General features: G+C 40.7%; 3 protein-coding genes across 8 annotated transcripts; 1 reads left to right on the top strand and 2 right to left on the bottom strand.

Annotated features, from left to right (window-relative positions):
* The first annotated feature begins 38,910 nt into the window (after positions 1-38,910).
* On the top strand, positions 38,911-55,723 carry TMEM192 (transmembrane protein 192). 6 transcript variants are annotated; one of them, XR_005068256.1, is made up of 7 exons: positions 38,911-39,064; positions 39,501-39,630; positions 43,098-43,244; positions 45,059-45,323; positions 50,086-50,220; positions 53,619-53,716; positions 54,623-54,710. XR_005068256.1 is itself a non-coding variant. In XM_037058329.1 (7 exons), coding segments are annotated over exons 1-7 (915 nt in total). In that variant the 5' UTR covers positions 38,911-39,062; the 3' UTR covers positions 55,196-55,723. The 6 variants fall into 6 exon arrangements, 5 of the variants coding, with proteins under 5 accessions (XP_036914224.1, XP_036914226.1, XP_036914227.1 ...); XM_037058329.1 differs by lacking the exon at positions 53,619-53,716 and adding an exon at positions 55,063-55,723 and having other exon boundaries at positions 54,623-54,725; XM_037058331.1 differs by lacking the exons at positions 50,086-50,220; positions 53,619-53,716 and adding an exon at positions 55,063-55,723 and having other exon boundaries at positions 54,623-54,725.
* Positions 55,724-57,168: 1,445 nt separating this feature from the next.
* LOC118995370 (putative tripartite motif-containing protein 75) lies at positions 57,169-59,888 on the bottom strand. Its single transcript, XM_037058328.1, has one exon. It carries the CDS (start codon positions 59,581-59,583, stop codon positions 58,180-58,182), a length of 1,404 nt encoding a protein of 467 aa, XP_036914223.1. The 5' UTR covers positions 59,584-59,888; the 3' UTR covers positions 57,169-58,179.
* Positions 59,889-66,533: 6,645 nt separating this feature from the next.
* On the bottom strand, positions 66,534-68,088 carry LOC118995317 (putative tripartite motif-containing protein 75). Its single transcript, XM_037058233.1, has 3 exons — positions 66,793-68,088; positions 66,673-66,725; positions 66,534-66,619 (listed from the first exon to the last, which is right to left on the bottom strand). The coding sequence occupies exons 1-3, from the start codon at positions 68,070-68,072 to the stop codon at positions 66,534-66,536; spliced, it is 1,419 nt and encodes a 472-aa protein (XP_036914128.1). The 5' UTR covers positions 68,073-68,088.
* Positions 68,089-71,817: the final 3,729 nt, after the last annotated feature.

Raw genomic sequence — 71,817 nt, 5'->3', positions numbered from 1 at the left:
TTGAAGTGCTGGTTGTGGTGGATATTTGTTCATTGTATGTTAGTCGAAACTGCTGAAATTTTACTCTTTTGTATTTTAGCTCCTGGTTAAATCTTCTAAAATCATAGTAATTACATGCCTAGTTATGAAGATTTACTTTAAAGCATATTGAAGTATTGCAGCAACGTGCATCTTATTTAGCACAATTCATTTTTAAAGTTCTAACTGTGGGAAGCTATATATGTTCATAATTATAGTTTATTTGAATGTGCAGTATTTTTAGACCTGTGAAGTACCATACTTTGGGGGGGTGGGAAAATAATTTATGTATTTTTAAATGCACTGAAGTTGTTTTCATGTTCAGTGTCTAGGATAATTTTAAAATTCATTGGTTCTATTTTATAATATAAGCTTTGAACAAGAATATCTTTATACAATGGAATCTCACTAAAGTGGTTTTTCTTTTTTTTAGTATTTATTTATTTATCTTTAGAGGGGAAGGGAAGGAGAGAGGAAGAGAAACATCAATGTATGGTTGCTTCTCGTGCATCCTCTGCTGGGAACTGGCCCCTGCCGGGAACTGGCCTGCAACCCAGGCATGTGCTCTGACTGAGAACCAAACCGCAATCATCTGGTTTGCAGGCCCGCGCTCAATCCACTGAGCTACACCAGCCAGGGCTAAAGTGGTTTTTCAAAGCCCATGTCATATGGCCACCACTAACAACTTGGGTAATTGTGGTGATTAAGTCATCCTTGAGAGATATTTCTCTTATGCTGAATTTCATTCCAAATAATTTTTGCAAATAAGTAGAAGTGTCTTTCAAAGGACCAGCTGCAAATCATTTATTTTTCATTAATAACTCATTGTAATCATGTTATTAGAAAAGCATGACCAAAGTCACAGTGAAAACTTACCAGGTCCATTCACTTGACTTCACTGGGGAGTGTGACTGACTCCGAAAGCACTCAGGGTGCATTTCAGAACTCTCTGCACTAACTCATCCCACACTTTGCAGTTCTCTTCAAGATTCAGCACCTACCACTGTGCTGGCATTGGAGGAAGATTCAAAAAATAACCAGCCTGGGAGCAGCTTGTCCTCCCTGAGGAAATGAGATACACGTACCTAAAATTGTAGGGGAATATGATGCATGGGTGGAAAGATCATTTGGGGCTGGGTCATCCTGGAAACACTTTCTGGAAGAGGTATAATTTGATCTGTGCCTTAGGAGATATATAGAATTTAGATGAGTAGAGAAGGAAAGGGAGAAGGTGCCTCATACAGGGAAAGAAAAAAAATAAGTGGCAGACCTTGCAGAAATTATAGGTCCGTCCTAACTGGAGTTGAAAAGTAGTAGGTGAGCTTGGGCAGGTGAGTCAAGGTGTTTTCCCAGGGGACTCCCAAATGCCTAGATGAGAGTGGTTTGAAACCAATTAATCAGCTAGAAGACAGTGAGACTTTTTAACAAGGAAATAAAATATGAAAGCATTACTGTAGTGACATTTATCTGGTTGAAGTGGACAAACCCAATTGGCAGTTGGGAGAATTTAGAAGGAAGAGCATTGATTAAGGAGACATTACAAATGCATCAACTGTTTTTGTTTTTTTATTTTAGAGAGGAAAGGGGAGAGAGAGAGAGAAGGGGATCTTACACTTATTTTTGCATTCACTTACTTATTCTTCTACATGCCCTGACCAGGTAGCATCAAAAGTTTTAAGAAACAGCCCTGGCTGGTGTGGCTCAGTAGATTGAGTGCTGGCCTGTGAACTAGAGGGTCACCTGTTTGATTCCCAGTCAGGGCACATTCCTGGGTTGCTGGTCAGGTCCCCAGTAGGGGATGCACAAGAGGCAACCACACATTGATGTTTTTTTCCCTCTCTTTCTCCTCCCCTCCCCCTCTCTAAAAATAAATAAAATATTTTTTTAAAAGTTTTAAGAAATAGATGTGTCTTGTGACAACAATTTCACTTCTAGCAATTTATCTTAAAAAGGTAATTATAGGTACACACAACAGGTCAGCTACCAGAACATTTAGTGCAGTGTATTTATGTAGCAATAAATTGGAAATTTAAATTGGCCAATAAGTAATGGGCCAAATATTATTGTAATATCACCATGTAATAATGAACTGTTATGGAACCATTAAAATCAATACATTATAAGATATATATTGATTTTAGAGAGAGAGAAAAAGAAAGACTGAAAGAGAGACAGAGACATCAATTTGTTTTCCTACTTATTTATGCATTCATTGGCTGATTCTTATATGTGCCTTGACTGGTAATCAAACCTGCAACCTTGGCATATCAGGACAACGTTCTAATCAACTGAGGTACCAGGCCAGGGCCACAACTCAGTCTTAAGTAATAGTAAAATTTCAAACTTGACTTTGTGTAAATCTCTCTTCCTTCCCCAATCTTTGACTACTTCAGTCTGCAATCTTGTAGTGGGGAATGTTGGGGTGGAGGTGAGACCCCTCCACAGTACTCCTTAGCCTCAGGATGGCTCATCAGGAAGTGTGAATTCTAGAACCACCTCTACACCCAAACTAGTGAGTTAGTCACTCCAATTTTTCATTACCTCATGTGAAACATGGAACTAATAATACTTGGACTGCATGCTTCTTCAATTTATTATGAACATCAAATTCTATCATAGAAGCAGAATTATCTTGGCAGTTAAAAAGTGTTTTCTTAGTATATTATCAAATACAACCCATTAGACCAGGAAACCCCAAACCAAATGTCTACAGGAGGCCAAGAAAGTAACTGAGATGACTAATCGGGCCAGGTGTGAGATGACAAAAAGCAATTGGCATCTGGCCCGAACCTTCAGGTGGGAAAGATGGTGAACTGAGAGGAAGAGGCCCTGTCCAGGAGGAGGGAGAGCTGTTCCTCAGACCTGAGCTGCTGGTGCCACGTAGAAATTCAGGCTTGGTGCAGATCCTCTGATACTTCAAGGAAGGACAAAAGTTCTGATTATTGCATGAAATCTTGTCATTTTCCACTGTTATCACTGATCTAAATATCAAACACTACATAGATCAACAACGTGTGAGTTGAATTAATACTGAATGAAGACTAGATTTGGTCCGTAGGACATTAGGTCATAACTCTGCACTAGACTACAAACAATTGAAGGAATTGAAGGCAGAGACTTTGGCTTCCCTCTCTGTGGCCTCAATGTTTTATGCAACATTGACGTATTTGGTGCTTAATAAGTGCTGGTGAGGTCTTATAGGTGCATGCTCCTAAACTGAAAAGACTGTTTATGCAGGTGAAAATGTCTAATAACTCAGCGCTGCCTTGTGGCCTCCTGTGTAAGTGTTCTTTATATATGTAAATTTAATCGTAGCAATCCTTCCTTCTATTTTTCCCCACTGGTCAAAGTAGAATAGGGGAAAGAAAGCTAAAGGAGTAGATGCAAATAAGAGACTAATGTGAGCAAAGAAATAAGATGAAGAATAAAATTATAAGATATTTAGTTATTTCTGGTGTTCTACTTAATCTCTTGTAAGGAGGTTAGTGGGATCTAACTGCAGTGGGTGGGTTTAGCTAACTAAAGAAGTAAATGAGAAGTAGAGGAACAGCTATCTCAGGGTATGCGGGTGCCTATTGGGGGACAGCGGGTTGTCAGAAGAGACTTACTGAAGATGTGATGCTATTTAATTCAACAGCTATCTATTGAAAGTTTACTGTGGAATACACCTGCGAACAAAGCAAAGACCTCCAGTTTTCATGGAATTTATATGTTAGTTGGGGAGACAGGCAATGGACACAATAAATTAGAAAATTGTAAATTATAGAAGATGTTAGAAGGTTGCTGGTCAATTTTCTGTGCCTGTTGGCTGGGCTACAGTCCTTAGTTACACAAACACTAATCTAGGTGGTGCTGTCATTGTTATCCTAGAAAACCTGGGTCCATCCGTTCAAGGCCTGAGGAGCAGAACTAAGGCTTTCCTAAAAAAGAAGAAATTCCACCTATGGACTGCGGCCTTAGCTCTTGTGGGCAAGGTCTAGCCTGCCCCCTGATCGCCTTCTCTGGGGACTTTGGACTTGCCTAGCTAGTCCCCACAGTTGCACAAGCCAGTTCTGCCACTGAACGAAAGGAGTTCATTTGCCTGTGCACATCAAAGCCCATTCCACCATGAACAGGAATTTATAGCAAAAAAAGTAAAGGTTCATTTTTTTAAATGTACCATATCCAGAGGTACAGACAAGCTGTTACTCTAAGACCTGGGTCCCTCATGGCTTCTAGGGGATGGGTTAAATAGGAGAAAAATCACTAATCATGGTGGAGTTACGGCTGTGGTCTGTATTGATTGGTCAGTGCTGGGGTCGGGGGTAGCTGATCACTGCATTTGATCACAATGTCAGCTATGGCAACACTCCATCTCAAAGGTGTGGTTTGTCAGTGGAGTCGTTCAACTTCCCTGGGTCAGGAGTGAAACACAACCGACATTATCTCTGGTTTGACGAAAACCATCTCTGTACTTGACAGACCCAAGGCTTTGTTCCTAAGATTATTTGATGCTGACCAAACACTCACTGTCCTGAGGGCTTAATGATTAAGGGAGTAGACATGCAAGGGAGAGAAAAGGAGGTGAGTCAGGATGTTCCTAGTCTCTTGACAAAGTCAATTTGAATCAAAAGGAAAGAAGGAAAGATTGGCTTACAGAAATTAAGTTTCTGCATATTCAGTGGTTACAGTTCCCTGCTATATGTATATCTATGAGTACATTTATACCTGTATGTATGTATCTATATGAGGCAAGGCCAACATTTGAACCCAGGCTTGCTCCAGAAACTGTGCTCTCAACCACTAAGCTCTTCATAAGGAAAAGCCGTGTGAGCGAGACCAAGTGATGGACCTTGAACACTGTCAAGGTCCTGTCTTCCAGGTCAGTACATATTGTAGCTGCAGGTACAGGCAGCCAGCTGTGGGTGGAGGACTTGTGGGTTGGAATTCCTGGAAAAAGGAGACAGAAAAGCTTTAGCCAAGAAATGGAGTCAGAAGATGTGAACAAAGCTTGCTTTGCCTGAAGTCTAGATTTCAGAGAGAGATTCAGGAGTTGCTTAATACCCTGTGTGGCCTATTGGACCACAGGTGACCGTGGAAAAATGTGATCAAGAATGTCACATCAGGCCCTGGCTGGTGTGGCTCAGGGATTGAGCTCGGGCCTGCAAATCAGATGAACACGATTTGATTCCCAGCCAGGGCACATGCCTGGGTTGCGGGCCAGTTTCCAGCAGGGGACCCACGAGAGGCAACCATGCATTGATGTTTCTCTGCCTCTCTCCTTCCCTTCCCTTCTAAAGATAAATAAATAAAATCTTTTTAAAAAAATGTCACATCAGTTCGCTGAGTTTCCTAAATCTTCATATTGGATTGTGGGCATATCTAAGTCAGCCATCTTACAAACATCTTTGGATCTTCTCACTGAGATTGATAGATTAAATGTGACTACTTTTTAGTTTACTGCACTGAATATTTTCTATCATTTTTTCTTGTTTATATATCCCAAAGGAAAAATTATAAATGATACTGAATTCATTTAATAAACAGAAAGCTCCTAGATTCTCTGAATAGACAATGTCTCTGACCAAATAAATTTGTGCTATCAAACTTCCCTTTTTTGGAAATCTTCTAATATTTTTATCCAACAATGTTTAAAAAACAGTTTTTAGTATTATAATAAGTTGACATTGTAAAATAGCAATTGGAATAACAACAAAAAGAAATACAGGCAGAGTCACAGGCTGGGAGAAAACAAATTCTGACCCAAACTGCAGAAGGCAGTTAGAGGCATAAACAAACAGATGTGAGCCTCTGCAATTCAACACTGAAGGTCAAGAAAATGGAGTGAAAACAATGTTAGACACCTGGCTGTGGACGAACTAAAAGTGAACCTTGCATGTTTGAGGTGAGGTACCTGTAAAAAAATTATATCTGGTTTTATAACAATTTATCTGGAATCATGTTCATCTTAGCAGAAGTAAAATTCAGTTTTACTCGTTTTCTGTGAGGGTGCGGGTGTATGTAAAAACTGGGAATAGTGAATAAGCTGAAATAACAGTGAGCAGCTTTGAACAGCCTCTGAGTATATTTATAGACATCAAGCACACGAAACACGCCCACGCCATACACCCTCTGCCCAGGAATCCAGGATGCATGAAGAAGAATATAAGGTGTACATTTCTCAGCCTCTACCACACATGGGGTGTGCTAGGCATAATATCTTAAAAATCCTTTATTGTACCTGACCAGCATTTTATCAAAACTGTAAAATGAATGGTTGGAAGGCTCATAGACAGAATTGTTTTGAATAGAAGATCTTTCTTTTTTCAAACATTAGGACTGACATAAACTGTCTGAATCTCTCAAGGTCAAGACATATCTGTTGCAGCCTCAGGCGAATGGATGGCAAAGGGTTGGAACTCTTTCTTTTTATTCCATACGGTTCTCTATCATTACTTTTAACAATAAACTATAGTGCTTTTTTTTTAAAGATTTTATTTATTTATTTATCTTTAGAGGGGAAGGAGAGAGGGAGAGAAACACCAATGTATGGTTGCCTTTTGTGCGTCCCCTGCTGGTAGTTAGCCTGCAAGGAACCGGCCTGCAACCCAGGCATGTGCCCTGACCGGGAATTGAACCGCGATTGTCTGGTTCGCAGGCCCACGCTCAATCCACTGAGCTACGCCAGCCAGGGCCTATAGTGCTTTTATAATTGCAAAAACTTTACTTTAAAAAAATAGGCTCTCTAAATAGAGCTGTCTGGCTCTGTTACTATGAAACATAGGAAAGATTATAGAAGGAAAAGAGGGACAGGTACTTTGGTCAGAGGGGCACTCCCCCAATGCCCTGTGCCCTGGAGATTTGGGAATGAAACCATTGAATTCTAGGCCCAAATTTCAGGACCAAATAACCAATACAGGCATACCCTGTTTTATTGTGCTTCACTTCCTTACACTTCACAGACATTCTGTATTTACAAATTGAAGGCAAAAAAGATTACAACTCATAATCTGGAATCAAACCCACAGTATCTATGAGACATGCTTGTAACAGTCTCTCGGCATGAAAAATGGGGGCCCTGGTGGCCTTTGGATTTATCATCTGTACGGGCAAAAGAAGCATATCTCATTTTCCAGAAAAGTCATCACTTTTTTCCTCACCAGAAAAAAAAAATGGCGGGCGGGGGAGGGAATTGCTGTGAAAACCAGGCTTAGAACAGAGAGTACAAGAGATTGAGGGCATCTGCTTTCCTGTCACCAATTTGGTGAAGTGCAAAGAACACCAAAGACTAGCAGAGCCTCAGAAGATAGACACACGATTGCCTTGTCTAGACCAAGTGAGTCTCAAAGTTTTTAATGCAGCAAACGCCGGGCAGGACTGTGCTGCTGGGCGCTGCAGGGACGGCACCAGTAAACAAAGCACAGCTTCTGCCCTCCAGGAGTTGACCACAGCCTTTGCTGTCCAGGACTTTGTAGCAACTAAAGCACCCTCTCCCTATTTCTTGCAATTAGGCCCACTTACTTGTTTCATTTTGTTATGGTCTCTCACAGTTTCTACCACAAATTTCTCCAGATATTTGATGCACGTTGGACTTTATATTTTACTTCAAGTCTCTCACATCTGATTTCCCAGCAGAAGAAAAAACAGATTAACAATATGTTATCTGTTGAGCTCTTTTCAGTGACTCACTCCACAGGGTTTTTGAATTTGGAAGAGCTCATCTCTTCTGAATACAATACAGGAGAATACATCTCTTTCTCCAAGCTGTTAATTCTTTCTTTAGGTATCAACCATCTTTTAAAACACAATTGCATAATAAGTTCTCTTCAGCATCATAATAACAACAAAAGTTATAAATCCATTCTTTCTTGTTTTAATGTATCAATTATTCGCTATACACCTGACTACCTTGTCTCTGTGACACCTAGCAATGTCATACTAACAGGTTTCAGTTACATCTGTTACTATTTGTCACTCAAAGAAAAAACAGAAAAGCTGAAGTCACCTAGCTTTCTGGTCTACCACTGGTCCCCAGAATTTCTCTCTTTCTTTTTCCAAATCACAGTGTGGAGCTAATAGAATGCTCTGGGATGGAAACCTTAAATAATCTAGAGCCTGGATCCGTAGGAACAGGGAGAAAGAAAACAAGTAAAATTTCTGAAGGCCATTCATTGAAAAGAAGGAAGCAGGGATGATGCCAAGGCCCATGTTTTTCCCCCTGCTGTTTTCCCTCCAGTGAAAGAACACACTTCCCGGTGTGCACACACGTCAGCTGTGCTCTTCAGGATGAGCGTCTCTCCACGCTCAAGCAGGCCTTTGCTCAGGACAGCCCAAGCCCAGGACACGAAAAGTAGGTGAAGGAAGCAGAATATGCCACCCCCAAAATAAGCCAACTTGGCATATTGATTAATTTGAATTAAAGTTACTTGAGAAGCAGCTGATGCAGGAAGAACACTGTGATCTTCCTTCATCCTTCTGAAAGCAGGGGAGTAGAGGATGCTTCCCCAGAGACAGGGAATTTAGGGTGGAGAAGGCTGTCTAAACAAACCTGTTACTTCCAATAATTCGTTATCCCAAGCCCAAACCTCTTTGTCTAGTCAATTCTTCACAAATGTATTGTTTCTGTGTCTGAAAGGTATAAAAGCTACCTCCCTTGGTTCCTTTCATGTTTCATATTTGTATGGGCTCTGTATGCATAAAATTAAATTTGTTTTTCTCCTGTTAATCTGTCTTATGTCGATTTCATTATTAGATGAGCCAAAGAACCTAGAAGGGAAAAGGGGAAAATTTTCCTCTCCTACATAAGCCAGGACAAAGGAAATGAAGTAATGCAACAGTATCATTCATTGCATTTCAGACAGAGTTCAGGAATCGGTAGAAAATTCAGAGGCGAAAGAGACCACTTTTAGTCGGGAAAAACAAGGAAGGGGTAACCAAGGAGGAGGCTTTTGAATTGAGCCTTGAAGGATGGGCAGGGTTCCCGTGGCAGAGATGATGAATGGGGAAAGATAACCTGCTTCTGCCGTGGTGTCAGGTCCTAACTCCATCTCCCTGAGATCTGGTATCTTCCTCTATAAAACGAGGGTTTGAGGATCTGGAAGGTGACATGCAACACGGGCTTCGACTGAACTTTGGTTAATACAATATTTGCATGGACCTTGATCAAGACCTTTCCCACTTGCCTCTTCTATGCCCCTTTTTGTCTTTCTCCACGTCCTTCCGCTTATCCTCTTCGAGTTAATAATGAAACGATCACAGCTCACATGAGTATGTTTATCAGCCATGGCCATGATTACGCTGCATATAAACCACATCGCAGTCGATTGGCTTGTGACATAATTCTCACACTCAGAGGTTTCTGGTATAGCTGCTCCAGCGTGGACTTTGTTGAGTGATTCTGCCTCACCCTCCAACCTTAGTAGGCTCTGGTTCATTCTCAGGATCACTTTCAAAGCATGCTTTGGATCCTTACCTCTGTCTCTACCATCTCCCAACACCTTGATTATGTGGAAAAAGTTATATATAAGTACTAATTAGCTGAATCAACCCCAAACCTACAAAATTTTCCAGAACCTTGTTTTGTGTTGCATTGAGTGTTCTAGAATAGCTAAGTCAAACCGTAAGGAACTACCATCCAGACTGCCTTCCACAAGGCAGAATTGTGCCATATACAAATGGCACAGTTACCATTCTTGTGTGATAACAGTAATGACCATGATTCCAGTAATATCTCATGAAATAATTCCAGTATTTAAGAAGATAAGAAAATTCTAGCCTGGGAAGATCGTGACCTTTGTACTTTCTTTAATGCAAGTGTTTACTAAATAAATTATTAATGAAAAAATCCATAGGGAACAATTAACCTTAGTCCTTTCAAGCACTCTTGAAATTCTGTGACAACATTTATTTGCATGTAAATGATCAAAAAAATTTAAAAGATATTTGTTAAAACAAGTCTAAAAAGAAGGTGTCCTTGGAAGTTTGGTGGAAATTATCCCCTATTCCAAGAGAGCTTTAAAATACAAACTTGTAGATCTGAAAAAGAACTTTATAAATCAGACTTTAATTCACTTAAGTCTTTCAGATAATTATTTTAAATTAGAGTTTTCATTTTGTTAGGCCCTCTTTACCCACCTACTGATGAGTTTTAACAAAGTATTTTAGGGGGGAGAGCAAATGAAGAATTTGGATATTTTAACTCAGATAAGTCAGCAGACAAATGAAGAATTTTGGATATTTTAACTCAGATAAGTCAGCAGACAAACCTCATGCATAGTGACCAAATTGTACCATACTGGGACCCCACTGTACTGCTTCCTGAAATGAAAGGCCATGAGAAACACAAAAACTGAGCATCAGCCTTCCAGGAGTCGTCCTGCTTGTATGTTAGAATGTCTTCCTCCGTGGGCTATGGGTGGAATGCCCCTGTTTGCTCTTCAAAGAGTGTATTTCTCTAACAGTTCAATGAATGACTGTGTAGTGAATGGTCAGAGTATGAAAACCTGTGTAGGCCTGCCGTGCTACTTGCCTCCAAAAATGTATGCTTTTGATTACTATTTGTATTTCCGGTTTCTGACAGTAACTGACTTTGTTACCTTAAAACGTGAAAGCCCTGTGCATCGTAAGGAACAGCATTTTTATTTATTTCTATACCTTCAATTCAAGGATTTATTGTTAGCGATTCTGAGTTTCTTCACAAACTTGAAAGCCAAGTATATTTTTCTTCATTTTCTTATTCCCAAGTCTTCTCTTAACTTTCCCAATCATCTTAGACCCAATGAAAAAAATCTTAAACTTTTGGAATTGACACTTGGCAAGGGTTATGTTTATGCAGTGTCAGTTCTGAAACACAATGCCAGAGACTTCAACTTAACTGGGCCTTTCATCAAGCTAATCAAGTCACCAATTAGGCCTTCCGGACTCACAGCTTGCTCACGAACAAGACAAATGTGGGGTGGGGGAGGGAGCCGGAACACTCTGCTGCCGCACGATGCTCCCCGTCGCTCTGTCGCCTCTTGCACCAAGAAAATTTTCCTACGCTCCCAGCTTTTATTAACCCTCCTTCCTTTACAGTAATTTTTAGTATTCACTGGTGCTTCTCAATCTTTTTAAACCTACACACCTAAATTTTTATTATCTAGAGTTTGATTATAAAAATCAAAGTGTTCCTCCCCAGATATAAAATTATAATACTGAATTCACATCCACTCACAGACACCTAGAGCTTGTCATACATTCGAGAGTGAGGAGTGATGGGGAAAGAGGTTGACTTTATCCTCCTGCACGGCCCTCTTTGAGAATCACTCGTCCACCTGCACTGCTCCCTGGAGTTTGTTAGTAAATCGGCCAACACTATTTTATTTATTTATCTTTAGAGGGGAAGGGAAGGAGAGAAATATCAATGTATGGTTGCCTCTCATGCATCCCCCACCGGGAACTGACCTGCAACCCAGGCATGCGCCCTGACTGGGAATTGAACCACGATCTTTTGGTTCACAGGCCCACGCTCAATCCACTGAGCTACACCAGCCAGGGCTATTTTTTTTTTTAATTCTAAAGAGGAAGTCACTATTCTTTTAGATATTCCAAATTGCATTAAACTACAAGTTAGCCTCTCAGTAGTGAGTGAAATGATGCCTAGGGAAAATGTCCAGGTTTCTGTGAGCTTCTACAGTTGGCACTAGAACCATCCTTGTGCTTTGAATTGTGTTAAACATAATTTAGAAAGCCATTTGACCAGTTTTCTATTTTCAATTCTTTTTCCAAAATAGGTGATTCTGCATTTCAGTTTGTGTACTAAATTAGCTTGTGCACATTCCTTAAAAACAAAAAAAAAAATTGGATCCAGAAGTTAGAGAATGATGAATGGATAAGGCTGAACAACTCTAGGAATGAGGTGGTAAGCTTGTCTTCTGTTCGCACTCTTCTGACCTTGGGATCTTTGGTGTTTCAAAAGCTCAGTGGCATTTTTTGTTGTTGTTTCTTTGGGTTTTTTTTTTCCTTTCCTTAGCAACACACTGAGGTAGAATTTGTCTATGAATGTGAAGCAGTGAAAATCTTCATTTACACTTGCTTTTCCCTTGTGGGGCTGTATTTTTCCTTTTAGTTATAAATATGCAATAAACATCCCCATAGTATGTTTTCTTTTTTCTTCAAAATGGTTTATTAGTATCTCATTTGTGGAGTAACACAATGTTCCCTCTCTCTCTCTCTCTCTCTCTCTCTTTCTCTCTCTGTTGAGGCTGATCAAATCTACAAACAAAGAAGTTTGTCCAAAGTAAACAGCGTAACAGCACTACAACTGGAAGTAGAACTGATGACAGCAGAGTCTAAAATTTTTCAATCAAATTGTAGTGAAGTATAAAATTTGACTCAATATGTATAGTGAAGGAAGCCAGTTTAAGACAAAATTTTCTTTACAGGATGCCTGTTGGCATTATTACATGAAAAAACCCCTAAATAAGTGTATGTGACAATATATAAGAAATATAAAGTATGCATTTATTGCTTCCAATATCAAGGGACCTTGCGTAATAGTTGCTGGTGTTTAGAAATCTTTGGATCGCGGAATGGAAGACTAAATCTATGTCTAAACCATTCCCTCTGGAGCATAACACCCTCTTGAACTCTGTTTGATAGTTCAATTACGAATCCCTGTTTCTTTGCCAGAAATGTGTTTCTGGCAATGGTGTGCAATATTTGGCTTTGCTCTGATACTATTTCTTGGCCTTTAACTGCAAATGTTTGTTTCCTTCAGGGAGTCAACGGTGCTGTACAATGATACTTTTCCTGGCCTGTGATACATCATTTTTATATGTTTTACTGTGGAATATGTGCAAATACAAGTTAAGTTTCTAGACAATGAATGTAGCTTTTGAGTATAAATGCAATATTTTGGTGATAGGATTTCTAAAAGATTTTATTTATTTTTAGAGAGAGGAGAAGGGAGGGAGAAAGAGAGGAAGAGAAACACTGATGTGAAAGAGAAACGTTGATCAGTTACCTCTCCTATGTGCCCTGACTGGGGACCAAACTGGCCACCCAGGTATGTGCCCTGACCAGGAATCAAACCAGAGACCTTTCATCTTGCAGGATGACACCCAGCCTACTGAGCCATACCAGTCATGGCCGTGGTAGAACATTTTAAAGAGATGCCTGGACACTATGTGAACTTTTTGAGGTCATATTATTAGGTATGGAGTTATCCAACTCTATCTGAACCACGTTGTATCTAGTGTCTAAATATTACCAATACCTCCTCTAGCCACTGAGCTTTTTTCACATTTTCCTTCAGGACTGAGGGCATTTTAGGGGAGACATGTTCTTGACATGATTGCCACTCCCGTATCTGCACCAACTGGTAACACATGCATTGCCAAGCCGAAAGGAGCTGCATTTAGGGCCAATATATTAAAGCAAGATTACTGTATTTGAAATGTCATATCTTCATTATAGACAAAATTCTCACATAACAGAAAAGTACAAAGCAAAAAATTTAAATACACCTAAAATCCCATCACCAGAGAAAACATCTGAATATCTTCCACACATTTCTCTATGCACATGTACACATTTGTAGATAATGACAATTTTACATCAGTGAAATCACACTGTACATGCTATTCTGAAACATGCTGCTTTACAGTCAATTATTTGTCCCAGGCATCTCTCCATTCCATCAATATAGGGCTGCTTTCCTGTTCTAAGACTGCATTGTGTTCTATTAAGCCCGTGCACCATAATTTACTTATCTAGGCTGTTTCTGAATTTCTGCTATTATAAATGAAGCCCCAGAAACATCCTTTGATTATATCTATTCTAACTCATTCATTTGTTTCTTTTGGATAAATTCCTACATATGAGGCTTTGGGTCATTGTATGCATATTGCCAAACTATCCTCTAGAAATAAGGTACCAATTTACAGTCCCACAGAACGGACATGAACGTATGTATCCATTTGCTGTGACCATCCCCAACTCTGAATTTGGTTAACCTTTTTAGTATTTGTTAATTGGACCATAAAATAATATTTCATTGATATTTTATTTTGCTAGTCTTTCATTTCTAATAAGGTTAAGCATCTACGCTTATTGATCATTTGAATTTCTTCTTTTTGTAATTTTCCCATTCTGTTCATTCACAATCTTTTATTTGCTCTTCCCCCATATAGATAATATATTTTTTAATTTTTAGCCCTTTGTTATGCATCATGTTGTGAAACATTTTCCCAATTTCTCATATATCTTTCTCCCTTTTAAAAAAAGATTTTATTTATTTCTTTTTAGAGAGAGGTGTAGGTGAGGAGAAAGAGAGAGAGAGAAACATCGATGTGAGATACATGAAGAGGCAACCAACCAGGGAACGAACCCACACATTCCCTGAACAGGAATCTAACTGGCAATGCCCAGCCAACTGAGCCACACGGATCCTGGCTTTCCATTCTTTATAGTGAGTTGTGGGGTCACTTTTTGGTGGTGTGGAGCAGGGGGAGTTTGATTGTTTGTAACACAAAAGTTTAAAAGTCCAAGTTATGAATCTTATCCTTTTGGGTTTCTGGATTTTTGCAGCATAGTCTTAAAAGGCCTGCCATCCTCCAAGGGGGAAAAAAAATTATCTATTCTTGTTGTTCCAGTACTTCCAACTTGTCGTCTGTCACACTCACATCTGTTATTCAACTAGAAGGTATTTGCATATAAAGAGATGAAATATTGATAGGTTTTGTTTTTTTCCAGATGACTGACCTGTTGTTCCAAACACTTCCAGAATGATCTCTTATTAGAACCACTTATTTGAAGTGCTATCTTTATTGTATAACTTAATGTGCATGAACATATCCAGCATTGTACTTGCATTCAGACCTGACCATTGACCATTTTTGGTCAGGTCATTGATTGACCATTTTTTTATATAGCATTGCTTGTTTAAGTTTTCTTATGTAATTTATACTTTTGCTGCTATTTAAATTGATGTTTCTGTCTGTATATTTTATAACTAGGCATTTTCTGTCTATAAGCCAACTATTAATTTTATATATTATTTTTAAATCACCTATAAAAATGATACTTCTTCATCCTCCGTTTCAGCTCTTCTTTGACTTCTTGGCTTGATGTATTAGCAGCACCTCCATTTTACTCTGGACTTTAATGGATTGCGGAAATATTCATCTAGTTGTACTGCACTGAGTGTTTTCATTAGAAATGGATGTTAAATTTATTAAATCATTTTTGGCACCGGTCAAGAAGATCGCACAGTTTCTTTCCTTTGACTTATTCATATGGTGAATTATATTAATCATGTTTAAAGCTATAAGCTACATTTGCATTTCTGGAATAAATCCCACTCAGTCATGGAGTAGCAGTCTTTTAATGTATTTCTGGATTTTGTATAAAATATACAAGATTATTTTTGCATTTGTACTTTAATTGTAAACAATGTACCTTAACAGTCCCTCCTTTTTATAGTCCTACTTCAAGCAGTAATTTTAAAGTAAATTCATTTAAGATATTACAGGCATTATAAAATGAAAATGCCATCACATGCAAATTCACCCCTGGAGAATGAAATAGCCTATATGAATTTGCTTAAACAATAGTTTAGTTACATTAAAATTTAAAACAATAAGTTTATACCCAAGAGAATTGAAACATATGGCCACACAAAACAGTGTACACAAATGTCCACAGCATTATTCAAATATCCAAAACCTGAAAACAGCCCAAATGTTCACCGATTGACAACTGAATAAATAAAATGTGTTATATACAGATCATGGTATATTATTATTCAGAAATAAAAAGAAATGAAGCACTGAAACGTTCTACAACATAAACAAAAATCTTAAAAACATGATCAATGGAAGATATCAGCCACAAAGAGGTCCCGTACTACTGTATGATTCCATTTCTATGAAATGTCCAGAGTAAGAAAATCTAGAGACAGAAAACAGATTCATAGTTAACAGAGACTGGGAGAAGTAGAGGACAAGAAGTGACTATTGATGGGTACAAGGCTTATTTTTAGGAGGATGAAAATGTTCTGAGATTAAACAGTACAGACGGTCGAACAGCTCTGTGATCATGCTGAACGTCAGTAAACTGTGTGATTTAAAAAGCTGAGTTTCATTTTATGTGTGTTATATCTCAATAAAGTTTTGTTAATGATATGAGCAAAAAGATAGGAAACTATGATTTACTCCTTATTTTCCTCTTCCCAAAGGCTAGCCTAGATATTTTGAAAATCCCTGTTAAATACTTGCTTTGCTCTAAGAGGAACAAAGTCTAAATCTCTTGACAAATGCAACCATAAACCTATAGTAGATTAATTTTAAATAGTTTCATTGTCCTGATCTATAAAATTTTATTAACAAAGGGCTAAATGGGAGGGAGGTGGGGAGCACTGAGGGGGGGGGCAGGGCAGGGAATATAAAACAGAAAACTGTACTTGAATAAGAATTAAATTTAAAAAAATAAAACTTTCTGAACTAGAAAAAAACAAAGGGCTTTACATTTTAGAAGACAAGATATAAATTTTAAACACATTTGAACAAACCCGGCTGATTTTCTGTGTCTCTCTGCTCTTACTACAGAGGTAATTCCAAATCTGCTGGGAGTGGGTTGGCAGGTGGACAGTGGGTGGGAAGCATGTGTAAAGGGTGAAAAGGAGGGAGGCGTGTAGGAGAACTATGACACGTTTGTTAGAGAAGCGTGCTCCAGTCCATAAATATTTTCTTCAGGTTCATGCTTCTCCTGGAAAGACTGCAGTCCCATTCTCAGACCCCAGAACCAAGCTGAGGCACCAGATGGATTCTCAGTCCCCAAAAGACCCCATCAATCCGCATGCGTCACCAGTCAAGACCCATGTTGTTCTTTCACTGTTGTTTTCTAAGGGGTCATGGTGCTTCATGCCATCAGTCTGTCAGGATCTGGTCTAGGGATCTTTCAGGAAAATGTAATCAAGTGTGTTTAGTCCTTCATTCCCAATTCAGTAGAGTGTGCTAATGAACACTGACTAATTTGGAAATCATAGTACTATCGGGTACACTGCCACTGATTTAAGTCCTCACACAGGAGAAATTCTACCACTGTGTTTGCCCTCACCTGCAATCACTGCAGATGTGGCCGTGTGTCTTTGAGAAACTCGGACTTATCTCTGAAATACTATTTTATTAAAATTTTTTTAAATTTATTTACTTTAGAGAGAGAGGAAGGGAGTGAGAAAGAGAGGGAGAGAAATATCAGTGTATGAGAGATACATCAATTGGTTGCCCCTCACACGCTCCCAACTGGGGACCTGGCCTACAGCCCAGGCTTGTGCCCTGACTGGGAATTGAACTGGAGACCTGTCAGTTCACAGGCCAGCACTCAATCCACTCAGCCACACCAGTCAAGACTGAAATACCATTTTAAAAGGTCTTCTTATTTAATGATTCTTAAGGCTAGTGTCTGCATTACACATATGCTCTGAGAAAAAAATAACACACGGACGATGTTTGCTTTTTGTTAACAGTATAGTTCTATAACACGAATGTTTCCACTACCAGTGGTAGTAATAGAATAAAATTATATCAAGCTAGGTATATCCTTGTCCAAATACACTTAGAATCTATTATTGAAACTTGAAAAAGAGGGATAGGATACCTGATTATCAATCTAATAAGGGGTTGCTAGAATCTGTATTATAATAACAAGTATCCCAGGTGGGGGGGAATGCTATAAAATATGTCATCAAAGGTTATGTCACTGTGTACTCACTATTAGTGGACAAAAGTTCAAGATTTTGTTCTATAGTGGCAGTTCCTCAAAGACCAAACTTAGAATACACGTATAACCCAGTAATTTCAGTTTTAGGTATATACCTAAAAGAACTGAAAACAGAAACTTAAAAATATGAGGGTCTGTCCAAGAGTATTCAGCCATGTAAATATGTAAGTAGAGATATTTACTGAAGAGGACACATGATACATCATACACAGGACAATGACACCTCAGTCCCCTTGAAAGTGGGCATTTTAGGACCTCACACAGTTTTCCCAGTCACCATCAGCTGCCCCCTTGTATTTTCCTGAATCTCATCAACTGTCTGAAAACTCTTCCCTCTCAAAGGTGATTAAAGTTTTGGGAAAAGCCAAAGCTTTCAGGGCACCAAATCTGGGCTGTACAGGGGCTGAGTCACTTGGGTGATTTGGTGTTTTGCCAAAAAACTCTGCACAAGATGTGATGTGTGAGCAGATACATGGGTATAATGAAGTGACCACCCACCAGTTGCTCATGGCTGCAGCCTTCTGAATCATATGAATAGTTTCTGCAGAGGAATGTTCAAGCTTCACACAAAATCTGATGCACATTCATTGCTCTACTGTCTCAGTCATTTTGAATGGGATGGCCACACAGTACACATGCTCACTCAAAGATATCTACCGCCCCCGCTGACTAGTACAGTGAAGTCATCATTGTTCATGTATGCACATTCCAGCCCACTCCCCTTGGCTGCCAGGTTACATTGATGTTGTGCAAACCATTCTGGTTAGTTTAACAATGGCTAGACTTTTTCCGGAAAGACCTCATATACTTGTATGCAAATGTTTCTAGTAGTTATACCAACAAAAGACAAAAGGAGGAAACCACCCAAATCTTCATTTGAATGAATAAACAAAATGTGCTATATACGTGCAATGGAGTATCATTCATCTGGAACAAGGAATGAAATTCTGATGTATGCTCCAATACGGATGAAACTTGAAAATACTATGATAAGTAAAATAAACCAGACACAAAAGTACAACTATTTTACAACTTCACTTCTATAAGTTTCCTAGAATAGGCAAAATCACAGTGACAGAGGATAAAACCAACGTTCCCAGGGGCTGGGGGCAGAAGGAGATGAGGTATTATTGTTTAACAGGTATAGTGTCTTTGGAATGATGAAATGCTTCTGGGAATGAATTGCAGTCATGGTTGCATAACACTGTGCATGTACTTAATACCACTGAATTATACACTTAAATGGTTCAAGTGATAAATTTTATGTTAAATCTCTTTCCACAATTTTAAAAAAATTGCAAGTGTACAGGAAAGAGAGAGAAACATCAATTTGTTCCTCCCCCTTTTTATGCATTCATTGGTTGTTTCTTGTATGAGTCCGACCAGGATCGAACCCACAACCTTGGTGTATTGGGTTGACACTATAACCAACTGAGCTATCTGGCCGGGGCTCTAGGAATCTTCATTTTTAAAAGCAGGCTCAAGCCCTGGCTGGTGTAGCTCAGTGGATTGAGCATGGGCCTGTGAAGCAAAGGGTTGCCAGTTCAATTCCCGTCAGCAGGGCACATGCCTGGGTTGCAGGCCAGGTCCCCAGTGGGGGACACATGAGAGGCAATCACACATTGATGCTTCTCTCCCACTCTTTCTCCTTCCCTTTCCCTCTCTCTAAAATAAATAAATAAATAAATAAAATATTTTAAAAATAATACATAAAAGCAGGCTCAAGTGCCTTCATTTTGAAAAGAAAATACCATATTTTTGGACTATAAGACACCCCCCCCCCAAATTTGGGAGGAAAATGGGGCTGCATCTTATGGTCCGAAAGTAGCAGACCTGGCTCACTGGGGTGGGGTGGGGGTGACGGTGGAGCAGGGTCACAGGTTGTTAAATATTTTACCACAGTTTTTGCTTCAAAATTTCCCCCCTATTTTCCTCCTCTGAAACCTAGGTGCATCATAGATCTGGTGTGTCTTATAGCCCTAAAAATACGGTACACAGAAACCCTAAATTTTGGTCTGACTATTGGCTATGCACCACAGCCAAAGACCACCAGTAACACATTGTAAGTCAAACAAATGTGGGTTTATTGGCCAGGCTCATGGAAACCATGAAGACCGCACACCACATAAGAACTATGGGGCATGTCATTAAGAATTAGGAAGAACTTTCTATGGAAATTTCACCTATGTTACACATTTTTAGGGAGGGTTAAAAAAAGCAGGTATTTGCTATAGATCAGATGATGTTGGGAAGTCAGAGTGATTCTATGTTGTGGAATCTTCATGATTTTTATCTGAAGGCAGGAGGAATGAAGAGTGGCTAAAGCTGCAGTTGCTCAAGAACCAGAAGTAGCCCTGGCTGGTGTGACTCATTGGATTGAGTGCCGGGCTGTGAACCAAAGTGTCACTGGTTCAACTACTAGTCAGAGCACATACATGGGTTGCAGGCCAGGTCCCCAGTAGGGGGCACTTGATAGGCAATCACAAATGGATGTTTCTCTCCCTGTCTTTCTCCTTCCCTTCCCCTCTCCAAAAATAAATAAAATCTAACAACAACAAAAAAAAAACAATAACAAAAAAAACAGAAGTAACTCTGCTAGGAGACAGGGCATTTGATCATTTTTATGATTTCACAGTTATCTTGTTTTTGTTGACCTCAGATTTAGTTACAAAGTGGCCTTGGCTTTGTTTTACTTCATCATCAACACAGAGTGACCTCATCTAACATTGATGCTCTAAGAAAGTGGTTATACTCAACTGGAGAACCTCACGGCCCAGCTGTGAGTGCCACCAACTCCAAGGCCCAGTCGCCGTACCAGGCCAGCTTCCAGCTCTGAAGGTTTGCTTTTATCTTTCTTACTCTTGCACATCAAATGCTTGTTCTGTTCCCTCCTGCTTCCATGATCCTGTCACCACCACCGTGCCCCCTTCTTATTTTTGCCAATGTTTTACCAGATTCAAGTTTAGCACTACAGACACTGGGAGGAACAGCCCTTGTTCACCATTCCTTTCACAAGCTTGTGAAATGTATGCGTGAAATGATCCCTGCTCAGGTGGATGCCGGCTCCTATATTTCCTAGTAACACTGACGTTCAAAAGAAAACAATGCTCCCCAAACACCCACAATAAAAATCGGGTGATACTTTAAGCTCTTACCTCAAGGGAAGAAGTTTTGTCATTTGTATAGTTCTTGGCATAGCATAAATGGTAAGCAAATCCGAAATGGGGTATGATGGTGATCTTGGGAAGACAAAGGAGGAAGCAGTGGTATTGGAAGGAGTCAGAGGCATTTCCCCTCATTTCGAAGCCTCAGAAAATCCATAACCACCTTGAACAGCTCTAATTGTGTTACTGTAGAAAGATGGATTTAGTGATCATAAGTCATTAAGAAAACCAAAACAGGCAGTTTAGACTTTTTAGAAATACAGAATCTACTACTTTTTTTAAAATCTAAAGATAACCAAATTTGACTTTCCACCGGGTCTGGGTCTGCCTTGGACCGGATGGCTGAAGCTGATGGGTTTGTTTGGCAATGCCAGCGGTTGGTAAAACCTAGATCTTTGTAAATAGAGTGATAGTTACCAAAAATATGCTAATTGTTGCAAACTTTAAATGTTTAACTTCTCGGGATGTTTTTATTTGTTCAGAATTTAGGGAGTAGAAAGGTCAAAGCAAGTGTTTACATTATAAAAAATTATGATTTGCCCATTGAATATATTTAAGCAATATTCCCCACTCCCCTATCAAAAATTTTTAATAAAATGTTTAGGCTTTCAAATATTCTATTCTATTTATTTATTTTCATTTTTTAAATTTATTTAATTAATGTTCAAGTACAGTTTTCTGTCTTTTACTCCCATCCCAGCCCACCCCCGCAATGCTCCCCACCTCCCTCCCATTTCCACCCCCTTAGTTGTTGACCATGTGTCCTTTATACTAGTTCCTGTAAATCCTTCCCTTTTTCCCCTGAAATTCCCTCCACTCTCCCCTCTGGTCACCGTCTGCCTGTTCTCTATTTCAGTCTTTGGTTATATTTTGCTTGCTTGTTTGTTTTGTTGTTTAGCTTCCTGTTAAAGGTGAGATCATATGGTATTGGTCTTTCACCGCCTGGCTTATTTCACTCAGCATAATGCTTTCCAGTTCCATCCATGCTGTTGCAAAGGGTAGGAGCTCCTTCTTAATAAAATATTTTTAATTATTTCCATAAACCAAGTCTTTGATAGTTTGAAATTTTTAAAAAACTGAGAGTTATAGCGCCTGAAGAAGAAAATCCACTTTTACCAAAAAAAAAAAAAAAAGTAAAGAATTGGGATGAAACTAACTCAGGGGAAAAAGGGAAATCACATTAACTTGGCAAAAGAAGTAGCTCTAAAAAATCTATTTATAGCAGCTCTTCAAATTCTAGGAGATCTTAGTTCTTCTCTGAAACAATACCTTCTTTCAAAAGGAAAATATTCATATTTCCAAATGCAGAATACCTCACCACTCCCTTACTATCCTTACCTGTTAATTTCCCTGTATGTTGTCCAGAAACAGAAAATGTCTAGAAAGAGAAATACCATAAACATACAGAGAATCTTCTAGATTTGTTGAGGCTAGATTTATTTCAATCTTAGTCACACTGAAGCACACCATCACTCTCCAAGTGATCCAAGTGAAATATGTGCGTTAAGATATTTGCTGGAATGTCAACAATACACACCAGTTCAATACAAGAGTTTTATAAAAGAAAACCCATTTGAAGTAGACCAGTTGTGGGCAAATGTAAGTATATTTTAGTTTTGTATCAAAAGTCAAAATGAGAGACTTGACTATTTACATTTAAAAGCGAAGTGTGTACCCTATAATTATTTGGCAGTCTTCTCCGTAAGTGGAACATTGGAAACATATTCCTTTCATTCCGTTCACCTTTTGTCCTATGTTAAAGATAGATGTACAGGAAAGGTGAGAGGTTTGGTTACCAAGCTTACATGAGAAGAGAAACACATTTGAAGAGAGTCTAGGTGGGTCTAGAAGTGAGTGTGCTGCCTAGGCTGGGGTCACTCAGAAGTGGGATTTGCCAGTCATGGGAAAACAATTCTGTCTGGCTTCTGCCCAGTTTCCCAACTATACATGGACTTGGTCTCTGTGCCTCTTAGTTTTCAAGGTCCTAGGCCTCTTAACTTTCACACAACAATGAAAATTCAGGTACTTTGTGATTAAAATATACATGAGCCCTGGCCAAGTAGCTCAGCTGGTTAGAGTATCAACCCAATACACCAAGGTTGTGGTTACAACCCCTGGTCAGGACACATACAAGATTCAACCAATGACTGTATCAATAAGTGGAACAACAAATTGATGTTTTTCTCTCTCTCTTTCTCTTCCTTTCTATCTCTAAAAATCAATACATAATTTTCTTTAAAAAGGTATGCATGAACATGTGACTCTAATCTACACTGTTATTTTCCTGGTTTATAAAGCCAGGTGAGTTTTTTGTGTGATAATTAAAAATGGCAAAATCTCTGTTGATTTTACTTGGTGAACAACAGTCAAGAATAATAGAAAGAAAAACATCTTAATTAGGAAAAGGAGAGTGAAAAACTGCTTCAATTTCATGAATGTATTATTGGAATGTACACATCCATAGACAATTTATATATGTTTATGAAACTAAGCCACCTTTTCCTCAAGACATACACCCACAACACATTCTCTCTTTTTGAGAGCCGACACGTTCTGAAATAGCACAGTCACGAGAGTGGCATTTAGGTGTGTTCTCATTCTGGATTAACACACTACAATTTCCCTCAGTCTGCTTATGTTTTCAATTGCCTTCTGTTATTATTTTTTTATGCAAGAAATCCAGCCGAAGTCCAGTGAATTGGAGCAATTATATTTGGCTTGCATTTCTTCAAATGAGAACACAGCCTACAAATTGCAATGAAGCCTTCCCTCCAACTGTGCTCTGAGTAATCTACCTCAGACGGTCTGTGCAGACAGAATGGAGGGCTTAGGGCATTGTTCAGATAAGCGTAGCCTCCTGAAACAGCTCTGAGAAAAAGAACATATTTTCTAAAACACAATATGGTCACTAATTTACATTGATTGGTTTCAAGCATGCATTTTATTCTCCGATTGTTCATAAACAATTGTTCAGCACTTCTCTTAGGCATTCAATATTCACGTGATAATATGTGGATGACACTAGTCATGCAAATGGAAATGATGGTTAGAACTACGTGGACAAGACTGACTCAAATTGATCTCAGTCTTAATACTAGGAGAATCATTGTAATGGTAATTGCATAGAGAACAACTAACTTCCTGAGACTACTGACTAAGTATGGTAATGTCAACAGACTGCAGCCAGACTTATAAAACAAACATTTTTGTGTTTCTGACTTTATTAAATTCACGTGGTCAAGATTAGATACTCTCTTTTCTCTCTCCAGTTTTTAACTCTGATAGTTATACAGTAATGCCGGCTTTCCTTCCCCCTCTGCGCACCAGTTCCCCCAGAAGGCAACCCAGATGAGCTCTCAGAAGGGTTCAGGAAAGAGGTTCTGGGTGGGTCAGAAAATGCACAGAGTTTCTGCAGTGATGCTGGCTTTATTTTTGTTTTCTCTCTATTTTTTCTTAACAGTTAAGTATGTTTGTATTATTCTATACACTTATGTTTTGTGTGGACTATTTGCAATGCAAATTGATTTGTGTATTGTTTGTGCAATTTTAAAAAGAGAGAAAGAAAAAAAACCATCATGGAACTGCTCTGAAGCCAGCAAAATTTTGACAGATGGTCTGTCAGAACTACCAGGAAGGGAAGAAAAAAAAACACAAGCATTGGGAAAATAAAAGAGAAAAAAATGTCAGGGAAATATCAGCTAATTAATACAAAGAAAGGAAAGGAAGAGAGAAGTAGAAAAATAATCTAAGTAATTAGAATCTATAACTAAAGCAAGAGACCTGAGACATCTTGAAGAGCTGTTAACCGTGACCACAGCCCATTGCATCTGTGATTTATGAAGAGCATTTTGTCAAAACGAAAGCATCCTGAGTCTTTCTTACAGCTCTATTTCAGAAACGCTGGAAGGCATCATTTCATTTCAACACCCAAGAGGAAATGACCATGAGCCAAGAAAGATTTAAATATCCTCAGAGACAAGAGTTCTCTTGCCAACTTTTACGGAGCCAACATTACTTGTCACGATGAACCAAGACGCTGAGCAGAGAACAGATTCTCAAGTTAAACGCGGGGACCAAGCAGAGTGACAGCTGCAAATCAGATGTTTTTATTCAATAGGCTTTTTTTAATCTCTAAAATATTTAAATTAGAAATCATTTGATACATGCTTCTTTGCTCAAAATCAGATCACATCGAGGGGAGACCACAGCATCTTTGTGGATATTTAGCTGAGCATGTCGTTGGGCTCCCCTATTCTTGCATATTACCTAGCAGGTTATAAAACACTTTCTCACGCTTTATTTGAGGGGTCACACAACAAGAAGCCTAAAGCTAGTACGACTGATTGTATTTATAGGAAGGGGAAACCACTCAAAGGACTAGCTGCAGTGCTAATCCATGACTGTGGAGTCCAGTGTGACCTCCACGTGATTGCTCAGGCAGAGATTGTTAATGTCTTTGATCTTTCTTTGAACATTATTTGTGTATTAGTACAGGAAAAAGAATAGAAAATAATATAAAATATGTCCTGGCTGCTGTGGCTCAGTGGATTGAGCACCTGCCTATGAACCGAAAGTTTGTAGGTTCAGTTCCCTGTCAGGGCACATGCCTGTGTTGTGGGCCAGGTCCCCAGTAGCGGGCATGTGAGAGACAACCAACTGATGTTCCTCTCCATCTCTATCTCCCTCCCTTATCCACTCTCTGAAAATAAAAGATTAAATTTTAAAAAAGAAAATTAAATAAAATAAGCTCAGGGAAGCATGTAAAGAAGGAAGATAATGAGCAATCCTGATGAGCAGGGGCAGGGGGTTATTTATTGTGATTAAGCATATAATGTAAGGGAAAAGCTGTGATGAAAATGGTGGTTAAGGGAAATTATTTGAAAAATGTAGCATAAGGGGAAATAGAAAAATGGTATATTGAACAGAATCAGCGTGGGGCTGTATGTAGTAAAAAGGATATGAGAATGACAAATACCAAGCACAGGAATGTTCTCAAGGCCCTGGAAAGAAAAACATTCAGACTGTGAATGAAGAATGAATAGGGAGTCAAAAGATAGACAAGAGATTATATCAAGTATACCTGGGTGATAGTGATGCTAATAACTAGTGGAAATGTTGAGAAGGTGGGGTAAAGATGACCCAGACAATTACTGATATGTAAAGCTTCAAGTGTCAATAATCAAGGGAAACTCTCATGAGGAGTTTGTGGTATAAATCTGGAAAAAGTGAGAAACGAGTGCTAGACCTTTCTATCCAAAAGCCATTGATTTTGCCTAAGAAACACTAGAGAGGTTCACCCAGTAGACGCTGAAAAGGGAACGGCAGCCAGGCAGGGGGGATCCAGCAGATAGTGAAGGATTCAGCAAGCAGGGCAGCAGCCGAGGTAGGAGTTGTATTAATATCTTTGTGTCATTCCCAACAGTGGCCGAGCATTCTATTCTGTTGCTAAGCCTTAGCCATTTCATCACTTTATACTTGATATTTTCATCTTTTCTCCTTTCTCTTTGACATTTGCTAATTGAAACAATGTCAAATTTCTTGTATATATTTTTACGTGTTGAGGATTAATCCCTTTTCTAAAAACTTGAAAAAAAAAAAACACTTCATACAGGTGGCCTAATTTACCGAGAAAGTTTGTGCCAATTTTCACCCCCTCAGCAGAGCCTGACAGTGCCCATTTCAACACATCTGCAGGAATAATGAATAATGATGATTTTCTCAAATGTATTGCCCAATTGCTGACCAAACGAATGGTTTTTGCTTTGTTTTTCATTTACTTGATTATGAAAGAGGTTTCTCACTTACAAATTTCTTATTGGCCACTTGTTTTCATAGAATTTTTCAATACCCCTTTTAAGGCAAAATATGGCCATCACAGAAGCCTTTATTCAAATACTGTTACTAGAACCCCAGAAACAATACTTTCTGCAACATCTTAAGAGGATTGATTTTGTTCTATTGCCTTTCAAGCTTATAGCTGAGTAACAGAAGCATTTGGCTTCGACTCCAAATAGGCCTTCATTATTTAAATGATGGGATGGAAAACTCTCATGGATATCTGAGACTGTGAGTAACAGAGCCTCTGTTATCTTCTCCTGAATGCCATTTCCGAGGCAGTCTTCACCGCACTTCATCAAAAGGTGAAGCTGAGTAGACTCTGGATTGTACATTTTACTACAACGTAGGAATAAGTGCCACCACTTTCTTTGTGAAATAAGACTGAGCATTGGAAATATTGACTGTAATTAATTTTCAAACAAGGCAGTGAGTCCATTTCTTTTCCCAAGGTTGGTGCTGGTGAGGGTAGGGAACTGCAGGAATTTCCAACAGTAACCATCCTATTTAGAGACCACAAAGATTGCTACAGTGAAAACCTATTTAATTGCCCTCAATTCTCTTCTTCTGGGAACCCTTTCCTGTTCTTCTTTACCCCTGAAGTCTATCTAGGTTATCACCAACAGTTTGGTTCTGCTGTGGACAACTGCCCAAAACTGGGCCATTCCCAAACCTTGAGAATTGGGGAACTCTCACCAGGTGGCCCGACCAGTAGGCTAATGCAATTTAAGATGTTTCTGGCAGCCAGGTTTTCTGCCATCTGGAAACAGAAAGCGGGTCAGCAGGTAAAGGTAGCAGATGAGAAATGGTACAGACTATTCCCCTGGTTCATTAAGACGCTGCAGGCTCTAGTTCCAGTCTACAGGCCTGTGTCCCTGCCTCCTCTATCTTTATAAAACATTCTCTCCGACGACTTTCTCCATCTCTCTCTCCTTCTCCCTCTTCCTCTCCCTGTCCATCTTCCTCTCCATCTTCATCTCTCTTCTTAGTTCAAACTAGGTTGGTTTCTACTACTATAAGACAATTCTAAACAATACAACCCAAATCCTTTCTTTCTTTTTTTTTTTACTGCTCTACCTGAAAATAAAGAACATGCTAATTATTTTAAACTGGTGAGGAAAGGATATGTTCTCTCTCCTTCTGCCTGTATCCCATCTGCTTGCTTTTCTTTAGCAGAGCAAAATAGTTACAACTGGTTATCACAGTATTCTTGTAAATGTAATAAATTTAATTGTAAGTGCAATCAATTCAAACAGTAAATGTAATCAATGTAACTGTAGGAAGGTTATGTTGTGTGATTATTGACTATTTCTTGGCTATTCCTCCTACTCAAATGAATTCTAAATCTTTGAAAGGCATGAAAATTAATTATTTTTCCAGGCACTGTCTTATGAAGCAGAGTAGGCATATTCAGAGACATATCTTAAAAGATTTTCCTATTCAAAAATATTTTCCCTTTTAATGTGATGAAAACATTCTGGAATTTGATAAGGGTGATAACTGTCCAACCTTATATATTTTTAAAAACCACTGAATTATACACTTTAGTGAACTTAATGGTATATGAATTAAATCTCAGCCAAAATTGATAAAAACAAAAACAACAAAATCCTAGGCAAAGTTGGTAATACATGTTTAAATTAGAATATGGTGTAATAAAATTAAATTTCTTCATCATACAATACAGAAAGAAAATCTGTCCCCAAATATTATACCAAAATTCTTATAATTCCATTATTAGAGATATTGGTCCTTTAGTTATGTCTTTCCCACTTCTGGACACCCCTATTAATAAGCATACATTGTACAGAGGCATGCAAAAAAGAAACCAGTGTTGACCATTCACTCCTTTAGTTAACTTACGTGGTGGGCAGCAGGCAGTCAGCAAGGCTCGAGGAGAGATAATATCATGGAAAAGAATAAGCTCTTTTCAATGTGGACAGTGCGGTGGGCGTAGTGGTGAGAAGGTGGACCATGGTCAAAGAGTGGACTGTGTGATGCTAGGTCCTGAGCAATTTTAGAAGGTATTGTAGCATTAGTGTTTGGAGTCATGGTACAGTAAGAAGAGATCAGATTGAGGAATAGGAGAAAGGAAGAAGAGGAAAGAGGGGTCTGAAAAAGGACAGAAGCCCTCAGAGGGGCATAGAAAAGTACTTATGACACACTTTACTTTCCTTATAATTGCCCCAGGATGGATCTAGCCTGTAACCCTCCTTCCTAGAATTCGCCACTTTCCATTGAAATTGATGTCAAAGGCAAATCTTAAAACAAAACCAAATTATTAATGGTCCCTGAAACAAAATGGACTTTTTGTCTCTCTGACAACACCCATGTTCTCCTTTGCTTGTTAACTACTGATCACAGAGCTTACATTTCTCTTTGTTCTCCAAGTGGGACAGGAAGTTTTTGAGTTCTTGCCATGTTACGGAACAGCAGGATGGAGTTTCCTGAATGAGGTGTGACGGGTAAGTCTTAGTTACACCTGCAGCCCAGCACTGAAGTTTTCACCATGTCAGACTCTATTTCAAAGACTCTTAAAAAATACAATGAAAAAGAATTCTTTAAAAACAGTTTTTACTAATCTTTTTAAATTAATTTAAATGGTATCAATGTTCCCATCCAAGATGAAAATGAGTTTACAGGTGGAGTATTTTGTGATTCAGTATGTGCATAGAGAGTTCAAATAACATGTTACTTTCTCATCAAAATGTTTTGGGATGAATTTGTCCTAGCCCTTACCCTTGCTCATGTAAATAACTGTCTCTGAGCCATGATAGGTATATGGAATTAGCTGCTGCTTGAGATAAATTATATTCTATAAATGCAGCGGTGAGGGTTAGGTATGACAGAGAATTGTTATAATAATAACAGCTAAAATTAACTAAGTACTTACTGCGCACCAGGATTTGTTCCAAGCATTATACACATACTAACTCATTTAAAGTTTGATCACAATGCTCATTTAAAGCTTATATACATACTAACTCACTTAAAGTTTAGGACAGGACTTTCAGTGTCTCCATTTACAAAATGACAAAACTAGGTTCCAACCCGGTGGTAGCAGCAGCTAAAAAAAAAAATTGCAGGAAGATCCCAAATTTAAAGTAAAATTCAAGGAAGCAAATGGACTCAGTCATTCCCTCTCGAATTTTCCTTTCAACGTTCAAACTTGGAGGTTCTGGATGTTGTCTCATCATTTCAATTCTAAGGCATGCCACCTGAAATGCCTGTCCAAACGCCCTAGGGTGGTCCTGGATCTGGATGAGCTCTGTGGGTGCAGATCTAGAATCTTCCAAACTCAGGCGGACTCGGATGCTGTGCTCTCGTTACCTAAACACCATGAGAAGGGCTCCTGACTTTATTCCGAGGGAGAGGGTAAGCTGTTTGAACGTCTGAACAGAGGGGTGTCATGATTTTATTTTTGCTTTTCACAGATCACTCTGGCTAATGTGTAGAAGATAGACTGAGATGAAGATAAAGATTAAAACAGAAATTAATTAGGAAGCCATTGAAACTGTCCGGGTGAGCAGTAATAATTGGGTTAGGGAGGAGGCAGAAGGAAATTGGTTTTTAAAAATATATTTTACAACAGGAACCAGTAGGTTTTGCCAACGGCTTTACTGTGGGCTATCTCCAAGCTTCTTGGCCTTAAAAACTGCTTGAAAGGTGTTTTTCTATTTTATAATATGAAGAAGTCCATGAGGAGAAGGGTAGCAAATTTGAAGTTCTTTTTATTCCTTTTTTGTGTGGATATTTTAAGTTTGACATGCCCTTTAGACATTACGTGGCAGTATGAAGTAGGTGTTTAAATACATGAGTCTATAATCATTTATAGGAGAGACACCTTCATTTTTTTTCTTTCTCTTCTTACCATGTTCTTGGGCAAGGATTTAACTTATATTGAGCTACAAATGATGGCGGGAATTTTATATATCCTCCCACTAGAAACAGTTTAGTTTCAATAAAGGACAAAGTGTTATGTCGTTTTGTGGTGGCAAAAAATCAGACACTCATATTATTCCAATTTGGAGTGACAAAGGCATCTGAGTGCTGCTTGGGTAGTACCTTGTAGGCAGGTATTTATACTACTTTATAGTCAGTCCTCATGCTAATCTCAATGTTCAAGAAGCAGGCACCCTTCTAGAAATGTCAATGAGTACCCTGACATTTACCACTTTCCAAAAGAAATTTCTTTTATTAAATGTGTTCTCAGACTAAACAGATAGTTGGTAAACTCATGCTTAAAATAAACTCACTTCCTTTTGCTCCTTGAATGACATTAGTTATTTAATAAGGATAAAGGAGAGAGCCAGCTAATATTTTCACAGGCTGAAAATTTATCAGGAAATATATAAAAATACAAAACCACAGCACCAGATCAGAACACATGAGAAAAATACAGCAAAAAAATGTTTTAAATTCAGATTTCTTTACATGCGAAAACAGCCACAAGTTTTCTTTGTAAAGTACACTTAAAGTTTAACTGTATTTCTCTATAGCTAAACTAAATTTCTACCATTGGGTTCACAGCTGGCAAAAAAGTAAGAGGGCAGAATTTTCTCCAAAATGGTCTGACAGAAAACATTGTTGGAACCACTCTTATTTTCTTTGTACGTCATTGGTTATTATTCCCCAAATCCCTTAAAATAAAAACACTTACTGTATCTTGCACTAAATTTAGAGATGTGTTTAACTAATGTGTCTAAGACAACACTTTACGAAGTATGCTACACACACACTTTATTTATCTAGTTGATCGTTGCCACAACACTTTGGAGCAAGTGTTATTAATACCCCCATTTGAAAATGAGAAAATCTGAGGCTCAAAAAAGTTAAATGATATACCTAAGATTATATAATCACTGTATGCTTTTCAACAACACTATAGTCTCGTTCTTCACATTCCCTATCATGTTGCTTCTCTGCATTTTTCCTCCTCCCAACCCACTCATATTTGACCCATTTTTCTCGCCTGGAAATGTGAACTTTTCTATCAATAGAGGCACTTCCAAGAATGCACTTCCCTTGCCAAGATATTTACCCTTGCCAAGGGTGGAAGGACGGTCACGTGTTTTCTGTGAGGCCAACAGAGAAAAGGGAAGAACTTCTCTGTGTTGGTCATTTGTCCTTCTCTTGCCCCTATTTTCTTTTACCTGCAAATCTTGTCCAGATCTCTGAGCACATTTTCCTTCCTCTCATTGAACATAGTTATTATGGCTGCTTTAAAGTCCTTTTAACTCTGACATGTGGATCAGACGTGGACCACTACTGATTGCCTTTCCCTTGAGAATAGCTCTTGTTTTCCTGGCCAAGTATTGTGTTATCCGTGGACATTGTGAGTACTGTGGATATTGTGGGTATCGTGTTGTAGAAACTCTGGATTCTACGATATTTCTCTGAAGAATGGTGACAGTTTCGTTGAGCATACAGTCAGCTTGGTTAGGCTCAGTGCAAACTTCATGTCATCTGTGGAGGGCGGCAGCTCCAATCTCAATTCCTTTATCCTTAGCTTCAGTGCCTGCAGTCTGACACCATGCGTACATAGCTCAGATGTCATCTAGCATCTTGAACAAAGTTCATACATTTTTTGGCTCCTTTTCTAGCTTTCCTCTCTGGAATCCCCTTCTCATGCTCTGGCTTCCTCTACTTGCAACCAAGCTTATTCTAGATCAGAAAGATAGTTAGCTTTCTATTTTAGTATTAGCTTCTCTGTGCCCTGCTGTGACTGTGGTCTGCCCTCAGGGCAGAGCTGAAAATGAACAGAAAAGTCAAACTGTCCTACTCCATTCTTCCAAGTTTGAGCTCTTCTCCAAAAACATGCTGCTTTTGTCCAGACTTCATGGGCCTCAGGTAGCTGTTTTTCATTTTTTTCCTCAGAGTTTCTAATTGTTATCTGTATGTGGTTTGATCAGTTAGCCATACATGAAATATGAAACTCCGTACAGATCTGTTTCAGTTATCTGTTCCTATTCTATAACTAACTACCCAGAACTTGGTGATTTAAAATAACTATTTATTTGCTCACAATTCTGCATTTGGGGCTGGACCTGACTGGGTGGTTCTCCATGCAGTGTTGGAGGCAGCTGTCTAGAGGCTTGAAGGAGGCTGAAAATCCAAAATAGTTTCATTCATATGCCTGACACCATTTTTCTCATCTCTCCTTCTCCTTCCTGTATCTCTCCTCTTAACCTTCTTGATTATATTTATCCCAACTCTCCACCATCCATTAGTACCTTATATTTACTCATTTCCCCTTACTTCCCCTCAACTGAGTTCAACTTGACCACCATTTGCTCACCACCATTCATGGTGAACACCACCATGTTCAATTCTGGGTTATATGTGATAGATTACACCTTACAAGGTCTGAGGTTTACTTGGGGCACATAACAGAACTATGAAACTTCTGAGGCAAAAGAGAACATTCACAATACCCATATTCTACATCAGTTTTGCTTCTGATTGATTTCATCACCCTTATTTAGTTAGTGGGAATATGCAACTTGAAATAGTCACCAAAATTGCCAAAGATGTCTGTAACATGCATCAAATACCCACAAGCCCTTTAGACACCCAGATGTACCATGAAAACAGTGGGGAGAACAAAATATTCTAATAATAGTCGTATTCCCTTATAAGAAAGAACTTCTGTTCCCTCCTTAACCTTCCCTTTCTCAGTTACCTTGAGACAACCCATGCAGAGAACCAAAAGGGAACTAAGGTAGACATTCCTCTATCCTTAGGCTATGTTAGCATGCAAAAGTCATTTAACCTCTCCCGAGAGAAAAGATGAACCTGCCCCCAATTTACAGTCCATTTGAATACGATATCTGCTTGAAAACTAGAAGAATGAACTGGAACTCAAAATCTGTAATGAATCAGATTTATTGTCTTTGAATTTATTTTGAATCTCTCAATGATCTAAGAGTTCTATAGAGGTGACATTGAAGAAATTAGATTAAAAAAATAATAAGTGGTTCCCAGTCAGGGCACATGCCTTGTGTGCAGGCCAGTTCCCAGGAGGGGACGCAGGAGAGGCAAACATACATTGATACTTCTCTCCTTTTCTCCTTCCCTTCCCCTCTAAAGATAAATAAATAAAATCTTAAAATAATAATAATAATAATAATAATAAATGGGCAACATTGATTTTTAGACAACATAGAAACTGTATTCAAGTTTCCTAAGCTTTCATTTTTTTAAATAATTTCAGAAAACTGAAATTATTGTCTCTGATCAGAAAAACTGCATTTTTCTTTGTTGTGGTCATTGTGTGGCCATATGGCGAAAATTATGACTTCAGTGTCACATATACTTGAGTTTACACCTTGATGTAGCTGTGTGACTTTGGTCAAGTCACCTGGTTTATCAAAGCCTCAGTTTCCTTTTCTATAAAATGACCATGATATCACTTACCTCATAAGGTTATGTGATTTAATGAGATAACTTTTCTAAAACAGCAACATAATATCTAACATATAGTAGGCATTTACTAAATATTAATCTCCTCTTCTTGCTCTCATTGAGAGCAGGAAAATAAAGACACTGAATGTGTCTTCTCAAACTCACAGTTAAAGAATTTTGGTTATGTTAGCCCTGGCTGGTGTAACTCAGTGGATTGAGCACGGGCCTGCGAACCAGATGATCGCGGTTCGATTCCCAGTCGGGGCACATGCCTGGGTTGCAGGCCAGTTCCCAGCAGGGGCCAGTTCCCAGCAGGGGATGCATGAGAGGCAACCATACATTGATGTTTCTCTTCCTCTCTCCTTCCCTTCCCCTCTAAAGATAAATAAATAAAATATTTTTTTTTAAAAAGAATTTTGGTTATGTGACCTGGCTTCACATTCCTGCCACCTGCACAAAGAAAAAGTGTCCAGGTGTACAACAACAGCTAATGGAGTACTTAAGAGACTGACCTTGGCAATGATGATGATGATGATGGTAACTACAATGATGATGATGGTGATAGTTGAGGCATGTTAGTTAAGGTCTCACATTTAAAAATTCTGTCTTTAGATATTCAGGTATGTCAACCTCAAAGCACGATGCCTGATGCTATTAAAATAATAGCCCACTTGTTTAGTATCCACTAAAAAGCCTCTTCACACGTTACCAAAAGGAAACAAATATCTAACTTTAAATACTGAGCCAGAAACACTAAATATTTGTCCCCTTTGATAAGAGTGTGCCTCCTAATCCACTATCTCCATCTTACTATTAGGGGAACAGCACCACTCAGCGGGCGAGATAAGAACTGCACCTCCAAATGCAACTTTGGTTGGGGAGAACTTGAAACCAAATTGTTCAGCTTTTATGAAACCAGTCAGTTCCTTAAAGCTCCTGGAGAGCTTGCGGTCCCAAAAGCATTGGGATGGACACTCCAGCCTGCCCAAACCTCATCGTTTGCTCCTAGGGAACAGCAATCAGTGTGGAGTAGGGGGTATGGTGTGGAAGTAAAATCGAAGAGGTGACAAGGTGGAGATTTCCTAGGGAGATTTCTGAGTTTGTTTGGAAGAGATACTTTCACAAGCTGCTTGAGGGGGACAGAGGGGCATGAAGCAGCTTGAATGCCCCTGCTCAAGCCTAAAGAAAAGAAAATCTTTTTTTTTTTTTGGATCCCGAGAAGAGAAAAGCAGAGGAGAGGAAATGGGCTGAGCCAGTAGGACAACAGGAGGCCCTACACGTTCCCCAAACCTCAGAAAATTCTACAGAATTCACTAACACCTGGCGTAAATGTGCTTTCTGTACTGCAACAGAACTTGGTGAAAGGAGGAAGACAAAGAGATCCCAGAAGTGAGTTTCTTCTGAAAGCCTCATCTCTCCAGCTGACCCTCTTCCTTTGGAGGGGTGGGTGGTGGCAACAGGCGACGAATGGCTTCATCGGTCTCTCTGACTAGCCCCTAACTTCTCGATCTCTTTGCCTCTCTGTCAGAGAACTACTTATGTTATCGACTAAAAAGCAGGCCTTCAAATTCTAGACATCCGACTGTCCAATGGCATAGAAGGAAAGTTGTGAGACAGGTGTGGGAATTACCATTCCGTCTTTGGGAGAAATGAAATATCATTATGTGATTTTCCAAAACTACACTCTGAATTTAGCATCGGTGCCATTTGAATTTCTGCCAAGGAAAAACATCTAATCAGGGTGATTGAGCAAAGTGCTTTTCACCTGCTATGATGATGCTGAGCTTAATCAAAAAGCATTTATTTAGTACTTAATTACATGCAGCACTGTGCTGGTGCCCATGGAGAGAACTGTGTGTACCTGGCCCCTCCTCTCTAGTTGATTACAACCTAGAGAAGAGAGGATGGGGGAAGGGAGGGAGAAACAGGAAGGAAGCTAAAATTTTACGAGTTCCTCATTTGTGCCAAGTGCCCTGTAGGGATTTGATATGTGATTTAATACTTACCGTCACCTTAGGAGAGAAGTATCATTTTATAGTTAAGAAAAGTGAGGGTGGGTTGGGGTAGGGGGTTAGTGAGCAGCAAGTTGCAGAGCTGGAATTTGAGCTGTGCTTTCTGGCTCCAGGGCGCTTTGCACTATACCACATCTCCCCTGGGAGGACAGGCTGACTTGGGAAAAGGTGCTCCGGATGAAAGAACTCTTTAAAACAATTAGACGGCTTCCAAGCCTTTGGGGATGGAAGGCAGAGATGATGTAAGTCATTTAACTTGAGATCAAAGAAAGTATGTCTTATAGACATTCTGGAAAAGACTTTATAATTCAGACCAATCTGATGCAAAACACTTTGCTTACTGTCTCAGGCTTGAGACGCACCATAAAGCAGGGGCCTGAGAAGTAGTTGCCTCTTTCTCCCCTTACCCCCGCCTTCCCCATTAAGCATTCTCTGATTGCCCCTGGAGTTTAAAGCTTGTACTTCAGACAGCGAATCTACCACAGACCAGGGGCATTTGGGGACAATGCTGCAAGGTCATGGCAATACGCACAGCAAACCTACCCAAATGAGAAATCTGCTCAGATGAGACAGCTACTGGTCTTAGCGTCTGGCAATGTGCTGAAGACCCCGCTGAGGGTCCTGTCCCCCGTGTAGCCATTTGCTCAGTGCCTGGCATAGGTCTGCCACTCGTGTCAGAGTGTAATGTTTGTGTGTTTGGGGCCTCCCCTGCCCCGCCTCAGGCAACTTGCGCTATTTATTTCCCTGTGCCCTCTACTAGCCCTGTTGGTCTGTCACGTACATCTTAATATCCATATCATTAAAAAAAATTTAAGTGTATTTTTAGAGAGAGGGGAAGGGAGGAAGAAAGGAGAGAAACAATGATGTGAGAGAAAAACATAGATCAGTTGCCTCTTGTTTATACCTCTACTGGGGAACAAGCCCGCCAGGAATCAAATGGGCACCCCCTCACTTTGCAGAATGACACCTAACCAACTGAGCCACACCAGTCAGGGCTTATTATCCGTATCCCGATATAATTAATACAAAGCATGTGTGACTGCCCAGTCCAATGCCCCTCAGGCCTCCTGCCTCTCTCCTCCATTTTTACAAGTATTCTTCTCTGTGCTTCCTGTTTCTCTCATGTTTCCTCCTCCATTGCCTATCTCTCCTATCATATCCTTCTTGTTCTGTGTATCTCACCCCCCACCTCCCATTAAAATCTTATTTTTATACCTTTCCCCTCATTTCTCTTTCATTGAGTTCAAGTCCATGACTGTTTGCTGCATGTGCACCTCTGGGCTCTGCATGATGGATTACACCTTAGAGTATCCAAAGTTTAGTTGCGTGGGTGAAACATAAGCATGAAACTCTTAGTGACATGTTTTTACTTGTCCATCATTCTGTAGTACATACAGATCCATGCATATGGATCTACCCTTAGGCTTTTTAATGACAGGCTTTTTAAGGTTTAAGGTTTTCCTTAAGATATGTCCTCTGAAAATAATTTTACCTCTTTTCTTTCCCTTTGAATGCCTTTTATTTTTTCTTGCCTAATTTCTCTAGTTCTGTATACTTTCATAGCATATATTAGCATATCAAAATATCAAAATATTTGGTTTTTGCATTAAGTGTACTCTTCCATGAATAAAATTATAGCATGACTATTATTTTGCAACCTGCTTTTATGACACTATATTACAGAGCTCTCCCCAAAAAAACATATATAGATCTACCTCATTTTTTTAAATTGCTGGATAATATTCTTAGTATGGATACTATGGTTTACTTAACTATTCTACAAATAATGGATAGCTATGTTGCTTCCAGTTATCTGGCATTTAGATTTTATCTTTATGTTCTTTTTCTTTCTTGTACAGAAGAAAAAGTTTCAAACTTTTTATGTAGTCACATTTATTACACTTTTTTCTTTAGTGCTTTGGGGTTTGCTGTCATGCAGGAACAGTCTTTACTGTAAGACAATGCTAAGTTTTTTTCTGGAACTTGTTGATTTATTTTTATGTTTAAATCTTTGAAGTATTAGCTTAAGGAATGTGGGAATGATCCAACTTTATTTTCTCCCAAATGGCTAGCTGGTTTTCTCAACATCATTCACTAAATAATCCATTAACTGGGAAGTACTTGTCAAAGAAATATAGTTGAAAAAGGGTAAAACCTTATTACTCCTATAATTGTTATACAAGCACAGACTCAGACTCAGGAGACGGAGTCTCCTGAAAAGAAGGCGAAGCCTGCTTGTTTAAAACTGAATCTGAGCCAGATTAGGGAGCTACTGAGTAGCAAAATCTGTGAGACTGGCTTCTGATTTAGTTTCTTTATTCGTGCGCATTGGTGAAATCTGCAAGTATGTCATAGGAATTAGAATCTTCGTTCTGTTCGTGTCCCTTTACTGGTGTTTTGAGCTAAAAATGGGAAACCTTAAATTCTGCGGGTGGTTCTACTTATACATGGAGCTATGCCTGCAAACGAAAACTGAGGGAGACCAAAAAAAGTCACCGTTTTAAAAAGAAGCAGCGGCCGAAAACAGTTAAATTCCTGGACTTTGAATACATCACTTGATGTTCAAGCCTCTGATCAATAGCGGACCTGAGCGGGGAAGACTGGAATCTCCAGGAACAGAGCCCAGTTGCTCCTGCTGCCCAAAGGTCCTGCCTTCCCGAACGGGTACGCCCTTCCCTCTGCCTTCACCAATAGGAAGTAAGAAGGCGGGCCCTGAGGGGGGCAGGAGGCGGGGCGAACACAGGAGGGGTGTGTCTGGAGTTGGGCCAGGCCGATCGGTGAAGGTGGCAAATTTCCTGGGCCCTCGGCGCCTGGGAACAGGTGGACGGGCCTGCTGGCTGAGGCTTCGGCCTCTAGCGTCGGGAAATGGCGGCGAGGGGCAGGCTGGAGGATGTGAGTTTACAAACGTGGCGGGCAGCTAGCCCCGGAATCTCCTTCTTCCTGTACTGGGCGTGCTGGGCGGAGACTGCGCGGGGAAGCCACCCTCACCCCGTGCAGATAAGGCAGGAGGCGGTGCTTCGGGGCTGCTGGTTGCGGGGTGGTAGAAGGCACCAGGGCCGGGTGGGGTCCGCGATGCGCGGGCTCCCGGGTCTCCGCGGGGCGGGCTGCAGGGTGGTGGCTGCGCTGGTGCGGGTCGGCGGGTGGCCAGCCCAGGTGCGGTGCTTATCTTTTATCCCGGAACTGAGAGCTTCACGTGATGCACGCCTGACCTGACTGCACTGGCTCCCGGCGGGTCTCTGGGCGTCCAACCACTGGCTCCGCTCTATCGCCCTTAGGGCGCCGGGGGCGCATCTCCCCTCCTTGCGGGTCCTCTGCCTTGGCTCTAGAGGACTCTGAACCTGGAGCGGCTCCAACACGCAGACGAGCCGCCCGCGTCCCATGGGCAGACCTGTCACTATCATCACCCAGAAACCAACATTGGAGAAAAACAATGCCGAGATGTTTTGAATCTAGGCATGGTAGGAATGAAAGGATTTTTTAGTCTCCCTCTTAGGTGGACCCAAACCAGATTAGTAAAAAACCAGTGCCCTGTTTTACAGTGTATATAGTACAGAGCGATTGCATAATTGCAAAAATCTTTGTTAAGTATATTAAAACATTTTTAGGGAAATGTGTTGTGCCCAGGATTAACTGGGTTGCCCTACTGGCACAAAATAAAAATATTGTCTTTCCAAAATGCAAAGTTGACAGTTACATTAAACCACTAATTTGGATTAATAAATTAATAGAAAAATTACTGTGATCCTATTCGCTGAATTATGTGCATCAGGCAAGATACATGAAACACAGTTCCAGCCCTACAAGAAGAGCTTAGGTTCTTGGGTTAATGGTGACCTTAGTTAAAGTATCTTGACTAAATAAAGACTAAACAATTTCTAATAAGACTACAAAATTCCCTCTTTTCCCCCCCAGTGGAGAAAATGGAACACTAACTAAAACCTGGAAGTAGATTTGAGACTCATATGTATTTTTTTTAAAGTTGATTGTTTCTAAATTTTTAAGGGTGAGATTCATAAACTGACAGTGAATGGAAAAACTAGTTTCATGGTTGATGCTAACCTACCTCAGGGTTCTTGGATCTGTAGCTTTTAGCTGCAGAATGAATACAATCCTAGAAATCTGTTTCACCAACAATTACATAGCTTAATCACTTTTGACCTGAGCAAGTTGCCTGCTTTGGTATTTTTGTGGATATGAATTCAATCATTTTGTAAAAAGCTAAAAATTATTGCTCAAGTCCCAGACACTTTAGTGACTTAGAAGAGGCAAATGCTTTTTAGCTAAGGTTAATTGTTTGCAAGCTGTGAAACCAACTCTGGCCTCTTTAAGGAAGGTAGGGATTTATTTGAAACAGACTAGATGGACACCAAGGCCTCTGAAAGAACCCAGCAAGGGCGGCTCGGGTCCTTTCAGGGCCTGCCCTGGAATGAATCTGCCACAATCATGGCCTCACTTTGCTTTGCTGCTCACAGAGAGTTGGATTGCCTAGGTCTCTGGTTTGATGACCACCCCTAGGACAGAGGAGGGTGAAGAGTATTAAAAGATGTTCCCATTGAGACTTAATGCAGAGGTAGATGGTGGGTCCCCAAAGGAAATAGACTTATTGTTGCAGAAGAAAAGGGAAGAAATAGGAAGCAACAGGTATCTTTTACAGATTGTAATGTAGTTACTCATATTGAAAATGAAGAAATTGTTTGGATTCAGGAAGCATCTTCCCTTCACCTTTCACTTGCAGGGGGTGATGAGAGAATGATGAGGTGCTGTTTGTATGGTTTTGTTCTATTTCCCATAGGACCCATTGGGCAGTAGCCATCAAATACATTGTATTTACTGCACACTTAATCAGCAACAGAGAGAAGAAAACATATTGTAGGCTCCAAACCCTTCAGTAGAGTCAGGGAAGACGATACAAAGCAGCATGAGAATTATTCCAAATTAATATTAAGGGCAGTATGTTTTATAGGAGTTTCAAAGTAGAAAGAAAGCAAGTAGCTGGATGAGTTTTATAGAGAACATGAATTTTGAACCCAGGCAGTTTGTCTTAGGAGCCTACCCTTAACCACAGCACTTACTGCCTCTGGTCAGAGTTGAGTGTCCCTACAGCTCTTGACAGTCTCTCCCAATTATGATGATACCATAACTGAGTTAGGGAACTACAAGGACGGGTCTGGAAATGTTCAGAGCATTGACCTGTTCATGAGTCGCCGCTGGGTGCTAGCATTACAGAGACATAGGAAGGGAGGAGACAGTGGGTCCCCTAAAGTCTACTGGGGAAGACAGATAAGGAAGAAGACCACAAGGATGGTGTGACAGAGGAGGTGAGCACCAAATGCTTGGGAAGACATGGTGAGGTGGCATGATCCATATGCTTGGCTTCCCAGGAAGGCTACCTGTGTGAATGGCCCCTCCTGAGCCTAGAAGTCTGCATGGACACTAGCTAAGGAAAGAGCTGTGGAAACCGGGACATCTGCTGACTGAGGGCAAGCTAGGGGAAAAGGAGTCTTGAAGGGAACAGGAATAATCAGAATTGCACCACAAGTTATGGCAAATTAAATGGGAAGCTGTCCAGGTATTGAATCTAAAAAAATTGCAGCCCTTGCCACATCGCATGGCTCAGTTGCTTGGGCATCATCCTACAAAGTGAAAGGTTGCCAGTTCAATCCCATCAGGGCGCATGCCTGGGTTGTGTGTTTAGTACCCAGTTGCGTGTGCAGGAGGCAACCAATTGATGTTCCTGTCTCACATCGATGTTTCTCACCCTTTCTCCTTCCCATCTCTAAAATAAATAAATAAATATATATATTTTTTAAATTGCAGAGCAGCACTGAAGGCCTGAGATTGGAAATCAAGGAGTCCACCCCAGATCTGGGTTATGCCCCAGATCACTGAATTACTTATATAGCCCTAGTGGCCAACAACCATCTCACACCACCCTTGACCCGTTCCAAAGTAAAAAGCCCTCAACCTCTGTCTCCTGATCCTATTCTCAGGCTTCCCTTTTGTGCAATAAGGCTTCATTTTCCTCTCATTCTAGTGCACCTAGTCAACCTGTTGCATTGTTTGTGCTAGTCATTTGCTAATTTATTATTACTTCCCTATAATATCTCATGCACTGTATTCTCTTGTACGTACATTGTTGAGTTGTGCATGCCTTTACCCCCAACCTCCCCAATGAAAATGTAACCTCCTTTGGGACCGTGTCTTATGCTCTATTATCTTGGGCAAAGTGCCTAATACAGAACAGCTTTCGGTAAGAATCTGAGGTTGAGAGATTGTCGTATGCACCAGAGACGAGAAAGTATTAATCCTCTGAAGGCAATGCCTTTGAAGGTGACAACTAGATTTTTAAGTCACCGCTGAACTTTTGCCAACCCCTTCAGTGACATCGCAAGTAGTAGTGTCATTGAGAATCTTACAGCTACAAACTAAAGTCTCCTCAGAGGTCCATCCGGGTGTCGGGACTCTGAAATATTTCTATCGTAACTGCAAGTCTGTTTTAAGACCTCTTTAATAAAGTCTTTACCAACTTTCCCAAATTTTATGGAACACAGACACATAGTTGAATAATTGTAACCATATGTAGTTATTTCGTCAATAATATCAATTATTTAAATAAATCAGTACATAAGCATTGAGGGCTTGAAGAAAATTATTTGCTTTCATCTCATTATGGATTACCTTGCTTGAAGACTAATGAGTGGAGATGTCCTCTACCTGTTTTAGTAATTGTTGTTTTCACCAATTTGTATACTAGTTAACTAGAGGCTAATGGTATATTTTCAAAATTGGCTTTAGGTAGAGTTGGGGTTTTTTTGCCTCTAACTTGTGTAATGCTTTCTAAAGTTTTATAGTTTACTAAATTTGTCTTAGAACCATAACCCAGAAAGTGGTCATCAGTGCTTGCTTTCTTCTTTCTGCACCCCAGGGTTCCTTGGATCCAACCCAGAGTATTGAAGAGGACCCCCTTCTGGACACCCAGCTTCACCCACATTACTCATTACACGCTCAGTTTAGACCCAGGTTCCATCCTCTTCCTACAGTCATCATAGCAAATCTTCTCTCCTTAGTGCATGTAAGTTAGCTGGGAGAAAGTGATCCATCTAGAGGGGATGTGCTTAAAAAACATATAAGCTGCCCTGGCCGATGTGGCTCAGTGGATTGTGTGCCCACCTGTGAACCAAAGGGTCGCCAGGTTGATTGCCAGTCAGGGCACACGCCAGGGTTGCAGGACAGGTCCCCACTTGGGGGCATGTGAGAGGCAACCGATGGATGTTATGTCTCACATCAATGTTTCTCTCCCTCCCTTTGTCCCTCCCTTCCCCTTTCTAAAAATAAATAAATGAAATCTTTTGTTTTAAACATAGGGGTTCACAGTGTCACTTTTTTAAAAAATATTTTTATTTATTTATCTTTAGAGGGGAAGGGAAGGAGAGAAGGAGAGAAATATCAATGTATGGTTGCCTCTCGTGAGTCCCCTGCTAGGAACTGACCTGCAACCCAGGCATGTGCCCTGACTGGGAATCGAATTGCGATCGTGTGGTTCGCAGGCCTGCGCTCAATCCACTGAGCTACACCAGCCAGGGCAAATAAATGAAATCTTTAAAAAATTATATATATATGTATATATGTGTATATATATGTATGTATGTATTTGCACTCTTTGGAGGGCAATTCAGTTATATTTATCAGCATTTAAAATGTGCATACTTTTTCACTCATATCGCTACTTTAAAGGATTTTATTGTAGACATATTTGCAGTGTTACCCAATTTCTTTCAAAAAATAGATAATACTTTAGTTATTGCTCTACAGCAGTGTTTCTCAAACTTCGATGTGGATCCGACTTCCTGGCATGCTTGTTGAACTGCCGATTGCCCTGCCACACCCCAGTGATTCTGACTCAGTCACTCTGGATGGGGACCCCAAAATTTGCATCTCTAACAGGGTCTCTGGTGCTGCCAGTTTGGAAACCACACCTACTAATCTGCAACTCCTTTCTTAACCTCCATATATCATAGATAGCCATCCAAACTAATACACAGAGATTTAGTTAGTTCTTTTTATGGCTGAATGATATTCTATTATATGGATGAATGTACCTTAATTCACACATTCTTCTACTGTGGATGGACATCTGTGGGCAATTTTCAAGTTTTGCAAATATGAAGAATACTGCGGTAAATATTCATACCCCAGTGTACTAGGTACTAGTGCTTTTCATTCTGAGGGACGGAGTCCTAAGGTAGGCAGCTGAGTCAAGGTATTTCCGAACTGCATGGAAGCAAGGGAGGGAGGTGGGTTTGGCTGGGGTGGGAGGAGTGGTGGGGAGAAAATGCAGACAACTGAACAACAATAAAGTAATTTTAAAGAACAGATATTTCCAAATTATTTTCCAACAGCAATTCTCAGACCAGTCAGCATTATATGAGAATGTCTGCCTGTAATTTGGCACCAATCTTATAAATTTTCGTCAATGTTATTGGATAATTTTTATTATTCTCTTAACACTGAAACTCGAAATAAACTTTTATTTTAATTTTTTCACTTTTTTAAATCATGATTTTTATTAGCTACCTTTAAGGCACTAAATTAACCATTTTTACTCTTTTCAGTAATAGAGAAGTAGACAAGAAACTGTGTTTACATTAAGGACCTATATCAGTTAAGATCAGATTTGGGGTGATTTCTATTTTATTTGTTTTCCAAGTTATCTGCAAATTTTTCTTCAAATTTTGTTCTAAAAATTTGTAAAAAAAAAAGTATTTTTTAAACTCATGTATAAAAATTGGATAGCAAAAGTCATAGGTTTAAGAGTATATGTTGGGATGCTGATGTTTTTTAAATACAAATATTGAATATTAAACCTATTGCTTTTCTTTCCACCAGGTTGTGTTTGTTGTTTTAGCATTTTTAACAGGTGTGCTTTGTTCTTACCCTAATCCAAATGAGGACAAGTGCCCAGGAAACTACACCAACCCGCTGAAAGTTCAGACAGTCATAATCCTTGGAAAAGTCATTTTGTGGATTCTGCATTTCCTTCTCGAACGCTACATTCAGTATCACCACAGCAAAGTAAGAAACCGAGGCTATAACCTGATCTACCGATCAACAAGGCATCTTAAAAGACTTGCGTTAACCATACACTCCACAGGTAAGCCCAGTTGTCTCTCTCGACTTGTCTGACATGCAGGAGTGACAAAAGTGACAGCAGAAAGAAAATGCGAAGATTGATTTTATAGTCAAATACAGCAGGTCCTTGAATAATGTCTCCCTCAGCGCTGTTTTGTTGAAATGTGGATGGGGTGACGCGGGAACTTAACTCTTGTTTGTGTCAGTAGCCTATGTTCAAATGGGTTTCTTTATAATGCTGTTTCACTTAAAGTCACAGAAACCTATGTACGATGTTAAATAAGGACTTACTGTAGGTTTTTCTCATTTTTGTGAGAATAATATATGTTGTGGCCACTACATTCGGATCACCTCAGTGTCTTGAAACTTAATTTTTCTTTGGAATCTGTGTTTATTATTATAGGGGAGGACAGGTCCTTTTCCCCTCTATCCTTTTGGGTTCTGAGCTGAGAGCCCACTGTAATAAAAGAAAGACAAATCAACAGGAGAAAACAAACAAGTTTAGTAACATGTATGCCTCCTGTAGACATGAGAGAGACCCAGGATATTGGAGTAATTTCCCAAAATGGCCCAAGCTACCACTTTAAATACCATCTCCAGCTAAAAACAAAAGATATTGGGGGTGGAGAGGCGGTTATGGGAGATTACCAAGAAAAGCACAGTAAACAAGGGTGAGGTTGTTAGCAGGTGTAAGTGGGTGCCTTCTCCACTGATGGGAATTTCTTAAGATTTAGCATCATCCTTTTTAAAAACAAATTAATTAACTTAATTTACAAGTCATCCTTCTCTTCCCGGTTCAGAGAGGGAGACAGTCTTAACACACGGATAACTTCTACTTGGTGTTCAGAAATTTTCCTGTGTCTGCTGTTTCTTAAAAATAATCAGGTTAAAATTATCCATATGCGAATGTTATATTTTCAGTTGGCATTTTCTGTTCCCATTCATTATGAACCCGGCATCCATGAATTCCTATGCGAAATGTAGAAATGCCCCTGCTTTCCTTATTCATCTCAAGCAGATATAAATGCTGCTTCTGTTTGATACTTGTAAGGTAAGAAGAGGGAATTCTTCTATTTTAAGTGAAGCTCAGTACTTGTCTTGTAGTAAGAGAGATTGTTAAATAATACGATGTATTATCCAAAACGAAAAAACAAATTATGAAGGCAAGGTCAGAAAGTCCACACAGGATTTAGAATGCATGACTGCCTGCTTCTCTTTACTGTTGTAGACATTTTAAAGGCTTAATGGGAGTAAACTGAACATATTTAGGTAGTTTAGCCTAAGTTCCTATCATTTTAAAAGGCCATCTTTGAATGTGAGTCCAGAATAAATCTTTAAACATTTTGAAACTAGATTAGAAATGAATACTTTTCTCCAGAAAACAACAGTTCTACATAATTTAATTTTTATTTTTCTTCCATGTTCTCTTAGTACCACTCTTTAAGGGCAAACTGCAAGTTCATCCACTGTGACCTTGTTAGTGGAAGCTGGAGGGCCATAGTACAGCAGAGAAACATTTTATGGAGTCTTTACCAACTTTCCCAGATTTTACGGAACACAGACACATAGTTGAAGAATTGTAACCATATGTAGTTATTTCATCAATAATATAAATTACGTTAAATAAATCAATACATAAGCATTGAGGGCTTGAAAATGACTTGCTTTAATCTCATTGTGGAGATGGCTGAATCTTACTCATCCAGAAGGGGGCGGCATTTACTGCTCACTCCCTAAGGAACAGTGTGGTTTTCTTGTTCAGCTTTTGATGTGTAGTACTGTCTCATGGACACAAGATGTCACTATTATCTTTCCCCTGGGGTGGGTAAGGTGGAGGAGGAGATGGGAAATCGGCAGAAACCTATTTTTTAACGGCTGAAAAATCTTATATGCTCTATGACCAAAATAATGTTCCATCTTAAGTGATTTTCTGGAAATAGCATTTTTTTAGGACTTGTATTTTTGAGGCCACCATAAGGGTGATATCTGACTTTATCTTTCCTCTGACTCAAATTCTTGTTAAGCATGGGACACTTAATAATAATACGTTTCTAAACAATTGGACCGTTAATTTATTTTTTTTTGTTTTTTTTTTGTTTTTTTTAGCATTAAATATTTTTTTAATTTTTTTATTGATTATACCATTACAGTTGTTCTATTCCCCCCCTTCATTCCCCTCCACCTGCACACTCCCTCCCCCAGCATTCTCCCCCCCTTAGTTTATAACCACATGTCTCAAGTTCTTTAGATTCTATATTTCCCCTACTATTCTTGCCCTCCCCCCTATCTATTTTCTACCTATTGTCTATGCTGTTTTCTGTACCTTCTCCCCCTCCCACTCCCCTGTTTCTAACCCTCCATGTGTTCTTCATTTCTATTGTTCCACTCCTGATCTAGCTGTCCTCTTGCTTTGCTTTTGTTTTAGGTATGGTTGTTAATAACTGAGTTTGCTGTCCTTTCACTGTTAATATTTCTCATCTTTTTCTTAGATAAGTCCCTTTAGCATTTCATATAATAAGGGCTTGGTCATGATGAACTCCTTGAACTTGCCCTTGTCTGAGAAGCACTTTATCTGTCCTTCCATTCTAAATGAAAGTTTTGCTGGATAAAGCAATCTTGGCTGTAGGTCTTTGGATTTCATGACTTGGAATACTTCTTTCCAGCCCCTTCTTGCCTGTAAGGTCTTTTGAGAAATCCACTGACAGTCTAATGGGTACTCCTTTGTAGGTGACTGTCCCCTTATCTCTTGCTGCTTCTAGGATTCTCTCCTTCATTTTAATCTTGGCTAATGTAATGATGATGTGCCTTGGTGTGTTCCTTCTTGGGTCCAACTTCTTTGGCACTCTCTGAGCTTCCTGGATTTCCTGGAAGTCTATTTCCTTTGCCAGACTGGGGAAGTTCTCCTTTATTATTTGTTCAGATATGCTTTTCACTCGTGGCTGTTTCTTTCCCCCTTCTGGTACCCCTATAATCCAGATGTTGGAATGTTTAAAGATGTCCTGGAGGTTCCTAAGCTTCTCCTCATTTTTTTGAATTCTTGTTTCTTTACTATTTTCTGGTTGGGTGTTTCGTTCTTCCTTCTGGTCCATTCCATTGATTTGAGTCCCAGTTTCCTTTCTATCACTATTGGTTTCCTGTGCATCTCCCTTCATTTCAATTAGTTTAGCCTTCATATGTTCCTCCAATTTGTGACTGTACTCTACCAATTCTGTGAGCATCCTGATAAATAGTGTCTTAAATTGGGCTTCTGAGAGGCTGGCAATTTCTTGGTCGCTTAGAGTTACCAGCTCTAGGACTTTGAGTTCTTCTTGAGCCATCTTTTGGGCTGTCCATGCCTGTTACGTAGCAGGATCAGAGCCCTAGGTGTTCACCAAGCCCGCGCGTTTTGTCCCACTGCAGGCGAGTGTGCCACCGCCGTCAGCCCTCCACCACTGGGTTCGCCCCCTGGGGCCTGCGTGGTCCATCTCACTGTGCGCTAATGTGCGACCTTGGTCAGTCTGCCCCACTCCCTGACTGGGTCCGGGCTGCTTTCGTGCCTAGGTTGGGGATCTGTCCTGCCCAACCATGTTCTGCCACTGGCTCCGCCCCTCTTACCGGTCCAGTTGAAGGGTTTGTTGTTGTCGGACTTCCGTATAATTCAATTTTCTGTTCTTTGGCTGTGTCTTTGTTCTCCAAACCTTTGTTGTATTCAAACTTGGTTGTGGGCGAAGGCACAGTGTTTCCACCTATGCCTCCATCTTGGCGGAAGTCTGGACCCTTAATTTAATCACAGATGGTATCACTTGTATGTTGCTCGTACAGGGACCCAGAAAATCAAAGAGATTGGGGCAGGTATTTACCTTGTTTCTTCTTTCTTAAGTATATTGTTTCCTTATTTGAAGAAAAAGAAAGTAAATCATAGAACCTCCAGCTAATCAGAAGAGTATAACCATATTTTTAATCACATGTGATAGTATTGCTGGATATTGATTAGGCTCATTCTGACAGTTTTTGTTATTCTCTAGAGAGAGGAAAATACATTTATTTTGTGGAGAAGGGACTTTCCTTTTCTTCCAAATAAATTGAAAATATTTATTTATCTGTCCTCCTTCCTCAGATCCAAATACATCTTTAAACTCTATCAAACACTTATTGCCCAGTGAGTGGGACGCAGGGGCTCGCTGTAGTGGGGGGTCTCAGCCTGTAAGTCTGCCGTGGGGACCTGCCTGGAGTAGGGGCTGTGTGGCGGATGCCTGGAATTGGGACAGGTCCCATAAAACCAGAATTATTATAATAATGGTACCCACCTTTACTGAGTATCCACCATTTATGGAATACCTACTCAGGCACTGTCCGTTCCTTTTGTCCTACACAGGGTTTGTGTGACAAGTATTATTTCCCCAGGTTTAAGGAGGAGGAGTCTGAGGTGAGGGTGAGTTGACAGCGTTAGTTCACCAACGGTGGCAGGTCTGGAAGAAGTGGGAAAATGCAAATTTCTAAAAACTGCTTCATTTTTTAAATGCACAAAGGACCCAAAGGGATGTCATTGTTAGTAATTGTATAAAGCAAAAAATCATTCCTTAGTTTTTAAGGAAGTCCAGAGTCATATATTTGTATTATGAGACATCATTAATTCTTTGATTTTTTGTTTTGGTTTTCATTTCCCTCAAAAGGTGAACATTTTTTTTGGTTTTTATCCTCTAACTTCCTTCACTGCTGCCTATGAAAAGGCTCTGGGTACATGCATGGCCTTGGGGCTCACACTGGGCTCTGGCTGACACCATGGTGACATCCCTTCTTCTCAGGCAACACGGCACTTCTCCTCATCCTGTGCGTCCAGCATTCCTTCCCAGAGTCCAGCAGGCTGTATCTTGACCTCATCCTGGCCATCCTGGCCCTGGAACTGATCTGTTCCCTGACGTGTCTGCTCATCTACACAGGTGAGAAATACAACTAGGCTGTTGTTACGAAGCCTAACCCATGGCCTTTGCCACAAGGAAGTTGTTCTCAAAGATATTCTGCGTGGCTGAGAACCTTTGGAGCACCTGGTCCTGTCACTGCTGACCACACCCAGACTTCTCTCATTTCAAACCAGCAGGAAGATACCCATGAGTCACATTTTTAAATCTGTGCCATCCACAAGTTTTTGTGAACTAAAGTGAAACCTTTCCATTATAAATCAAAAAAATTCCAAAAAGTTCACAAATGTGTGATTCCTCAAAGGCAACTGAAATGTAGATCTGGCATTTCAAATTAAAAGTAACAAATTACAAAACAAGTAAATAATGCATGCGAAAGTGCAATTGCTTTGGGAGAGATCATTTAAGAACTCACTTCTTTCCAGATTTAGAGCTATCTGAGTGTTGGTCTGTCTGTCCCCCCCGTCTGTCTCTTCTCTTCTAAATCTCTCGTTAAAATATATATATATATATATAAACAAAAATAAAACTCTCAGTAGTAAAATTAAAGTAAGCCAGCTATCTTAATATGAAAAATAGATGAAAGGGTACTTTAACAGAAAAAAATTCTAGCCCTGGGGAAACCCAGATTTCGGTCCTGCGGCAGCCAAGTCTGTCCTTGGTAGTGGCTCACTGTGTGCCATTGAGCAATAGTCGTTTTATGACAACAAAGTACCTTATCTGTCCATTTTCAAAGACATCGCTTCTCTAGTTGTGAAGAAACATGAGTCTTAGCTTGTGTTTTCTTTTACTGATTTTTTTTTTTGGTGCATTTCCTTGAGGGCCCAGAGGAAAGTATTTAGAATAGGAATGGAATACCTCGTCTATAAATGTGAATGCTGTCACATCTTAGTAGACTTATAAGTTTTCCTGCAGTTACCAGCTAACAATTGGCCAAATTAGGTAGATTACATTTGAACCTTACTAAAAAAAGAAGTGCGAGGTATGAGGAAAACGCCTGAATAGTCCATCGCTAAAAAAAGAAATGCACACCGCCCACTTAATGCAATAGAAAAGCTTGAGACTAGTTTTAAAGTGAGGTTCATTTTTTAGTATTCAGGAAACAGCTCGGTATTTCAGGAAAGTGATGCACGTGACAGAATGAACCTGAAATTACCTTGATTGGTCAGTTCCATTCTATGACACAGCANGGCTGAGAACCTTTGGAGCACCTGGTCCTGTCACTGCTGACCACACCCAAACTTCTCTCATTTCAAACCAACAGGAAGATACCCATGAGTCACATTTTTAAATCTGTGCCAGCCACAAGTTTTTGTGAACTAAAGTGAAACCTTTCCATTATAAATCAAAAAAATTCCAAAAAGCTCACAAATGTGTGATTCCTCAAAGGCAACTGCACACCGCCCACTTAATGCAATAGAAAAGCTTGAGACTAGTTTTAAAGTGAGGTTCATTTTTTAGTATTCAGGAAACAGCTCGGTATTTCAGGAAAGTGATGCACGTGACAGAATGAACCTGAAATTACCTTGATTGGTCAGTTCCATTCTATGACACAGCATGTCTCTCGAGGGCTGTTAGTGGCGTTCTAAGTTGCATCTGAGCATAGAATTCAATTAGCGTGTTATTTTATAACATCTCTACAACTTTTGTTTACTATAAGGGGTCTGAGCCTTCAGTTAAGTATTTTCTGTAGGATCTGTACAGAATGCTGTGACACAGAAGGTGACAATAATATTCCGAAGATCATGTGAGCGTCGTCATCTAAAAAGGGGAAATCAGTAGTGTTAAAGTGGAGTCTAAGGTGTATTTCTCTAGGATTTACTGTACCGTTTTTGAAGGACTTGCTGAAGCATTGAAGAGTAATCATGCTATTAGTAAGCCAGGTAATGCCATAAACAAAACGACAAAGACCTGACACCATTTGAGCAGAGGCAGAGGAAGATGTCCCAAGGATTCTGAGAGGAACTAATTGGGGGGCCCAATTATACTAGTTACACAAGACCTAAACTTGAACAAATAGAGGATTTTCCTTTATCGTGTACCATTTATTTTAAAGATTTTATTTATCTATTTATTTTTCAGAGAAAGGGGAAGGGAGGGAGAGAAACATCATGTCGGTTGCCTCTTGCATGGCTCTATTTGGGGACCTGGTCCACGCCCAGGCACGTGGCCCGACCTGCAGTGCCACCAGCAACCCCAATCCATGGAGCCCCACCAGCCAGGGCTATCCTGTATTTTAATTCATTGTCTTCCTAATTGGAAAGAATTGCTTTGGTCTATAGTCAAAGACGTAGAAGCACAATTTATATTATTTACATAAAATTTTAAATGTTTTTTTAACACACCATGAAAAATTGTCCTTTTAAATCTTAACATGCTTCCTAATTTAAGAAAATTTGATCACTCCTAATTCAAGCTTGTAAAATAAATAGATGATAATTATAACAACTGTAAATTTACTTAGTATAGAGTTTCTGCAAATACTGAATTTCTTTCGAAGGCTCAAGTATGACTGTTTTCACTCCACATCCTCAACAATAGGTGCACTTTTTAAACTATAATATTCCTTTAAATGTACTGTAGGCTCTCACAGGAGAGATTTAGGGAGTTGCTTCTGGAAACAGATGTTGCTTTTGTTCATTGTCACAGAAAATTTAAGGTTGGTCCCCTGATAAATGCGTTTTTCTTGCTTCCCTCTACTTTAAAAGATAGCTAGTTTGGGTCATTGTTAAGAGTAACTCTTTAGGGCATGATTCTCTGATACACTAGTGCTGAGATCACCTTGACTACTTTATTTGCATTGCAAGTAGTTAATCTCTAGAAACCAAGATAGACTCTTCCTTGTTGGGCACCAATTTGCTTGACTGCCTATATAAGGAAAGCTAGGAAAATAAAACTTGAAACAGTTCTGAGATAATAAATTTGATGAGCTATCCATGCATTTAAAAATAAGCAGATTCAATAAAGGCCACTCAGTTATCAGCCTTCCTGCAGCCGGTAAAATTGTCCTCTAGTTCATATTCTTTACTCTTGCCAAGGTGATTGTGTTTACAGGTAAATCTGATCATTAACAACTTCCCTGTTCAGAGTTTTCTAAGGGCCTAATAAAGAAAATATGAAGTCTCAGTGGGGCATAAAAGGCTTTCCATGAACTAGCGCCTACCCATCCCCACTCTTCAGGGGTGATGGTGAGATCCATTTGCTCTTGGGGTAAAGTCCAAAAACTGCTTTGCTGATTAGCTTCCTAGGGCTTTTGTCTGAACTCTTTATATGAGCAGGACTTTGAATGTCTGACAGTGGCACACACACACAATAGAGCTTGTTAACTTAATCCCCCCATAAGACTCCTGAAAAGTGGTGCTTGCTAGATATTTGGACCCTGTGCGAGTGCTCAGTATCTATAAAATAAATATTTTTAGATCAAGCAGATACACGTTGAGTTTTTCCAGGCTAGCAGTGTCCAAGCCCCTACTCCGCTGAAAGTATAATCTAGGCTGCCGCCCTTCAGTCAGAAGAGGTAAGAAATTGAGGACCCTGAGACATTAACTGTAAAGTAGCTTGTTTTATGTTCCTGAAGCAATGTGTTAAAGCTACTGTCTCAGTGTAAGTTTTGAGTATACATACTTCAGTAGAAAATACATACTCTGTCTCTCACACACACCCTCACTAACTGCCTCACTCTCTCCCCTTCTCGGGATCCTAAGTATTTGTCCTGGCTTTTCCCTCAACTAAAACTTTATTACTTTAGTGAAGATTTGAAAATTTAAAACACCCTCTCCTCCACTCGTCTGTGATTAACTTCAGGTTTCTCTCAAGGCTGGACTCAAGCCCTGCCCTCTTCCTCCTCTCCAGTCCTCCCCTGGCCCCATCCCACTCCTGCTGAGTAAGGGGCTGCTTTCCAGGCCTGTCTTAGCCCCTCTGCAAGTGCTGATTTATGGTCCTTTTCATAAATAGGCTCATTTGCATTTTGCCTTGGACTAGCACCTCTTCTTACAGGGTAGCGTCCACAGCAATCTTTGGAGTCCTGCTTCCTGGGTTAGGCCCTGGGTGCTTGTCTGGCTTCCTTGGGCTGCAGTTAACCTGGTTACAGAAAATAAGGAGAAATAAAAGCACCCACCTTGGGGTAGTCCTGAGACCTGAATGAGTTCCATGTAAACCAGTTCATTTCTGCCTTCTGTGTTTTTAGTCCAAAAAAATAATACCTATTATTATCAATAACCACTGTGTTCCCAGTGCTTGGTACAGGTTTGGCACACAGTACTTTCAAATGTTTGAGTACATCAATAAATGAATGTGCCTATTCTCTTTATGAAGCATTTCTATGCATATTCATGTTTTTGAAAATAGCCAATTAATGTACCTTAAATAAATGGAAATGGAAACGTTTTTATAATTATATAACCTGATAATGACTGTATTTCAGTGAAGATTCGAAAATTTAATCAAGCCAAACCGCAGCCCGATGTACTTGAAGAAGAAAAAGTCTGTGCCTACCCCAGCAATATTACTTCAGAGACCGGATTCAGGTAAGCTTCGGGTGGGGAGTAATAGTTGACAGAAAGAGAATTAAGTTTCCCTCCTCCCCCCGAAAATCTAGAAACCATTCTCCTTGGAGATTATGACTGTGCATATGTGCTTCTGGAATTAGGTTTGATGGTACTTCCTTTTGACTGTAGTGAAACCCAGTCACATGAAAGAATCTTATTTTGGAATATTGCCTTGGCTTATATAACATGTAAGAAAAAGTAACAAAAGCAATATGCTGTACTTTCACCAGTCTTCAACGGGTAGGGGACACATTGGCAAAAAGACTTTGAGTATTGGTGAATATGTGTAACCTATTACTATCTTGATTCTTTGCAGGACTATATCAAGTCTAGAAGAAATTGTCGAAAGGCAAGGAGACATTATCGTGTACCTGAAGCGACACAATGCCCTGTTGAGTAAGCGGTTGTTGGCTTCTACTTCCTCTGACCTAGGATCTCATCCAAGTTGAATATGAGAGTTCAAGGTCAAGACAGCAATTGCTGAGGGATCCAGACTAATTTAAGACTGACTACCTGACAAGCTGTCATAGCAAACTGCAGCTTTTGCCAAGTAACAGTTTACCATTTTTGTTGGAAACCTGAACTTGGTTTTCACCTGTGTGGCTATGTAACATGTAGGGCTGTGGATCGTTAAAAGTGATTTGTAGTCTTGGTAACTAAAAGAGAATGTCTGTCTTGCATATTTTCCAGTGATTTAACTACCTGGTTTATCCCAGGACCAAGAATATAGTTTAAACATCTCCTGGGCCAACACTTCTTGCACACAACCTAAGAGCCCTGTAATAATTTAGCTGTTTATAGAGGGAATCTGACATGCCAATGAATTTAACACAGGGACTTGATCATATAAGTTTTTCCCGCTTTTAAACTGACAAGGAAGGCATTTCTTGTGTTAATATTTCTTCCCATAGAGCCTTAGCATATATTCCATATGCTTGTGTGGTATTGAAGTGCAGCTTGGCTGTTGTAGCTTTTTTTTTTAAAAAGATTTTGTTTATCTTTAGAGGGGAAGGAGAGAGGGAGAGAAACATCAATGTATGGTTGACTTTTGTGCGTCCCCTGCTGGTAGTTAGCCTGCAAGGAACCGGCCTGCAACCCAGGCATGTGCCCTAACTGGGAATTGAACCGCGATCGTCTGGTTTGCAGGCCCGCGCTCAATCCACTGAGCTATACCAGCCAGGGCTGTTGTAGCTTTTATTAAGAATTTTTTCACTGTAGAAACAAGTTCTCACTAGGTTATTTACTATGCAGACTCCTACAATTTTTCATTGTCCAGAAATAAGCTATGAAGGTTACTTGGATCAGTGTCAGCCTGACCAGTGTTAGACTAACCGTCACTGTTACAGCTGTACAACCTTCTGGTGGCAACAGCTGAAGTACTTAGGAAACCTTCAACATTCTCTTTATTTTTGCCCTTTCTTCAGGAAATTGCCGTCTATTTCAGTATTGACTGTCCCTTCACTGGAGCAGTAAGTTCAGTGATAGGAAAGGGATCTCCTGTGGCTTTCAGTTTATCTAAAAAGTAAAAAGGACACGTCTCTTGGTCTTGGATTACCCTTAAACATTATGATGGGAATAAAATGTCCTATCAACTTCTATACAGATATTAAACACATCTCATTCTCCAGATAAAGTGAAGCATTTTGGGGAGTAAATGGCATTACTTGTTTTCCTAGTGTGCCCCTTTATCAGTTGCTATTGGCACCATAACATGCTGCCTTACAAACACTTTTGGTTGGGAGCTTAATATGAGGGGAAGGGATGAAGTATGCTGCTAATTTATTTTATTTTTAACATCTTTGGTATTTAGCTGAATAATCAGTGTTTGGTTTGGAAATCCTTAACCTAGACACAACTGTCTGGCAAGGGATGTACCCATGTAGTTGCACCACTGTTACTGATGGAGGGCAAACACATTTCCTTCAGCTACAGCCACTGCGGGGCATTCTCAGAGTTTTCTGCTTAAGTAAAGGTGAGGGTGTATCACCTGCAGACAATACCATTGAATCCCCCAAAAGACAAGATTCACAGACTAAAGCCAGACTATTTTTAAAGTTCAGATTATCTCCAAGTTTCCTGACTTCCCCACCCCCTTCCCTTTTTTTTTTTTGGTAAGTATGTCTCAAAACCATTGCCTTCTCTGGAAATCTGTGTCTATGACTTTGCTGTCAGCCATTTTCTTTTCTTTCTTTTTTAAAAAGATTTTATTATTTTAGAGAGGGGAAGAGAAGGAGAAAGAGAGGGAGAGAAACATCAGTGTTTGGTTGCCTCTCTCACGCCCTACTGGGGACCTGGCCCACAACCCACACTTGTGCCCTGACTGGGAGTCTGAAGCCAGGACTCTCTGGTTCAAAGGCCAGCAGGTACTCAATCCACTGAGCCACACTAGCCAGGGCAGCTACTTTCTTTTTCAAAAGGAAGACACAGATGGTAGGTGATTAATTCTTATTTATTTTTAATTCAGTGTGAATCTAGTCAGTGTCTAAGGTTTATGGGATAAACTTTGGTTTACAGAGAAAAAGGTATAGTTCAAAATGAGGATACTTGGGTTCTAATGTGTCGGCTCTGTGAACACCCACACTCTTTAAACCCAACAACAAACATTTCAAACAATACAAGAAAATGAAATTAAGTACCCGAACTAGCAAAACAAAAGAATGACTGAAGCATTTTAAATGTTGAGCGTGCTAATAGGTGGGGGAAAATTGTGATGGAAGGAGACATGACTTGGGGTGAACACACAATACAGTATACAGATGGTGCATTATAGAACTGTGCACCTGGAACCTATAGAATTTTATTAACCCATGTCACCCCAATACATTCAAAAAGAAATGAATAAAATGATTTTTTAAAATGTTAAGCATGCTGTTCATCAGGCAAATACTGTGTTAGCACCAAGGATACTGCAGTTCACTGAGATAGACCCGGTTTGCCACTTACAGAGGATCAGCGTTCTGGGTAAGGTGAGATAATGGCAGCAATCCCTAAGGCGCTATGGGAGTTCCAGGTCAGAGTGCCCAGAGGGGATGGGACGGGGGGTAGGGACTCCGGGGAAATTCGTGAGCAAGGAAGCAGGGCGGACAGCTACAGAAGACCACAAGCACTGTGAAGAGCTTGAGCCAAGTGAGTGGCAGGACACGGAAGAGGTGGGCAGCCTCAGATCTTGGAAGGTCTTACTGCTGTCTGTCCTGTGTTCTAGAAACAAAAGGAAACCTTCTTCCTGAGGGGTGCAGCTGTTGGGGGGGTTGTATTTACTGTCATGCTAGCAGGATGCCCACCTTCCAGGGGGAGGTAGGAGATAATTACAGAATTGCACCCCCAAAACCTATGTAAATTTCATTAACCAATGTCACCCAATAAATGAAAAAGGAAAAACCCACCTTCCATTAAAAAAAAATTTATGAAACTGGCCCAGCCTATTAGTAATTTTTCATTCACAATCTATTCCTGTACAGATTCTAAGAGGAATTGAATCATGTCCCACATAGAAATAAGGCCTAACAGGTCTATTAAAAGTGTCAGTGAAAGTACAGATATGAGACTTATCAGCCATGTTGTAAAATGAGACCTCACCCATCTCACAGTCCAGGAAGATGCCAATGCTCGTGGGTTTCACTTCGGACAGAAGGGTTCTGCTCGCTCCTGGGGCATCGTAACTGTCTCCCTGCCGCCGAATCCTCCAGCATCCCTGACAGGCGGACGGGCTTCTCCTCATCTTTGTAGAAAGAGACTCTTTGCAGACCCCAATAGCCCATTTGGATTTGTCTCCCACTTCCACCTCCCAAAAATGCCTGCCAGACTGAAAAAATGGGAAACCCAGGACCACGGTATTGACTGTAAATCTTTTTGGAAGATCTGGAACGTTTTGTTTTCTCTTTGTGTATCTCACACTTTTTTTATCCTCAGAGACAATCAAGTTTGGGTGTGCCGTTTCAGGGTCTAGAATGACATCCACTCTAAATTTCTGCACAATTTTCTGCAAAGCAGAATACTGGAAGGGAAAACTGCAGCCTTCCCTCCTCAACTGGACTAAAAAGACTGAGGGACTGTACTCCTCAGAGTTCTTGTAGAAATTTTTAATTTCTAAGAGCAGTTCCACTTCCGGTAGCATGCTGCTCTGTGCCAGCTTACTTAGGAGGTCTTTGAGTGTGGAATTGTACTCTGAAAATGCAGTTATGTTAGCACTGAGTTTCCTTTGAATAGTCTTTTCTTCATCGGCTAATCTTGAAAGAACTGCTTCTTGATCACGTTCTAAAAACTGCCGCAGGCGCTCAAATTCCGAGAGTAATTCCAGCCTTTGCTTTTCCACCTTCTCTCTCAGTTCTAAGGTTTTTTTGCTTTGAATGCTTATTAATTTCTGAGCGTCTGCCACCTGCTTCTTGAGGGGCTCAATGTAACTGCTGAGCCTTTGCCTGTGATGGGCAGCAGCCTCCTGCATGGGCCCCACATGGTGGCCCTGGTGGTCGGGGGGCTGCGTGCACAGGGGACACAACACCTCCAGGTCCTCCTCGCAGAAGAGGGTCAGGACCTGGTTGTGCTTCTCGCACAAGTGCCTCTCTTCCTGACGCTTCTTCCTGCTCCTGGTGATCTGGAGGAGCTTGGCAGTGTGAACCATCCTTCCCAGCTGGATGTTGCTCCTCAAGTGCCCCTCTTGGCACAGATGACGGCACACGGGGCAAGGGAGTCTGTCCCGCAGATCAGCCCAGGACTGTTCGATGCAGCAGCGACAGAAGTTGTGCCCACATTCGATGGTGACAGGGTCTTTCAGGTGATCCAGACAGATGGGACAGTTGACTTCTGCCTGGAGTCCAGCCAAAGCTGCTTCAACCTCCATTGGGTCCTGAATAGGATGGACTGGACTGAGGGGGGTTTTCTTCAGGAAGCTGGGTTCTGCAGTAAGAAGTGGATACCCCCCCAAATCTCAGTCCTCACTTTGCTGGTAGCCTATAAACTCTTGAGTCTTCAGACCTTTAATCCCAGCTGCCAAGAGGACCCCTCCCCACAGCCTGCGGCCAGTCACAGCTGGGCTGGGCAACCGCTCCAGACTTGGGAAGCCCAGAGGGGATTAAGCAGCTTTCTTGGTCAGAACAGTTGTTTGTTATCGCAAATCATGAGTTGCTGTGGGTGAGAAGGTATTTCTTATTTCTTTTTTAAAGAAAGAAAAACCACCCTGAGTTTCTTTCAAGGGGTCCCGCTACCACATTCCAGTCACACACAGTTACCCTCTCCTAACCCCAATCCTTCCTGCCCATGCCTGTGTCATTGGGCCCTGTCTTCTCCCACCCTCTGGGAGCCACCATCCCCCATCCCATCTACTTTCCCTTCACCTGACCTGGGGCCATGGAAGGGCTCAGGCTCTGGGACAAACAGGTGTGCCACACCCAAACTAAAACAGCCTTGGTCACCTATCCATGCAACTGGGGAGAAGTTATTTTACATCCCGAAGAGGTTCAGAACATGTGTCCCCCAAATGTGCCATTTTGGATGTGGGTTATTTTAAGCTGAAGGCAATCAAGACTCAACTGACCCAGGAAAAGCTTTTTAGCTCTTCCTTCACTGCCCCCCAAAAGTATAAACTTTCCCCATTTGCGGGAGGACTCAGCAATCATAAAGAAAAGTAACATTAGAAAAAGGGCCTTTCTAGCAGGAAGAGAGCTCTCACCAGAGAAAACTTTTTCACTTAACTCCTGCTGTAACAGGACAACCTTTGTGTCCTGAAGACGTCCTCCTCTCACCTTCCTGTGAATGGCCTCCCCCAACCCCAGGCCCCCAGCCTCCCAGCCCTTTCCTCACCTCAGGATGAAGTCTCAACTGGCTGGCTGCCCATTTGAGTCTCAAATCTTTGTGAAATTTCTGCATGTAAAAAAATGTAATTGAAAGGTTTTTTTTCATCTTGTTAATTTATTTTACATCAATTCAATTCTTAGACCAGCCACAGACCCTAGGAATGTAGAAGGGAAAATTTTTTCTCCCCTACAATTCCAAACTCTTGGAATCAGGTATGTAAGAATAATAATATCGCTATAAATTTTTATCTTATGAGAATACAGAAGCTAAGGAAACCCTCAGCAAGTTTGAGGCTTGAAACAGAATTTATAATGGCTCAGAATTCACATTTACCAAATTCAGTTTGCCATTATATCCTTGCTTCTCTACATGTGTTGTATAAGGAAATTCACTTTTCCCTGTACCCCCCTAGCTTCTTAGTGGAGACATCTCTGTGAATGACATATATACCTCCTATACACACGGGAGAGACCCAGGAAAACCAACTTCCTGAAATGGCCTAGGCCATCACCTTAAATATTGTCTTCAGCTGAAGACAAAAGATGTTTGGGTGGGCAGTTATGGGAGCTTATCCTGCAGAGTAAACAAAGGTTGATAAGCAGATTGAAGTGGGTACCTGTACCATTGATAAAGAGTTTCCAGAGCTTTCCAGTGAGTCATCATCCTCTTACCCATAAGGACAGAAGCACCCTTACAAATGGAGATTTCCCTTATAAATGTAAATCTCCCTCACAAAAGGGCAACTTCTACACAGTTTTCAGAGATTCTTCTGCATCAGTAACCTTTCAAAAGGTTATCAGCCCCAAATAATCCTTGTGTCTCAAAGAACCCTTACAGCGTGACTTATTCTGCTCCGGTGCAACAACCTGCAACAAAAGCCTCATTTGTGAAATGAGATCCAGGAAATAAACAACGGGGAAAATTTTCAGTAGTAGTGAAATGTCATCTCTAAATAAAGAATACCTACGAGACAAGAAGGTAAAACAAACAAAAAAAACTTCCCATGAAGAAAAACAAGCAGAGAAGCAAATGATTCTGGAAAAATGCAGAAACGTAATAGTCTAAGAATTACAAATCTGCCCCTTTTACTAAGTTTCATGTATTGGTAAGACTGAAAGTCATTAATGCCCCATTTTGGCTTTGGGTGGTAGCTATTCGAGCACTATGGACCATCGAAGTAGAAAACTTTTTTTAAAAGTAAGTAATGCTGAACTATCCAACAACTGAAAAAATTTTTGCTTTGCCCTTACAATTCCACTAACACTAATTCTAACAACCACATGTTACAAACAAGAAAACAGGCCCAAATATAAGTGACCTATGCTAGGCCCCAAGTCATCAAACGAAGATTCAACTCTCCAGAAACGGGATCTCAAACCAGTCAGTCAGGAATCAGCTGGTCAGCACTCACGGGGTCAGCTGCCACAGAGGCCCCTGTCATCCCCTAAAGGAAAGGAACCTCAAAAGAGCTGACTGACTGGCTTCTTTGCCTACAACTTCCTGTTCCCTTCAGCCTATAAAAATCTTTCATTTTGTACAGCTCCTCGGAGCTCCTTTCTGTCTGCAAGACTGCGTGCTGCCCCATTAAATTGTTGAATAAAGCCAGCAAGCTCTTTAAAATTTGCTCCGTTGGATTTTGTTTTATAACACACATATCGCTTTAACACATACTCAAAAATATATACAAAAAAGAACAACAAAGAGAGGTATTCGAAGGCATTCTCCTCGGTACTGGTTTAAACCTCAAAAATGTGGAAACTTTGGAAATATCCATTGTCAGTACTGGCTGAATAAACTACATTGCAAACATGTTAAATATATGCTGTTCAAGAAGCGACAGCAGATTTAGAGAGAGATGGTAGTGCCGAATGTATTGATACAGAAGGAGGCACACAATACATTGTAGACTGAAAAAAGCAGGTAACTTCTCACTCCACTTCAGTCCAGTCCGAGCTGTTGTCTCTCCCCACCTAGGCCACTGGACACTATTCAGAATTTTGCATTTTAGAAAATGGACGTACTACATAGACCATGTATTTTATATATGTCCATGGGGTGACATAGGGAAATACTTCCTAATTAAACACATTAATAATTATGGAGCAGAATATATGTGTGTTCAAACCAAGTGGGATTATTAAAGACTATAAAAAGCTTCACGTCAGGTGATATTTTGCCAAATACATTGGCACCAAATTCATCAAAAACTTGTTGTATAGCAATTTGGGTTTCAGGCTTGTGGGGTATGCAGGATGACCCTGTGACATGGGACTAGTGTCCTGCAGGCCATTCCTGCAGAGACTCCTCGTGGTCTGTCCCTTATCTGTCACCACACCCACTCTAAGCTGGCTTCAGCCCCAGTTCTTCCTTCACTGGCCCCAGGGCTTTTTGGGGTGGGGGGTGGGGAATGGGGGTGTTAGAAACACTTTATATCAATTGTCCATAAAAAAATTCTCTACACACAGTACGAAGTAGGTATAACTTCCATTTACTGACATAACTGTATTCTCTCAAAGCAGCTTGCAAGTACCACCCCTTTGTTTTTAATCGAGATGTAATTGATCCCAGGGCGTTTGAATACTGCTGCCCAGTAGATCTCTCTTCACCTGTGGCCTTCCTTAGCTCCTCCTCTTCCTTCAGAGCTCACACCCCCCACCCCCAACATCCAATTTTAAGGTTCAGTATCACACACACTTTCTATAAAACTTAATCATTGTAGTGATGTTCCACACTAACCACCAAAACATTCAGCCTGTGTCTTTCTTATTGGTCCTTACCCATCCAGCTCAGGGCCTGGCACCTAATAGGAACTCATTAAGGATTTGTTACCTTAGGTTTCTGAGGCTCCCCCATATACGTTGTGGCCTGGGGTAAACTACTTAGCCCCCTACAAGAAGGCAGTCTGGTGGGAGTATGGGAGATCAAGGCCATACAGAGCCTGAGAATTGAAGATAGGGGCTCCGGAGCTCTCATTCCTCCACTTCCCCAACCTACCCGAACCTCCCCCCTCACTGAGACAGCCTGGATTCCACACCTGGCCTCAGACCAGCACCACCGACAGATACTGCTCCCTTTTAGATGAGGGTGGGATCTGTTTTTTATTTGTTTTTCTTTTTTTAAGATTTATTTATATCTTTTTAGAGAGATGGGAAGGGAAGAAGAAAGAGAGGGAGAAAAACAGTGATGTGAGAGAGAGACATCAATCAGTCACCTCTCACACTTGCCCCAACCAGGGCCCAAACCCTACACCCAGACATGTGCCCTGGCCAGGAATCAAACTGGCGACCTTTTGCTTTGCAGGACATGCCCAACCAACTGAGCCATACTAGTTAGGGCTATGTATCTGTGTTTTTAACAAATATCGCAGGCAGTTGTAGACGAAGCTTTTTGAGAGACCAGGAAATGTAGCATATGGGATGTGTTTTGAAATAAGCCAAACCTGAGTCTGGATCCCCTGGCAGGGCATGATCTCTCTGGGGTACCAACAACCTCTTCAGGAGGCCAAGCCTCTTACCACACTCCAGCGTCCCGCACCCACATCACCCCCATCTCCTGGCTTACCTGGAGCCGGGCAGGTCCGGAACAGAGGTACTCCGCCACAGATCCTCAGAGTGGGAAGTCGCACACAGAACCAAACTAGAGTTTAGGTGGGGGGGTGTGGCCATGAGGACTCCGCCCAGCAAAGACCAGTTCTGGGAAATGGGAGGAGTAGGAGCGGGGAGGGGGATGGAGGGGAAGGAGGTGGGTTTTTCCTGTAATTACATTAAGCACTTCTGTGTCCCGGGTCCTGATCTAAGACTCTGGAGTCTTCTCTCTCATAACCGTGTAGGACCGTTTCTGTTATTATTTACGTGTTTTTAAATGAGCAAACCAAGGAAAGAGAGAGTTGAGGAAGCCAAAGAGAGATTTCAACCCAGACCTGCCAGCCTGGTTACAGTTGAGTTTCTTGACAGAAAGTTAACACTGGGGGAACCCGTGTGAAACAAGCTAGTTTATAGACGCCAACTGTATAAGGAAATTCTTGCGATCTAAACTACGTTCTTTTTATCTGATACATATGGAACAGAATGTAAAGGGATTAGGTTGTTATACTGATAATGACTCAGAGATCTTCGTTATCCTATTATCTCTACTTTGCATAAAGTTTTAAATTTGCATAACAAAATTAAAAAAGGTTTAACTTGGGAGAGAAAAGGTTTTGTAGCTGAAAATATTTTTGTGTTCCTGTGAATCCAGTATAATATCCTAGTGGAATCCTGTAGGAAATAATACTGCAGATATGCTGTATTCTTCAGCTATCCTGATATAAGATAAATGACTAGAGTGGAATATGTTATCATTGGTAAATGCTCGTAGGTTGCAGGAAAAAAAAAATCACTGAAAAACAAAGTAGGAATACCATTCCCATGCTACAGTAAAAGTGAATACTAATACTCTTTCTTTTAAAGATTTTATTTATTTATCTTTAGAAGGGAAGGGAAGGAGAGAGGGAGAGAAGTATCAATGTATGGTTGCCTCTTGTGTGTCCCCTGCTGGAAACTGGCCTGCACCCCAGGCATGTGCCCTGACTGGGAACCGAACCGCCCTCCTCTGGTTCACAGGCCGGAGCTCAATCCACTGAGCTACACCAGCCAGGGCTAATGCTCTTTTTTAAAAAAACTTTATTTCTAGAGAGACAGTAAGGGAGGGAGAAAGAGAAGGGGAGAAACATCAATCGCCTGCCTCTCACATGTCCCGAGTTGGGTACCTGACCTGCAACCCAAGCCTGTGCCCTGACCAGGAACTGAACCAGCGACATTTTGGTTTTCTGGACCATGCCCAACCCACTGAGCCACACTAGTCAGGGCAAATACCAGTACTCTTAAATGTCTGCCAGTAAATAAAAGGCAAAGCCCAACATAAAATAAGTTAAATAAATTCTTACACAGTTTTAGTATTCTTTAAATTCTACCAATGTGTTTTAATCCATTTTGTCGTTTTTGCTTTATTTAGTTCTTGTTATAATTCATTTGATATGTACATCTTCTCTTCATAACAAAAATAATACAGGCACCACTTTCAAAAGCCCTGTAAACCAGAAATGGAGTAGAAATAGGTTTAAATGTTAGAACCAGGGACAGAAAAGTGGCAGCCAGGTTAACCTAGTAAAGACATGGAGACAAACCTCCCAGCAGCGGGAAGGAAATGGGAATTTCTTGCTGACTGTTCCAAGTCAAAAATATAAAAGCTATTAGGCCCCCAAATTAAGCAACCACAGCAATCTATTATTCGCGATGGATATAATAAAGACTGACCTTTTTCTGTCAGTTGTGTCAAAGTGTATGTTAAATCATCTCACTTGATTTTCGCAACTAGTAGGCGTGATAGACATTAACTTCTATTTTTCAGGCGAGAGTTTAATTTGGGGTACGCCTTGAGTAATAAGGGAAACCCCATTCTTTATAAAGGGCAGCAATTCTGCCTGACCTTTGCCCTGGGGAGACAGTACTTCATTACACCAGGAGTAAATAAACTTGCCCTTTGCTTTGTAGGGAGACACCATCTCTGTCTCCCAAGGCTGTTCTCATGCAATACTGTTCTTTGAAAATATTGTCTGGAGCACTCAGTTCCTTTCTCCCAAAACAGCAGAAACTTGAGACCCACTGAAAACTACCTCCCTACAATTGTTTTTCTCCCGCTGGGAATGTGTAAGGTAATTATGAAATACGTAAATGCATAGCTATAAGAAATAGGTAAAATTTCACAAATTTATTGCAGCCATGAAAGTACAACTTATACGCTTTATTATCAGAATTTTGGTAACACTTTATTTGTTAGTTCCCACATTTCTATTGCTATTGAAACAAATTTTTTAAAAAAAAATAGAAAACAAAAACTGTCTTCATGTTTGTTAAGTCAAATAAGCATTAAAAAGATTTTTTGTATTGGTGCTCTAGTCACTGATAGCTGCACAAAATTCTAACTACTGTCCATAAGTCACAGGAAAATGAGGCAGAGTCACAGGTCACCTTCATAATCTCTTACAGAACAGACTCTAAGAGGTTTAGGGTCACATCCAATACAAAAGTAAGGCTTTAGGGGGTGGGGATTAAAAATAAAAAGAAAAAGAAAATAAAGAAGTAAGGCTTTAGCACTTCAGAAAATTTATCCATGAAAGAATGGATATGAGACATGTCATTCAAACTGTAGGAAATAATACTGCAGATATGCTGTATTCTTCAGCTATCCTGATATAAGATAAATGACTAGAGTGAAATATGAAACCTGCCCCAACTCATAGTCCAGGTAGATGCCAATCCCTCTGGGATTCTCCTTCAGCATAAGGATGACGGTAAAAGGCCCTCGTGCCACGTAATCACCATTCTGCAGCTGAATTGTCCAACATCTGTTCTGTCCTGGTGGGAACTGCTTTCTCTCCCTGGTGAGGGAGCCTTTGCAAACGCCCACGGCCCACTCAGGCTTGTCATCCACCTGGACCTCCCAGTAATGTCGGCCACAATCAAACTCTTCAGAACCCAGGACAACGGGGTAGGTCATAAATCTCTCTGGATTCCGAGAAACTCTTTGCTTTTTCCTCACAAATGTCACCAACTTTTTATCCTCAGACATGAGCAGATTAGGATGTGCTGTCCTAGGATCCAGAGTAACTTCTTCTCTAAATTTCTCTATAATTTGCTGCAGGGCCGAATACTGCGGGGGGAGACTGCACCCTTCTCCCCGTAACTGGACCCAATACACATCTGGGGGTTTCAGGCTTTCACAACTGTGGAGGACACGCTTGATGTCAATCAGCAATTTCACATCTGACATCACACTCTTTTCTGCCACCACCTTTAGTAAACTGTTCAGGTTGGAAATGTGGTCTGCAAACGCAGTTGTGTTTGCACTGAGTTTCTGTTGAACATCCTTCTCTTCTTCAGCTAACCTTGAAAGAACGGCTTCTTGCTCATGTTCCACAGATTGTGTGAGGTGCTCAAATTCAGTGGCTAGCTTCCTTCTCCGGTTTTGCACTTGCTCTCTCAGTTCTAACAGTTTCCTGTCTTGGGTGCTTATTAATTTCTGAGCGTCTGCCACCTGCTTCTTGAGGTGCTCAATGTAACTGCTGAGCCTTTGCCTGTGATGGGCAGCGGCCTCCTGCATGGGCCCCACATGGTGGCCCCGGTGGTTGGGGGGCTGAGTGCACAGGGGACACAACACCTCCAGGTCCTCCTCACAGAAGAGGGTCAGGACCTGGAGGTGCTTCTCGCACAAGCACCTCTCTTCCTGCTGTTGCTTCTTGCTCTTGGTGATCTGGAGGAGCTTGGTAATTTCAATCATCCTTCCCAGCTGGGTGTTGCTCCTCAAGTGCCTCTCTTGGCATGAGTGACGACACACAGGGCAAGGGTACTTGTCCCGAAGATCAGCCCAGGACTGTTGGATGCAGAAACGACAGAAGTTGTGCCCACATTCGATGGTGACAGGGTCTTTCAGGTCATCCAGACAGATGGGACAGTTGACTTCTGCCTGGAGTCCTGCCAAAGCTGCTTCAACCTCCATTGGGTCTGAATAGGATGGACTGAAGTGGGTTTTCTTCAGGAAGCTGGGCTCTGTGAGATCTCTCCACTGAGAGGCAGAAGCACACTCAGATCTCGCTGTCCTTCCTGTCCTGAATCTTTCTTTCCTATGAGACCACTGGCTGCAGGTGTCCAGAGGAGCTCGGTTCACCACCTCCAGCTGATCACGGGGTAGTTGAATCCAAGCTCAGCAATTCTTTTTGGTTAGAAAGCAGATATGGCACTAAAGTAACTATTTGTTCCTGGGGAGGAGAAAATATTGTTGCATGTTAGGAAGGCTACCATTTGTCTTGTAGTCCTGCTTACTGCCGCTGTCCAGGCAACCACTGATGTGTCTCTCTACCACCACTATCCAGCTCAACACAGTCATCTACAGGGGCACAGCATGGGGCTGGGGCACATGGAAGGGTTTGGGACTACAGCATCTACCCCTGGGTCAGCCTCCGTCCTCAGTGACCTACCATCTGGAACTCTCAGGGCAAGTCACTTAACAGCCTTATCTCCAAGAGAATCTAGTAGACAGGAATAAAATTCCCAAGTTCAATTGGAACCTCATGAAAAACCTAAGAAAGGGATTTGGCACTATTTGGCTTAAACCGGTTATTTCTGACAGCACTGAATTCATAGTACATCAAAGTTGACTTGTTTTTCCTGTAAGCTTCTCAACTGCAGGATATATCCAGCTGGTATGGAAAAGAGAACGGGATTTGGATTCGATTAAATTTATTCATGAGGACCCTCCAGTCAAAAAAACTGATTTTTATGTGATGCTCAGAATGAATAAAATTGGAGATCAGGGTTTTTTAAATTTTTTAAATAGTTCATTTAAAAAAATGTTTTCCAATGTCATTTATCTCCTTTATACCCTCGTCCACCTCCCCCCAGCCCAGGGTTTCAATGTAAACTGGAGCAGAGGAGCATCTGAGATCTTGCTTTCCAGCAGCTGTCATCAGTTTGGCATTTCAAACTGGTGAAATGCATTTCAGAGTGGTAAAATAAAAACCATTCATACATACGGCTGGTGAGACTGCAAGTTGGTACAACCACCTCAGAAAACTGAGGAGGTGACCGGACTTTGACGGGACTTTGAACATAAATATGCTTTAGGATGCAGTTATTCTACTCTGGTTATACGACCATCAGCCATACGAACCAAAGGGAATAAAAATGGCACACAAAAGCCCATACACGAGGTTCACAACAATATTTTTCACAACAGGCCTGTGGTGGCGATAAGCCAGTGTCCTAGCACATTTGATTGTATTAATAGATTATGGTGCATTCATACAATGGGTTGTGAATCAACAATGGAATGGCCATATCTCACAAATGTAATGTTGTGTGAATAAAAGCCAAGGCACAGTAACTGAGAGTGTGTGTGCAGAAAACACTATTTCATGACCCCCTGGCAACTCGAAAGGAAACACCTGATTGGTGATGTTGCTCTCACATCAGTCAGGGGCAAAGCAGACAAACAGTCCTTAGGTCATCCTGGCCTAATGACTGTGTTGGTGGCCAGAGCTGTTTCATGCCTGGGGCACATGAAAAAAAACAAAACAAAAAAAACCCACTCTACAAGTTCATCAGCTTCAGCTAACGTTTGGGGAGGAGGGACAGGCTACTGATTGGGAGGAACATGAGAAAGCCTTCCAGATGCTGGTAATAATTGATTTCTTAAATGGGTGGTGGTATAGAGTGACAGGCCCATGCAACTACTGTTTGCAAGTCTATTAAAAGTCAAAGTGATAATAAAATCATGGTTTACAAGAATAAATTATGGCAAAATATTTCCATTGTCTTTGAGACAGCCATCTGCATGACTGAAAATCAGAAAATTGATATTATTTTGTCAAACCATATAAATAGCTCCTACACAGAGAAATTCAAACAAACCCCAATAGATATAAAAATGGGAGATTAATCATAGAAACAAGTGGCTGGTCACGAAATCAAAGCAGATCATTTTGAAAAGTCCAGCCCTGGCTGGTGTGGCTCAGTGGTTTGAGCATCTGCCTAAACCCAAAGGTTTCTGGTTCAATTCCTGGTCAGGGCACATGCCTAGGGCACAGGCCAGGTTCCCAGTTGGCAACACTTGAGAGGCAACAGATCAGTGTTTCTCTCATACGATGATGTTTCTTTCCCTCTTTCTGCCTCCCTCCCCTCTTTCTAAAAATAAATAATTAAAATCTTTTTTAAAAATAGAAAAAAATTCCTGAGACATCAAAGTGATCAAGAAGAGACCTTGTTCTTTGTACCACATGTGACCGCCAATGATTTAAAAAGACTCCAGCCGAGCTGCCTGGCCTGAAATCCTGGCACCCCCATTCATGGCCATGTGACCTTGGACAAGTCAGAAAGAATTTATGGAGAGGAAAGTGTGCCTAGCAGGCAGCCCAGCACAGAGAGTATTCAGTGGTATCTAGTAATATCTAGACTTTCCACACATATTTTGTGGTCACCACTGCACTTTTGACAAAGCTACCATCTGGTCCCTCCAGCCACCAGAACCCCTCTCCAACTGCCAAATCCATCAGCATTCACTGGGGGAGGACTCCCCTCCTCTGTCCTCCAATGGCAGGGATCTAACCTTGACCCTCCCCTACAGGACTGCTGCTCCCACCTCCAGACCACCATCCTTTGTTGAGCTCCAGCTTCCACCAGCACCAAACTCTCTCTACCTCTCCCCTTCCTTCCCTTTTCTGGCAGGTTCAGCTCCCCCTGACCCAGTACCTTGCACAACAGATCCCCTTCGTTGTCTCCTGTGCTTTTAGCCGGCTCTCAGTTCATTTGTCACTTCTTTCTGATTCCAGCTTCCCCTGAATCTGTGATGGGTCACCTCTCCAACCCAATGTCATGGAACAGTAAGGACAAGATCATGAATTCTCCTTTTATCTCTGACTGCTGAAAACTCACACAGGTTTGGGAGATCTGCACCCCTGTGGAACGGTAAGCATGTTATCTCTGCTATGATTGTTATCTTAGTCCCTGGCCTGATGGCCTGTATAATGACTAAACTCGGCCCAAGTTCCTGGGTGTCCCCCTTAAACTTAGTTTTGTTGGACTACCTACTTAAACACTCAAGAATGTCTGTAAGTAAGCGGATGGTGAGACTAAGGAAGACGAAATGGACACAAGATTTAAGCGTTATGCATATCAGGGTCAAGGCCCTGATCTCTCCACTCACCTCCTGGACACCAACCAAATGCCCCCACATATCCCCACTGAACACAAACCCACTGTCACTGAGATGTCCTGGAAGGGGTTCCACAGGCAGCTGCAGACCAGACCCTCTGGGCGCTTTGTCACACACGGATATTAGTCACCCATCAGGTCAGATTGGGATCTTGGTTTCTGTATTTTTAGCAAGCATCTGGATGACTTAAGATGAGGCTCACTGAGGAACCCGAACCATAATAAAAGCATGGATTTCCCTGTGAAGGCTGTCAAGGCCTTGCTAGAGCTTGGGCTCAGTAAAGCAGGCTCCAGCCTCCTGTACCCACATCCTCCCCTCTCCCAGTTCACCTGCAACTGGCTGCTGTGGGTGCGTCTGTGAGATCCATCTCTGAGGACACTCACCATCACTTTATCACACACAGAAATTCCCCTTTCCAACCCCTCAAGGCTAAAATCTGGGTATCCACATTTTTATAGAGCATTTCAGTGATTTAGGATGAGGCTCCAAGAGGGCCTAGGAAACCATAGCAAACCTCATGCTTTTTAGAGTAAGC

The sequence above is a fragment of the Sturnira hondurensis genome, unplaced genomic scaffold (genome assembly GCF_014824575.4).
Source record: "Sturnira hondurensis isolate 20B ecotype Veracruz unplaced genomic scaffold, ASM1482457v3 Scaffold0010128, whole genome shotgun sequence".
Classification (NCBI taxonomy): Eukaryota; Metazoa; Chordata; class Mammalia; order Chiroptera; family Phyllostomidae; genus Sturnira; species Sturnira hondurensis.
The sequence above is the reverse complement of the archived record's forward strand: the minus strand, read 5'-3'. Positions and strand labels throughout refer to the sequence as shown.

Coding starts and splice junctions, on each gene's coding strand:
- LOC118995317 (XM_037058233.1), bottom strand. CDS start 68,072: ATGGAGGTTGAAGCAGCTTTGGCAGGACTCCAGGCAGAAGTCAACTGT. Junction 66,726..66,792: donor GAGTTGGGGCAGGTTTCATA/TTTCACTCTAGT, acceptor CAGTATTATTTC/CTACAGTTTGAATGACATGT. Junction 66,620..66,672: donor TTTCATGGATAAATTTTCTG/AAGTGCTAAAGC, acceptor TTTTTAATCCCC/ACCCCCTAAAGCCTTACTTT.
- LOC118995370 (XM_037058328.1), bottom strand. CDS start 59,583: ATGGAGGTTGAAGCAGCTTTGGCTGGACTCCAGGCAGAAGTCAACTGT.
- TMEM192 (XM_037058329.1), top strand. Junction 39,631..43,097: donor ATGTTTTGAATCTAGGCATG/GTAGGAATGAAA, acceptor TCTGCACCCCAG/GGTTCCTTGGATCCAACCCA. Junction 50,221..54,622: donor GTGTCTGCTCATCTACACAG/GTGAGAAATACA, acceptor ACTGTATTTCAG/TGAAGATTCGAAAATTTAAT.